General features: G+C 38.4%; 1 pseudogene; it reads left to right on the top strand.

The window, feature by feature from the left end:
- Positions 1–11,105: 11,105 nt before the first annotated feature.
- Positions 11,106–13,197, top strand: LOC101437399 (gelsolin pseudogene; annotated as a pseudogene).
- The last annotated feature ends 47,751 nt before the right edge of the window (positions 13,198–60,948 follow it).

The following is a 60,948-nucleotide window of genomic DNA, read 5'->3' as shown; positions in this document are numbered from 1 at the left end:
CAGATGGCTTCACAGGTAAATTCTACCAACCATTCAAAGATTAATACCACTTGTGCTCAAGCTCCTCTAAAAACTTGAACAGGAAGGAACACTACCAAACTCATTCTATGAAGAAATCATCACCCTAATACCAAAACCAGGTAAACATTCTAGAAAAAAAGAAAATTACAGACCAATTTCTCTAATGAACATAGATGGAAAAATCCTCAACAAAATCTTGCAAACCAAATCCAAAAGCGCATTAAAAGAATTAAGTATCACAATCAAATAGGTTTTATCCCAGGTATGCAAAGATGATTTGGCACAAGAAAATCAATTAGTATAATAATCCACATTGATAAATTGAAAAAGAAAAATGAGGTGATCCTCTTGATTGATGCAGAATTGGCTTTTGAAATTATATCATCCTTTCTTGATGAAAACAATCTAAGAGATAGGAAAAGAAGGTAGCTTTCTCAACAAGATAAAATGCATATATGAAAAACCCACAGCTCACATTGTACTCAATGATGAAAGACTGAAAGCTTTCCTTCTGAGATCAGGAACAAGACAAGGATGCCCACTGTCACCACTATTATTCAATATTATGCTAGAAGTTCTAGCTAGAGCAATTAGGCAAGGTAAAGAAATAAAAGGCACCCAAATGAGAAAGGAGAAAGTAAAACTTTTGCTGTTCATTAATGATCTGATCCTATACCTAGAAAATCCTGAAAATTTCATAGCAAATTTACTAGAACTAATAGATTGAATCAGTAAAGTGGCAGAATACAAGATTAATATGCAGATTGAGGAGGAAGTCAGAAATAAAATTCCATTTATAATAACAACTGAAAGAATAAGATATTTTGGAATAAACTTAACCAAGGACATAAAGGACCTATATTCAGAAAATTATAAAACACTGCTAAAAGAAGATCTAAATAAATAGGACATTCTGTGTTCATGGATTGCAAGACAACTATCATTTAGACATCATTTCTACCAAAACTGACTTACAAGTTCAATTCAATCCCAATAAAATTCCCAAAAGCCTCTTTTGCAGAAATGGAAAAGCAAATTATCAAATTTATGTGGAAGGGTAAGGGACCGTGAATAGCCAAAAGTGTCTTATAAAAAAAGAATGAAGTTGGAGGCATAAAGATAGACATACTGCCTAATGGAATCCAACTGAGAACTCAGAAATAGATCCTTATATCTACAATCTAGTGATTTTTGACAAGGCGCTCAAGCCCAGATAGTTGGGCCAGAACAATCTATTCAACAAATGGTGCTGGGAGAATGGGATATCCATATCCAAAAGAAAGAAAGAGGATCCCTATTTTACCTTGTACAAAAATTAATTTGAAATGGATCAAGGACCTAAATATAAAAGCTACAACCACAAAACTCTTAGAAGAAAATGTAGGGAAATATCTTAAAGATATTGTGATAGGTAGTAGTTCTTTAACCTTACATCCAAAGCACAAAGAAAGAAAAAACAAATAAATGGGACCTCCTTAAAATTAAACACTTTCATTCTTCAAAAGGCTTTGTTAAGAAAGTAAAAAGCCAGCCTACTCAAGGGGAGAAAATATTTGGAAACCACACGTCCGACAAGGGTTTGATATCCTTGTTATATAAAGAGATCATGCAACTCGATGATAAAATATAAGCAACCCAATTTAAAAAATGGGTAAAAGACTTGAATAGATATTTCTCCAAAGAGGAAATACAAATAGCCACAAAGCATGTGAAAACATGCTCAACATCACTAGCTATTAGTGAAATGCAGGTCAAAATTATGAGATATCATTTCACACTTTATAGAATGGCTGTCATTATAAAAACAGCTACAATTGCTGGAGAGGATGTGGAGAAATAGGAACACTCCTTCACTGTAGTTGGGAATGTAGAGTGGTGCAGCCTCTGTGGAAAACAGTTTGGCAGTACCTCAAGAAACTAAATATAGAACTCTTGCATAATCTAGCAGTCCCATTACTAGAAATATATTCAGAAGAACTGAAAGCAAGGACACAAACTGACATTTGCACACAGATGTTCACAGCAGCATTATTCACAATTGGCAAAATATGGAACCAGCCCAACTGTCCATCAACTGACAAACAAAATGTTGTATATACATACCATGAAATACTATTCTGCTGTAAAAAGAAATGCAATTGATTTATTCATACGACAACATGAATAAACTTTGAAGATATTATGTTGAGTGAAATAAGTAAGACACAAAAGGACAAACAGTGTATAGTCTCACTAATGCAAACTAAATAAAAAGAGTAAGCTCATGGGGGAAACACTAGACTATAGGGTACTAAGAACAAGAATGGAGGTTGAGAATGGGAACTGATGCTCAGTGTATGCAGCTTCCACATTAAAAGTGTGGAAATGAATAGAGTTGATGGTTACATAGTATAGTGAGTTTTTACTAACACTGCTGATTTATAAATGTAATTGTGGTTGAAAGGGATAGTCTGTGGATATAAATGTCAATTGAAAGGAAACTAGAGAATAATCTAGGCCTCTAGGATATGTCTAGCGTAGTAATTTTGGTGGTGGATGAAGCTTGTGGTCAATAGTCTAAATGTAAGAGTGTTCTTTTATAAAATGTAAAGAATATGGTGATACATGGAGAAATTATAGCTAATGTAACTTATGGCTAATAGTTAACAGTAATATTGTAATATTTTTGCAACAATGGCAAAGAAGATATATATTCTAAGAGACAACTAACTATAGGGAGGTATTAAGGGTATGGGATTTTTCCTTTTGGAGTAATGAAAACATTCGAAAATTGTCTGAGGGATGACAGCACAACACTGTGATGAAAATAAAAGCCATCGAGTGCTCTTTGATTGGACTGTACAAAACATGCAGCTTTATAACACAGGGAATCCAGTGGTGGAAAATGGACTGTGGTTAATGGACAAATACAAGAACATTGTCTTATGAACTATACCAAATGTATAATACTAAAACAGGGTGTTAATAATTGGGTGAATTAGAGAAAACAAAAAAACCAAAAGTAAGATGTGGGCTATAGTTAGCAGTAATATTATGACAAAGCTCTTTCAAAGTTTGTAGCAAATGTTTCACAACCATGAAATGTGTTGGTAGTGGGGTGATGTATGGGAGCCCTGTGTGATGATCTGCGTGTTTGTTTTGTAAGTTTACAACTTTTACTATACGCTTACTGTTTTTTATGTATTATAAATAAAAAGTCATCCAATACTTCCTCAGTATTTTACCTTATGTTCGCTGGGAGTGAAAGGCTCTCCTAAATCTAAGGACTTTTTAAATACTTTATTAAATTATTTATTAACTTATTGTTTAATTTTTTGATACTATGGATATGTAGAAGGTCAGATAGAATAAGGACTTTGATCCAAAGGAACTGATAGTCTGTTTGGGGAAGCAGGAAATAAAGACATAACAGGGTGAACATTCATAGCAAGGGCAGCATAATTTGTATAATAATAACAAGTAAAACATGTAGTATATAAGATTAGTTTCTGAATGGGCTCTCAGACAATAATTGTGACAGAGCTAAGAGGAGGTTCTGCACCATTAAGTAAGACTTATTTAAGGAATGTCCTGTAAACATAAATTTTTACCTGAAGCAGCTAGGTTTCTATCAGAAAGTAATTTACATAGTGAAGATAATGGAAGTCATTCTTCTGAATGCATATTATACTCTGTCTCTATTTAAGTTGCTTTTTACTAAGGAGCATGCATTATTTCGGTCATTCACTCATTCATGGCCAATGAAATATACATGCATAACACATTTCAGTAGTAGCACATTTTATGCCATTTTTTTTCACCAGTTTGTGAGCACAGAAAAAGATTTACTGTTAATCTTCACAGATTTTCTTGTACTCCATCCAAACGAGTACATCTGGTTTTCATGATATCAGGCTTTACTTTCCACTGCTAACTCCTCCCTACCCACGCCACTACTACACAAACATGTCTTCTTTTCTGGTGTACAAGATGCTTAGACTCCAAACTTGCTAAAAAGAAAATCAGTTATGGCTACTAGCAAATGGAAAACAAAATAACCAGTAATGCACAGCACAATTAAACATTATGTTTATCCAAAATATCTGAGTTCTTCATGTGTTCAGTCAACAAATACTCATGATAGTAATATGATAACTCAGAAGTTCTGAAAATAAATTAAGTTGATATATATATATATTTAGGAGGTACCTGGGATTGAACCCGGGGCCTTGTATGTGAGAAGCAGACACTCAACCACTTGAGCTACATTGGCTCCCCTGAGCAATATATTTTTATTGTTTTTCTACTACTCCTTCCTGTTCCTGTTCCTCTTACCCTGTCACCCCATGTTTTATCTTCCTTTCCTGCTCCTTTTCCTTCTCCCTCCTCTCCTTTCATTTTTCTAATTCAATATTGTTGTATTCTGCAAGGTTCTCATTGATACCAAAAAAGCAATCTTGACATGTGTGTTGGTTTCATGCCATTTCCTTAATCCTGGCAGATGTATTTGTTTGTTTGCCTGTTTATTTATAATTTAGAAGATGGAAGCACGGACGAATATTACTTTTTTACAAGTGTGACTTAAATGCATAAGGTTTTTCTCAAGACTTTTGTGGCCAGGTGGTGTAGACACCTCTGAGTCTTAGTGTGTACACATGAAACCCATTGGGTTAAATGACTCTGTGACATTGAAAAAGTCTCCAGGGCATTTCACCCAGCCTGTAAGACTAATCTTATTGAAATGACCTAATAGACTTAAATGTCATGCTTTGTTCATTATAGCCTTAGCTGGATAAAAAACAACAACAACAAGCTCTGTGTATTTTGTCCTATGAAATTACAATCATTTTAGTTACCTTGTGCTCACTTTCCAGGACATTACTTCATTTTTTAAAAACTTTGTTGAGGTCATATTCCACACTAGTAGCAATTAAATGTGGGCCAACAAAAGCTTAACATATAATGAGGGTGAATAGTGTCAACAGAGCCAAAATGAAATGGAGAAATGACAATGATCTAGAATCAACAGTGATAAATCATTTAAGCCAAACCATCTATTCCTTGGACTGGATGCTCTTTCATGAATATTTATTTGGAGTGGATGGACTAGAGGAATGTTTCCATAGCAGCTTTCATAGACCTAACCCAAGAAAAAAGTTTTCAGTGTTAAAGAGATGGAAAATATGGAATTCTTTATCTCCTTCTTAAAGATTAAGAATGCATCTTAGCCAAAGAACCCCTTAGAGAGGTCCTGCAATTTTGACATCAATTTTAACACACCTTGGAAAATGCCAAACTAGGCTACTGTCAGGCCTTCTTCTTCCTTGGATGGTTTAGATAACAGCCCTAGCAGAGGAAACCAAGCCATAGAGATACAAGATAGTACAGAAATATTCCTATTTCAATAGGTTTTAAAGAGCCCAACAGTTATGGTGATATGTGTGTATGATGTCAGCTCATACTAGGAAACAATTCTAGACTACCTTAAAAATTTTTCATTAGTCTCTGGCAATGAGATGATGTAAACTGGGCAAAGTGGATTGCTCTAGTCTCTTTGGTTCCTCCATTAGTGACCATCACAAGCTGAAGGACAGCCAGAGGCCCTGTGGACTTGGAACCATATCTGTGACTCCAAACTTCAGCCAGGCGCACAGAAGCCAGAATTGTTCACAGAAAGACTGGGCACAGGGGTGGGCAAAGGAAGGGATGATTACAGCTGACTCAGCAGATTGAGTGGTCAGATGTTTTAAGGGTGTTTACTCTGTCTCTGAAACTGCACCTTATCTTTATTAAAGGGGCCTGGCCTTATCATTGTGTTCCTACCAAATGGAGACTGCCATTTCTCCGGCTTGGCCAGGGTATGTTCACTTGGGAAAGGGGTTTAAAGTGGTACAGAACTAGGGCTACAGTCAGGAGCTAGTAGAACATGTGTCCAAGCGTCCTTATTGCCAGGGATCTCCTGAGGGAAACCCTCTGAATTTGAGACTGAGTTACTTGAAGCAGACACAGCTGGTGCTCTTCCCACTGTGCCTGGGGTGCTGCTACTGCTCTGCTGCCAACCTTTCTCTCACAGCAGCAGACCAGAGGCCGTGCTTCAGACCAGTGAGATAGATCACCAGGTAGTCAGGGTCTCCACTCAGCACTGGGATAATAAGCAGTGATTTTCAAATTTAGCTGCTCACTGGAATCACCTGGGGAGCTTAAAAAGGCCTATGCCTACTCCCCCCTCACATGGTCTAATCCAAATGGCCTAGGCCTGGAATGGGGTCTGGGGAGTGGGGACTTTAAAAGCCCCCAAGTTACTCTAATGTGCAACCAGGGTAAGAACCACTGACTGGAGGATTGCTTATAAACCGCTCAGGCCCAAATGGGCATTTTTTTTAACTGCATCTACTAAAGAGCCAATTTTATATATCATATAGGATTGTAATGAAAATCAAATGGGATGGTGTCTGTAAAGTGCTTAGCACAGTTCCTGATACAACCATGACATCAACAAATACTACCCATCATTTTCCCATTTGTGCGTGCATGCATACATACACACACAAAAACTTACATCCAAACCGACCGTTAAAGAAATGACAGATATTTCTAGACACATGAGCACTAATTCAAAATCCACTTTTGTTTTAACCCTAATTGTAGCAAATTAATTTAATTATAATAGCCCACTTCTCGGCTTAAGGATGACAAGTCTGACAAAAACATTCCTTCCTTTAGCATTTAGATTTTGCTTTAGGATTATTTTGGTGAGGTATACCATCTACATTCTACAAATGCATCGTACTGAGTGTCTTAAACATGAGAATCCAGGCCCTACTCTAAAGATTAATATTTTCTTTTTATTAACTCTTGTTAGCAATTTATTTTTGGGCAGTTTGTCTCATCTCTCATAATAAAAAGCCAAAAGAAATTTGGTCAATTCAAAGGCCTGGCCAGTTAAGTTAAAATAATGTTTTGTTTGTAGTCCTGAGTATTTTCACCATGACACTGTCTATGATTTGCATATAAGTTCCTTTAGATTGTGTTCACACTTATAACTTATGTTTAAAATGGTAGAGTCATTTGCATTGATCTGTAGCTCAATATATTATAGTTCTCCTTTAAGGCCATTGAGGCACACTTTGAGAGACAAAGGCTCCCTGAGAAGAAAATGGCTATGTTAAGAGGTTCAGGAAGAGGTGAGGGTATGAGGATAGGAATTTGTGCAGGGAGAAGAAAAATCATGTGCCTTGAGGGATGTGATCAACATATCCAAGAAACTAGAGGAGGGACATGACAAAACAAAAAGTGAAGTGGAGCGTATTAGGCAAGGAGGCTGGAGCAACAGGTGATTCTATCTGCATCTTTGTGAACACTTGATTCTGTTACAGACATCATTCATCTCCCAACACTTTGACTCCAGGGTATGGGTAAACTATTTAGCTATTTCTACCACAATTATATGCAACAACCCCTGCCCCCCCCCCCCAAAAAAAAAACCTGAATGGCTTAAAACACAATTATTTCTTCTCTCACATTCATCTGCAAGTTGGCTGGAGACTGGCTGATCTAGGCTGATTCAGCTGGACTTGACTCTAAACTACAGGTTTGGTCCAGGTCTGCTCTATGAGTCTCTCCTTTTTTCCCTGGATTAGTGGGCTACCTTCAATAGTCTCTTTAATGGCTGTGGCAGAAGTTTAGGGTAAGTTGCCTAAACAAGTACATTTTAAACCTCTGCATGAATCATGTCTGCTAATGTCCCATTGGCTAACCTAAGTCATGACTGAGTTCAAAATCAGGGGTAGGGAAGTACACTCTGTGTCCAGCAGGAGTAAATGCAAGATTATATGAGTTAAATGGCTAAATGAATGGGTTCAGGGAGGGGTGAGAAATGTGGGCTAAAAATTCAATCTACCAAATCCACCAAGGTGAAGTTTTGGTGACCAGTTTGTACTGTCCTGGTCACCCCATCCTCATTTGTGCTATTCTCTTTTAAGGATTCAACTTGACCCTTGCTGACTCTGACATTTCATCTGGTCCTTGTTCTATCACGCGGCATGAGTTATTCCCCAAAAGGAAGAAAAAGAACAGTAATCCCTATTCATTTACTTAGGGAAAACATCTGGAGTATTGTTTTTGTTTTTTTTTTTCAGTTTTCATCTGGATGTTTGGCATTGTGTCAAAAGTATTACTTTGAGGAGTTTCAAAAAGTGAGACTAGTTAGTACATTACTTCCTCTCTATTTTATAATAATGCATTAGAGTCTCACTTAAATGGCACCCTTGGGATCTATGGTGGAAATCACCTTATAGCAATGCTGGGAACCACGTCAGAACAGAAAGAGCATGATAAGTTCCTGCTGATGCTCATTCACAACAGAAAATTCCCTCCTAAATCTAAACCACTTGGTCCACTTTAGAAATAATCTTCAACCTTATTTTGTCAAATTATAATGATATTCTCCCATTTAGGAGGCCCTTGGCATCTTTAGATTTAAAAACCAGTTTCTATTATTTGCTGATTTGACCACTGGGGCCATGGCTTGCAGTCTTTTGTTAAGTTTGTTGAGATACATATTTGAGTGTCATGTGTCCCCATTTTTGTGCCATAATTTTGTTCTCTACTTGTTGCATATGCTTTTCTTAGAGAAAATTAATTTAATAACAGTGCTTGCAAATTTGGAAAAATTCCAGTTATCTTGGGCTCCAACCCATATGAATGCTGGGAATCTTTTTCTGTCTTTCTCTCTGAGAAGGCAAATTGTCTGAGAACTCAAAGTACAGTACTTAAAGTAAAATAAAGCAAACATGCCTCAGGGCAACTGTAGCACATATTTAGTGAATAACATATATATTTCTCTCCTAAGCTTGCTTTTCTTTATCAGCAAAGAACATACAGAATTAGTATATAGTACTAGATATGGCCTCTGGCAAATCAAGAGTGGAAGTCTTAATTGTAGCAGAAGAAGCAATGTATGTGGAACCAAGACCTGATTTTAAAAGGGATGGGGGAAGGCATTGTGACACATGGGCAGACCAAGTTAAAAAAACAAAAACAAAAAGAGAAAATAACCCTCAAGAGGTCATGGAACTAGCCTACATATCACCACTGAGGCAAGCAACTAGCAAAACCTGCATGAGATTTGAGGATATTGCAAGGGTACTACGCCAAATACCTCTCGTTAGGTGGGTTTAAACCACAAGAACTTTTTGTCTCATGGTTTCAGTGGCAAGAAGTCCCAAATCAAAGTGTCAGCAAAACCATGATTTCCCCCCAATGTCTGGACCACTCCATGCTGGCTTGGCATAGTCCTTGGGGTTCCTTGGCTTGTACCACTGCCTCCCGTTGCATGGCCATCTCTCTCTCCCTGTGTCTGCTCTTCGGGTTTTCACTGACTTCTCCCTCCTTTGATTGTGTCCCAATTTCCTGTCTTAGCAAGGCCTCCAATCATACAGATGAAGGCCTGCCCTCATTCAGTTTGGTCACTTCTAACAAGGATCTCAGATGATCCTATTCACAGATGAGTCCACACCTTAACTGATAATACATCTGCAAATGGTCCTATTTATAAATGAGTTCACACTCAGAGGAACTTGGATCAAGATTAGGAACATGTCTTTTTTGGGATACGTGATTCAATCTACCACAGATCTTGTGGTACCCGATCTGTGGTACCACAGCACCTGAGGATCTAGATGTAATCAGTTGTGACGATTCCTGTCAGTAGATCACCTTCCCAGAGGCTGTGTGCTTTCTTTTTGCATCTCTACTGTCAAGTATACCACTTGACTCAGGGCAGGCGCTCAGAAAATATTTGATGAATGAGTGAGTAAATAAATGATCTTACAGAAGTCTGTTGAGCAATAAAAAGGCCCGACCTTGCAGGATGGTTTGAATGCAGAGGTCTCCTATCTGCTGGACAGGTTGGAGAAGGTTGTGGAGATCAAGGCAGGATGTCACTTTAATGGAGATTGATGGAAGCATGTTATCAAAAGAAGTGCTCAAGTCCAGGCAACCAGACAGTGATCTATTTGCAGATCTGAGGTACAAGGAGTGGACTTACAAGGCAAGAGATATCACATTGGAATGGGGCCACAAGGTCAGAGCAGGACAAGGAAGACATCCTAAAGGGTGCCCCAATGTTGAGTGAGAGCTCCTTAAACACCTCCAACCAAGTCCAGAAATTGTCTCTCAGGGAGGAGTGAAGACAAAGTGACATGTATGGAAGGGTCAGGAATTCCATCATATCACCTAAGTATGTCCTCTTTCTTTTTGAAATGTCATTAAACTACGGAAAACATTTAATCTTCTTAAAGTCCATTTGAATAATGCTTTAAAAATGTGGGGCCCCATGTGGCCTGATTTGTATATTGTATCACACAGAAAGGAAAGCAGTGCAGCAAATAAGAGTAGCAAAAACATTTCCAATCTCTAGCTTCTAATGCATTCTTAAAATCTTCTTTTCCCACACAAACATAAATGTTTTCTTTACACCCACACATACAAAATGAATGAAGTATTAAACTTTTAGCAATTTGGAAAAAGACAATAAAATAAATATAAAGAAAGAAGGAAGACAAATGTAAATATGAAAGTAGAAATAAATAAATATAGATCAGGAAATAAAACCTGTAATCGAGTCTAAGAGTTGGCTAATTGAGATTAAAAAAGAGAAAGAAAATGAGAGCAAGAGGTGGAGACAGAAAGAGAGAGAGAGAGAGAAAGGGAGAGAACCATCAGCTAACCTAATAAAGAATAAAGCATGTGGGGGAGGGGGGGAGCAGGCAGAAAGTACAAATGCACAGAATTTTTAGTAGAATAGAAAAAACAGGCTCAGATACAAAGAAACTGAAAAAAAAATTTAGAATACTTTGCTCAACTCTGTAGAAATAAATTTGAAGCTTGGGTTGAAAGAAATAAATTACTAAAACATATCCTGGGAGTGTCCCACTCCACCACATGGAACCAGTTGAGCACAACTGGACCCAGTAGCTGCTGTCGCCAGTGCCTCAGCAGCAGGTGGAGCTGATCACTCCCCTTTGTTCAGAGCTCTGGCTTCTGTCAAAGAGCCTCCCCGTGGAGTGGCTCTCTATCCTGCACAGCCCTGTGAGCCCAGCAGCATGGTGATGGAACACACTGAGTTCTCCAAGGTAGGCAAGAAGTCTTGCCTGCAGGTCTGGTGTGTGGAAATTCTATTTGGTGCCCATACCTAACAACCTTCTTCATAGGCAATGACTATGTCATCCTAAAGACATTGCAGCTAAGGAATGGGAATCTGCAGTACTATTTTCATATAGGTTGGGCCATGAGTGCAGTTAGAATGAGAGCAGGGTGGCTGCCACCTCCATGATGCAGCTGGATGGCTACTTGAATAGCTGGGCAGTACAGCACTGTGAGGTCCAGGGCTTCAAGTAAGTCATATTCCTTGACTATTTCAAGTTTGACCTCAAGCACAAGAAAGGAGGTATGACATTGGGATTCAAGCTTGTGGTACCCAATGAAGTGGTGGTGCAGAGATTTTTCCAGATCAAAGAGCAGCATGTGGTCCATGCCACTGAGGTACATGTGTTTGGGAGAGCTTCAACAACAGCCATCACTTCATCCTACACCTGGGCAACAACACTTACCAGCTGGGTGGCTCCAACACCAACCAATTTGAGAGACTGAGGCCATGCAGGTGTCCAAGGGCATTTGGGTCATTGAGCAGAGTGACCAGGCCCGAGGAGGGCACTGAGCCCGGGATGATGTTCCATGTGTTGGGTCCCAAGCCAGTTCTGTCCACAGGTATAGAGGGCACAGCCAAGGATGATGGGGCCAAACACAAGCCAGCTCTACAAGGTCTTCAATGGCACAGACACCATGTCAATCTCCCTCATGGCTGATGAGAACCCCTTTTCCCAGAGGACCCTGAGGTCAGAGGACTGCTTTGTCTTGGCCATGGAATCGATGGGAAAATCTTTGTCTGGAAAGGCAAGCAGGCCACCATGGAGAAGAAGGCTGCTCTCAAAAGAGCCTCTGATTTAATCTCTAAGATGGGTTACCCCAAGCAAAGCCAAGTCTCCACCATTCAAGCACTTTTACAAGAACAGGTGGGACCCAGACCAGACGATGATCCAGGCCTAGCCGGTCTTTCCAGTCACATTGTCAATCCAGGGCTATGGATGGTCCTTTCCCACTGCCACCCAGCATATCTCCACTGCCATGGCCACCCAGCACAGCATGGAAGATGATGGCACAGGCCTGAAATGAGTCTGGAGAATTGAAGGCACCAACAAATTGCCTATGAGCCCTGCCATATAGGGGTAGGTCTATGGCGGAGACAGCTATATCATTTTACACAATTATTGTCATGGTGGCTTCCAGGAACAGACTGGCAGGGAAGCCAGTCTACCCAGGATGAGTTTGCTGCACCTGCCACTCTGATTACCCAGCTGGATAAGGAGCTGGGAGATACCTCTGTCCAGAGCTGTGTGGGTCAAGGCAAGGAGCCTGCCCACCTCATGCACATACTGGGCAGGAAGACCATGACCATCTATAAGGTGGCATCTCCCCCAAGGGTGGGCAGACAGCTCCTTTGCCAGTACCCACCTGGTCCAGGTCTGACCAGTAGCTCTGGAGCCACCAGAAGCATTGAGGTGAACCCTGAGGCTGGTGCTCTGAACTCCAGTGATGCCTTTGTCCTGAAAACCTCCTCAGCTGCCTATTTGTGTGGTGTGTGCTGAGCCAGCGAGGCAAAGAAGCCAGGGCTCAGGACCTCTACAGGGTGCTATGGACCCAGCTTATGCAGGTGGCAGAAGGCAGCAAGACTGCTTCTGGAACGACCTGGTGAAAAGACCACCTATTTCCATGGCTGAAGAATGAGGAGTTGGATGCCCATCTTCCTTGCCTCTTTGCTTGCTCTAGTAAATAAGATTGGACATTTTGTGATGAAAGAGATGCCTGGCAAGCACATGTGGGGAGATCTAGCCTCTAATGGCATCATGCTCCTGGACACCTGGGCCTTAAATCTTTCTCTGGGTTGAAAAGGATTCACAAGAAGAGGAAAAGAGAGAAGCCTTGATATCTGTTAATTGGTACATTAATATGGACACAGCTAATCGGGATAGATGGATTCCCATTGCTGTCATGAAGCATCCTTCCTTTGCGGGCTGGTTCCTCACCTGGGATGATAACTACTGGTCTGTGGGTTCCATGGACAGGGTCATGAGGTAGAAACCTGAGGAAAGGCAGGCCCCACCAATGTCACTGGCCCATGCCTTTTATAAATGTCCATCCTTCAGAGACCCTACATGAGCAGGGTCTCTCTAGTTACCTATTGTTTGACTTAATACAATAGAGCCAAAATGGCCCTGCAAAAATTCAGTCTTTACAAATTGTCTCCAATATCTGTGCTTCGGAAATTCAGTTCAATAAAAGCTTTTGAAGTGGTTAAAAGCAACAACAAAAACATATCCTGGAATAGATAGAAAAAGTTGTCAAGGGGCTATCACCATTAAAAGAGCCTGATCCAGGCATTTTCACTGGCTAATCTATAAAATCTTAAGAAATAAGTAACTCTGATTCTATTTGAAAATATTTCCGATGGAGAAAAAAAGAGATTTTATGTATGTTAACATACTGTTAACCAAAGTCTGCCAAATAAGATGGCATAATAAAATGAAGTAAAACTCTCACATATGTTATTGTTGGCAAAAATAAAAAGTAAAGTATTGTTGAATAAAGCACAGCCACATACAACAGGAATAATATGGCACAACCACTGGAGGTCAAACCAGGAACGCAGGGATGATTCAACATATGTAATCTATTTACATGGTATGCATATAATATATCAAAGGTAAGAAGTCATTTGACCATCTCCACAAATGCCACATAGGCCCTTGATAAAGTTATTTTAGGACTTTTAAAATAGATATTTCCTTAATGATAATATTGAATTATCATGAACTTAAGGGTGAAATACCAGAAAAATTTCCATTAAAGTCAGATACATGCCAAAGATGCCTCCCATGAATACTATTATTTATATTGTCCTGGAGGTCCTAGCAATCCCTCATCCCAAATAGAAGAATAAAATCATAAAAGTTAAGAAGGGATGATGCTATATTATCATTATTTGCAGATAATATTATTTTAACACAAAATATGAAAAAACAAAACACTATTACAATGAGAAATGCTATAGTTTGACTGTACAAAATTAATATACAAAATTTAATTGCTTTCTTAAACATAAGTAATAAAGTTGGAAAATACAAGGAAAGAAAATGCCCAGATCTATTTGAAGAAAAATTTAAAACACTATTGGGTCTAAAAGCCTTAAATAAAAATGGAAAAACAACTGTTTCTAAGATAAGAATGATCAGGTTTATATGGATAAAACAGTGTTTCTCAATCTTTTTTCCCCTAAGAAACCTTTAGACATTTTTAGATTATTTTTACATATTGCTCCCATGTTGAGAAATTTTAATACCACATGTATACTCTATAACTGTTTCCTAAATGTATGTGTCTCTGTGCTTTATAAAGAGAAAGTGTAAGTTTTTGGCCCACCAAGAACCAATTTTTGCCCTTTTGGAAGTGATATCACCCCCATTAGAACGCATGAGATAGGTGTTCTCCTTTAATTAATTCAAAAATTTAAATCTGGTTCTCTCAAAATACTACCAATAAATTTTTGACACTAGATTCACAGATTCAAGCTTACAAGATGGTTAGAAAATTCAAAAAAAAAAAGAATAATAAGGATCTAGGACATCCTAGTGCTAAACATAGTACAGCAGCAATAATTTTTTTTTGTACTAGATAATTAGACCCAATGCATGGGGAAATTAGTGTGTAATAAAAATGGACAATAGAAACAAAAGAATTTGGAACATTTGATCAGCCATGGAGGCAAGGATAGGAACTTGAGTCTCTATTTCACTATTTATACAAAATAAATAAGATGGTTTAAAGATTTTAACACAAAATGTGATACCATACAAGTAAGAGAAGAAAATATAAGGAAAATATTCATCTTCTAGGAGGAAACATCTGTGAAACAAGACATAATACCCAGAAGCAATATATGAAATATTAATAACTTTGCATATAAATTAAAATATATGCATAGTTAAAATACCATAAATGAAGTCAAAAGACAAACAACATACCCCAATAAAATGTATTTCATTGTATATGTTAACAAAGCTAACCTCCAAGAGATATGTGAACTCTAATGAATAAATAATAAAAATACCAAAGACTTTATAGAAAGATGGGTAATACACTCAGAAAAAAAAGAAAATACAAATAGCTTCTAAATATAAGAAAATATGCTTATCCTCAAATAAAACTTCAGAGAGTGTTAACCTATCAGAGTACCTTGGTTCATTTTATATTGTAATATTCCTTTGGGAGTGTGTAGAAACAGGACCTCTTACCAATTTTCAATGGGCATGTGAATCTGTAAAAGTTTTTTTAGAATCTTTGTCAGCTGCTATGAAAAGTGAAAATTTAAGGATTGTGGGAAGATGGCATTGGACTGGGCAGACAAGACTCAGCTCTCTCACAAAAACAACAGAGAAAGAACCAAAATCTGCCTAAGAGATTGGCTTTGGGGGTCAGACAAGGACAGTGCTTCCCAACTCCCAGAAGGCTAAGGGACAGAGAGATGAAGTACCCTAAACAACAAACTGTGAGTTACTGAGCCTCCTGGTCACCAGGAAGGGCTTGCCTCCCCCATTCCCTGACATATTAAGCAGGGGTAAAACACCTGGTTCATTGCAGCTGACTTGAGAGCAGGGAAAAAAAGTCCTCCTCCCTGTCAGGTTTTAAAAGGGAAAAGGGGAAGGGAGAGTCAGGGGGCTTTTCTTCAGTGAATTCAGTTAGCAGAGTTCACTTTGAATCTCACCTTTGACCAGACCAAAACAAAGGAAAATGGAGAGATACACCTCTGTGGAAAGATGCGCCAATGGGCACCATTTGCAGGATGGCCTGAAAATTGCAGAAACTGCAATTGGATTTCTCTGTTCTCTAACTCGTGGGAGAAATTCCACACCCCACTAGTGAGTCCCTGGCATGATTTTGATAACTTAAGCTGGGCAATTTTTAAAAACTTTGGATAGGTTGAACCAAACATCAAGGAAGAGCAGTGAAAAAAATAATAACAATAGGTAAGAGAGAGAAATTGGTCTTCAGAGTAAATCCACCAACATATTCAGATGCCTAGATATCAACAAAAAATTACAAGCCATTCTAGGAAACAGGAAGAAATGACCCAGCCAAAGAAACAAACCAAATACCCTGAAGAGATACAGGATTTAAGACAATTAATCAGTGATTAATCACACAACTCTACTAAATCAAATAAAAGAATTGAAAGAAAATATGACTAAAGAAAGGATATTTAGAAGACACTGGGGTGGCAGACTTGGCCCAGTGGTTAGGGCATCTGTCTACGACTTGGGAGGTCCACGGTTCAAACCCCGGGCCTCCATGAACTGTGTGGAGCTGGCCCATGCGCAGTGCTGATGCGTGCAAGGAGTGCCCTGCTACACAGGGGTGTCCCCCACATAGGGGAGCCCCACACGCAAGGAGTGTGCCCGATAAGGAGAGCCACTCAGCACGAAAGAAAGTGCAGCCTGCCCAGGAATGGTGCCGCACACACGGAGAGCAGACACAACAAGATGATGCAACAAAGAAACACAGATTCCCATGCCGCTGACAATAGAAGTGGACAAAGAAGGAGATGCAGCAAACAGACACAGAGAACAGACAACTGGGGTGGGGAAGGGAAGAGAAATAAATCTTAAAAAAAAAAAAAGATGACACTGGGTGAGCATAAAGAACAATTTGAAAGTCTGCAAAGAAAAGTAACAAACCTTATGGCAAAGAAAGACAGTGGATAAGATTAAAAATACATTAGAGGCACATAAGAGCAGATCTGAATTGCTCAAAGAGAACTAGTGATTTTGAAGATAGATCTCAACAATACAGGAGAAAAGAAAGAGAAGAGAATGGAAAAGACGGAACAGAAGCATAACAATGCAAAACACAAAAACATACACATTATCAGAGTCTCAGAAGGAGAAGAAAATGGAAAAGGGGAAGAAAGAATATTTGAAGAAATAATGACTGAAAAGTTCCCTACCTTTATGAAAGACATAAATATCAATATCAAAGGACTACACACCCCAAACAAAATAAATCCTAATGGACCTACCCCAAGATACCTACTATTCAGAATGACAAATATCAGAGATAAAGAAAAGATACTGAAAGCAGCAAGAGAAAAGATAAGCATCACATACTAGGGAAACGTGATTAGATTAAGTGCTGACCTCTCATCAGAAACCATGGAGAAGAGGAGAAAGTGGTATGATGTGTTTAATGTACTGAAAGATAGAAACTGCCAGCCAAGAATTCTATATCCAGCAAAGCTGTCCTTCAAAAATGAAGGGGAATTTAAAATCTTCACAGACAAAACTGATAGAATCTGTTACCAAAAGACCAGAATTACAAGAGATACTAAAGGGAGTGTGGCCAGCCTGAAAGGAAAAAAAAAAAGGGCAAGAGACTTGGAGAAGAATGTAGAAATGAAGATTATTAGAAAGGGTAAAGTAAAGGGTAAAAAAGTAGACAATAGTATGATATGAAAACAGAAAGCCAAGTCAAAATGGATGAAGTACCTTATGCCTTTACAATAATAACATTGAATGTTAATGGCTTGAACTCCCTGGTCAAAAGCCATAGGCTGCTAGAATGGATGAAAAGGTAGGAGCCATTTATATGTTATCTACAAGAGACTCACTTCAATGTAAGGACACAGCCAGGTTAAAAGTGAAAGGATGGAAAAAAGATTCCACTCAAATAGTAACCAAAAATGGGCTGGAGTAGTGATACTAATATTGGACAAAATAAATTTTAAATGCAAAATTGTTATAAGGGATGAAGAAAGACATTATATATTAATACAAGGGGCAATTCAACAAGAAGAATAATTATATTGAATATTTGTGCACTTAATCTGAATGCTTCAAGATATGTGAGGCACACACTGGCAAAACTGAAGGGAGAAATAGATGTCTCTGCAATAATAGTTGGAGACTTCAATACACTACTCTCAGTATTGGATAGAATGTCTGGACAGAGGATAAAAAAAAAGAAACTAGACCTAACAGACATCTATAGAGCATTATACCCCAAAAGAGCAGGATATACATTCTTTTCAAGTGCTCACAGATCCTTCTCCAAGATAGACTATATGTTGGGTCACAAGACAAGTCTCAATAAATTTAAAAAGATTGAAATTATACAGAACAATTTCTCTGTTCATAATGGAATAATGCTAGAAATCAATAATGGATGGAAAAAGGGAAAATTCATAAATATATGGAGATAAACAACAGTCTTAAATAATCAGTGGGTCAAAAGAAATTGCAAGAGAATTCAGCAAATATCTTGAGATGACTGAAAAGGAGAGCACAATATATCAAAACCTATGGGACACCACAAAGGCAGTGCTCAAATGGAAATTTATAGTCCTCAATACTTACATTAAAACAGAAGAAAGTGATAAATTTGAAGACCTAACTGAACACCTGGAGGAACTAGAAAAAGAACAGCAAATGAATTCAAAATCAAGCTGAAGGAAAGAAATAATAAAGATCAGAGCAGAAACACATGAAATTGAGAACAAAAAAACAATAGAGAGAATCAACAAAACTGAAAGTGGGTTCTTTGAAGATATCAACTAAATTGACAAACTCTTAGCTAGACTGACAAAGAAAAAAAGAAAGAAGACACAAATAAATAAAATCAGAAATGAGAGGAAGGAGGGACATTACTACTAACCCCACAGAAATAAAAGAGGTCATAAGAGGATACTATGAACAACTGTATGCCAAAAAACTAGAAAAGGTAGACGAGATGGACAAATTCCTAGAAACACACAAACCACCTACACTGACCCTAGAAAAAATGGAAGTCCTCAACAAACCAACCCAAGTGAAGAGATTGAAACAGTCATCAAAATCCTCCAAAAGATGAAAAGCCCAAAACCAGATGGCTTCACAGGTGAATTCTACCAATCATTCATAGACAACCTAATACTAATCTTGCTCAAGCACTTTCAAAAAATTGAACAGGTAAGAACGCTACTAAACTCATTCTATGAAGCTAATATCACCCTAATATCAAAATCAGATAAAGATACTGTGAAAAATAAATCACAGACCAATATCTCTAAAGAATGTAGATGGAATAATCCTCAACAAAATACTTGCAAACAGAACTCAAAAGCACATTAAAGGAATTATACACTACAATCGAGTTTATCTCAGATATGCAAGGGTGGTTCAACACAAGAAAATCAATTATTATAAATAAACTACATTGATAAATTTAAGAAGAAAAATCACATAATCTTCATGATTGATGCAGAAAAGACATTTGAACAAAATATAGCACCCTTTCTGGATAAAAACACTCCAAAAGATAGAAATAGAAGGAAGCTTTCTCAATATGATAAAGTGCATATACAAAAAAACCTACGTCTAGAATTGTACTCAATGGTGAAAGACTGAAAGCTTTCCTGCTGAGATCAGGAATGAGATAAGGATGCCCATTGCCACCATTATTACTCAATAGTATGGTAGAAGTTCTAGCTAAAGCAATTAGGCAAATAAAAGGCATCCAAATAGGAAGAGAAGAAGTAAAACTTTTACTATGCATTGTGACATGATTCTATATCTAGAAAATTCTGAAAATCCACAACAAAGATTTATAATTAATAGACAAGTTCGGCAACTTGGGTGAATAAAAGATTAATATGCAAAAATCATTAGTGTTTCTATACACTACAAACAGAATGATGTGCATTCTGAGGAGGAAATCAGAAAAAAAATTCCATTTATAATAGAGACTAAAACAGTCAAATATTTAGGAGTAAACTTAACCAAAGACATAAAGGACCTGTATTCAGAAAACTACAAAATATTGCTAAAAGAAATTGAAGAAGACTTAAATAAATGGAAGGGCATTCTGTGTTCATGGATTGGAAGACAAAATATCATTAAGATATCAATTCTACCTGAACTAATTTAGAGATTCAATGCAATCCCAATAAAAATCCCAATGGCCTATTTTGCAGAAATCGAAAAACCAGTAATCAAATTTATTTGGAAGGGTAAGTGTCCTCCAATAGCCAAAAATGCCTTTAAAAATTAGTAAATTGGAGGTCTCTGACTTCCTGACTTTAAAGCATATTACTTAGCTATGGTGGTAAAAACAGCATGGTACTGGCATGAGGACTGACAGATTGACCAATGGAACTGAATCGAGAATTCAGAAATTGACCCTCACATCTATATTTTTGCACCTCAAAGGACTTTGTCAAAAGGGTAAAAAAGCAGTCAACTCAGTGGGAGAAAATATTTGGCAATCACATATCTGATAAGGATTTAATATCCATGATATAGAAGATGATTATACAACTCAACTATAAAAAGACAAGCTATCCAATTAAAAAATGGGCAACAGACTTGAAAAGACAATTGTCCAAAGAAGAAATGCAAATGGCAAAGAAGCACATGAAAGTATGTTCAATATCACTGGCAATTAAGGAAATGCAAATCAAAACCACAATGAGATATTTTCACACCTATTAGACTGACTGCTATTATTAAGTTGGAAAACTGTTTATGTTGGAGAGGATGTGGAGAGATGGGAATGTAGAATGGTACAACCACTGTAGAAGACTGGCAGTTCCTAAGGAAGTTGCATACAGATTTGCCATGGGACCCAGCAATACCATTGCTAGGTATATACCCAGAAGTACTGAGAACAGTGACACAAATATTCATTTGCACACCAATGCTCATAGTAGCATTATTCATGATAACCAAAAATTGGAAAAAATCCAGTTGCCCATCAACTAATGAATGAATAAACAAAATTGTGGAGTATATACATGATGAATATTATACAGCAGTAAGAAAAAGAAATGAAGTTATGAAACATATAACAACATGGATGAACCTGGAAGACATTATGTTGAGTGAAGTAAGCCAGACACAAAAGGACAAATATTGTATGATTGCCCTATTTTGAACTAAATATATTATGTGAATTGTGAAATATAAATATGGGTAAAATTGCATATATAGACTATATTCCTTTGAAGCTGAACAAATATAGGTTAATACTACACAATTTTAATATCAGACAAAAGAAAACAACATTATACTAAGTGAAAGAGACCAAACATAGAGTACTACATATTGTATGATTCCATTTATATAAAATGTAAATATAAATCAATGTATAAAGGTGAAATTAGTTTAGTGGTTATGTAGATCTGAAGAAGGAATGCTAAGGGGTGTGGGGTCTTCGGTTTTGGAGTAATGAAATTATTCCAAAGTTTTTGAGATGATAAATGTACAGCATTGAGTTTATACTTAAAACCATTATTTATATACTTTGGATAGATCATATTGTATATGAATATATCTCAGTAAACCTCCTTAATAAACAAATAAATAATTGTGCAAGAATAGCCAGAAACAGCAGCTATGTACAGCAGGGAAGACAGAGATACTGACAGACAAGGAATTTTCTTGTTTGTCTGTTTTTTGTTTATTATTATTATTGAAATAATGAACATTCTTTAATAATGATTGAAGTGATGAACACACAAATATGTGAGTTTACCAAACACCATTGATTGTACACTTTGGATAAATTGTATGCTTTATTAAAATGTATCAATAAAGTTGATTTTTTTAAAAGTAAAAATTTATATACCCTATGATAAATTGTATGCTTTATTAAAATGTATCAATAAAGTTGTTTTTTTGGATAAATTGTATGATTTATTAAAATGTATCAATAAAGTTGATCTTTTTAAAAGGAAAAATTTACATACCCTATGACCAATATTTTCTTGTTTAAATATTTACACCACAAACAAATTCACACGTTAGTCATTTTTCAAGAATGCTCATTGCAGCATTTTTGTAAAAACAGAGTTTTATGATAGCAAAGAATGATTTTGATGCATTTATGTAATAGAATACTGTTATATTGATAAAGCTATTGATAAAGAATGGTTTCCAAGACATGCTGAGAAATAAAACCAAATTTGCTGAAGATTTTTGTGGCATGCCATTATACCTATTAAACATCTTATTGGACATATTATGATTATATATGCAATGACTGTGTCTGGAAGGACAGTCAAAAAAAAATTAGGAATGGGGAGCAGAGGTGGCTCAGGCCACTGGGCGCCTCCCTCCAACGTGCGACTTCTGGTGCCTCCTAAAAAGAAAATGTGCACACAATGAACATACACGGAGGGCGGAGGATGGACACCAGCAGCGAGGGGGTGGGAGAAATTTAAAAAAATAATAAAAATTAGTAAATAGGAATGGACGTTTTATAAACTTGTCATTCACAATTTGGTTTGCTCAGCTCCCCAAGTATTACTGGGGAGCATGTTGGAAATGAATCTCAGGGCCTCACTCCAGGCCCCTAAAATTGCATTTTAACAAGATCCAGAGTTTGAAAAGCCCTGTCCAGGGGAAGGGTTCCTCTGAAGGGCAGCCGTTCAGCACCGCCTCCCGCGTTCTGCCTGAACTTTGGTTTCTTCCCATTCCTCTCCCACGCTACCTCACTCGGTTTAATGTCACACAATTTACTACTCAGCCTCTCTCCCATCTTACTCTCAAAATATATCTGACTTGCTGTCTCTTATGGCCTTTTCTTTATCAGCTTGGTTTTTTCTTACTCTTTGGGGAGTGAATCTCAGTAATCTAAATGCTTCCTCACTTTCTGGGATCCCTCTGCCCCCGGGGTCTTGATACCCCTGGCTTGACCAACACTCAGGAGCGCAAATGGGCCCCCTGCATGGAGGAGCACATGCTGCCTAGTTGGCAAGGCTGATTTCCTCCGTGACCGTGGGGAAAAGGGAGCTGGGCAGTAAAGGAGGAAGGATAGGATTTTTTTTTTCTTTTGTTCGTATTGTATTTTAGGCAGAAATTTTTTTTTTTTAATATTTGAAGATTCTTTTAACGGAGGGATTTATCCCTTGATGCTCACAGCAGAACTTGTAAAGGCTTAACTTACGGAACTTTACAAAATAGCATAATTGGCTTCAGGGGTCCTTGAAAGATGAATTGGTATTATTAGAGAACAAATTAACCAATAGGGGCTCCGCTGGTCTAGAGAAAAGCCATAACCAAACCAGGAGGCAAGAGAAGCAATATAATTATATGGCGTGGAAAAAAATCCAACTCTGATAAAACCTGAAAACTTCACTTGCTCATATGGTTGTTAAACTATGTGATGTTTCCACAGAATAAATGAGCCTGAAGACTACGTCAGCTTCACATGACCTTAGAGGGTTCTTTTAGCAACTCTAAGGTCATTCAAGCAACTCAGCATCCAAAGGGTTTCTTTAAGCTGCTTCTTGGCTTGGGGAAATGAGTTCCATTTTGTAGACAGCATTCCTTGCTACCAAGCTCTAACTTTGATGCTCACACATGCTCTGCACAGCATTGCCTCCTGTGTCCAAACAACTTACCCTCAACATCAAAGATCTGCCTGTCTCCACTTTCTGAAGAATTTTCTAAGCACTTTGGATCCACAGGCCAATCAAATCCTATCTATCTAGCATAGTTCAATGCCACAGACATTACTCTGCAAGGCACTTCCTGCTGTAGACAGAGAAGGGCAAGTGGGCCTTTTTGCTAATGCCTATTTTAAATATTATTTGTCCAAAGCTTTTCATTCCCACAACTACAAAAAGCCAAGTCAAAGCCTGGACTTCAGTGGAGAGTTGCTCCAAGGAAATGTATGTTGATATTATTAGATAAGATTATTTTAATAGTATAGCTCAGCTACCTCTGATGCTAACTCATAACAGCAGAGATCCTATTCGCCAGGTACAGGATAATTACCTATTGTTGCTCTAGAAACCTTTGATACTTCTAACAATTTTCTCAAAATACAAATTTGTGAATTATCCCCAAAGCATTAAAAAACCCCAGGATTATGATATCCCCGTGTTATATATAAAGTCTTTAATGGTGTAGATGTGTGGTTTACAATCTTCATTTTCAGTAGTAAATTCTTTTCTTCAAGTGTAATTTTTGGTAGAACCCAACATTTAGAATAGAAAAGTAGAATTTTTGTGGTTAAAACCATAAGGGGGCTCAGATTATCACCTGTTATGGCTGCCTCTCATCCCATGATAAACTTTGAGGTACAATTATGCAGTCCTGAGGCTCTAGGGAACATGATGTGAAGACCACTGGATTGGATGAAAACCAGCTTTTATCTGGCACTCTTCAATTTCCCCATGTTCTTTAGTTCTCCTATTAGATTCGACTCCTTTTGAATCCATGATTCTTATCATTTTCATAACGATTAGGAGTTTTTTTGATTTTAGGAGACCTTTGCTTTTAAGCAGCAAGTTTTTGTTCATAAACACAGGGGTTAAAATCCTCCTAAGTATATTACAAATTTCACAATTTCCTTAAATAGCATACTAAATGAACATTACTTTTTCTTGACTTAGAATCACCTTTTTGGAAACTGTAATATATGCTATAATACTGGGTAGCTAATGCAATCCAGTGGAAAGATCATGGTCTTTGGAGTCCATGGAGAATGGCCCTGTCAACAACTGTGTTATTGAGCAAATTACTGAAACTGTTGCAGTCACTTTTGTAAACAATTATATTAGTATGATACCTAATTTGCATAGATCAGTATTAAAGTTGCCTAGAATAATGCCTGCCACATAATAAGAACCAAATAATTTGTGTGTTTGTTGGGAGGGGAAGCATTGGTAAAGAATGCTACCTGTATATTCAAATCCATACACCCAATCTAGGAAGTGAATTTCCCATCGCCCCTTGCAATTGTCATGACCAAGAGACTAAGCTCTTATTGATGGAATGTGGGTAGAAGTGCTATATGGGACTTTTGCTGCATTTGCCTAGAAGCACATATCCAGCACTAGATTTCCATTTCCTCCTCCCCCATAGTGGCTGGAATGATGATGACCAGGGGTCCATATGTTGAAGATGGCAGAGCCACTCTTAGTCTTGGTTTTAGAATGGGTGTGGGCAGTCATTCCCTGACATGGAATAGTCTATCTGTAACCTGACGTGAGAGAGAAATAAACTTTTATCTTGTTTGAGCCATTCTACTTCCTACTCTTCTCTTTTTTTCCTTTTCCCTGTTTTTCTTCTTCATACGATGACTTCTTTCAAGCTTTGTAAGCTATTTTCTCAGTATAGGAACATTGAAATCGAGAGCTTGAGACAAGAGCTTGCATAGAAGTAGATTGTTTTGGAGTTAATACCAAGAAACAGATGAAGGGGCCTGAGAAGGGTAAAATAGAAGAGGAGAAAAAGTCCATCCAGGGTGGGCAACCCTGGCGAGAGGATTTCAGGTTATACATCCATATTGCCAGTCATTGCGTCCACTACTAGAGTAAAAGATGGTTGTTTATTAAAATGAGAAGCAAGGAACTATGTGATTTGTATCCACTCCCATTAGCCCATCTACATGTTTATTCTCAAGTTATCCTTGCCTCTATCTTTTAATCTTATTCTTCCCATGTCCCTGATTAATCAGCCAAACCATTTGCCACTGTTCAGGAGCTGCTTTGCTGCCTACATTGATTGGTTTTGTTTGTTTGTTTTTGTTACAGAATGTCCAGACTTGCTCCAGGGTGTAAGGAGGCTCTGCCATGACTGTTTGTTTGGGGCTTTTACCTAATCATCATGGATACCTCTAGCACCATCAAAAGTACTGAATCTTATGGGCAATGACAGGGCCACTTGCATGGAAGCAAGAGAGATCCAGTTGAATGATCCAATTCTAGAATCCCATGCTGACAGTCTGCTATGTAGGGTCATTTCTAAGTACCAACTGTCTTAGGTTAGTATAGGTTCCTGGGAAAAACGGAGCCCAAAACAAGAACTTGCAAGAAAGTCATTCATTTTGGGAGATGATCTGAAGAATAGCAGTCAGGGTCTGGGAAGAATGAAACGGGTAGGTTGGGAAAGCCGCCAATGGGTCATCTACAAGCTTCTCACCAAAGAAGGCTCGATCTAGGCTAGGAACCTTCTTAGCATGAACTTCAGAATTGTCCAGACAAGGAGGATATTTACTCAGTGACTTAAAGGTCAGGGAGGCTTTCAGGAGTGTTAAGTTAAGGCTTGCTTATGTGCAAGAGTAGCTGAATGGGTATCTTTTTAAGTCTGGTATAGAAACATCAGAGAAGTCTCCTGATAGAAAGAGAACCTTGTAGTGCAACCCAGGAGAGGGGTTTTCAGGTTATACCTCCATGCTCCTAGTCACCGCCTCTACTACTAGAGTAAAAAGGCAGGCACAAGACATACTTGATGCAGGTATGCTGTTTTTCCTAAAGAGAATGGTCCCAGGTGGCTATTCTTCTTTAGTAACAATCATAAAGTAATTGCTACTGCCTTTATAATTTTTTTAACTATTGTTTTTTTTTTCTATCTTCTATTATTTCTCACTGCTATTCATGTGCTTTTCTATGACACTATTTCAAAGTCCCATTAATATCTTTTGTTTCTTTCCCACCTTAGGTTTGAAAGCCAAGTGGATAGTTGGTTAGGATTGTATGTGAATTAAGTGTAAATAGGCCCTGACGTGATCTTTAAAAAGGACATGATCTTACAACTTTTGATATATCTATTCAAGCAATGCTCCTTTATTTTCTCTTATTTTATCATGTTCATTTACATTCTAGTTGGGTAAAATGATCAGATAGCCAAGTTATGAACTAAACCGCATTATCATTTTAATATGGACTATTGTTATAAACACATAATACACATTCTTCTTTTACATTTTCTGCACCACCTTATCATTATGATGATGATGATTTTGTAAGAGATTAAAAAAATTAAAAATATTGAAGCTAGTGACCTATTAGAGCAGATTACTAAGCACTATAGATTTTGTTATTCAAGAGTCAACATTCAGTACACATTAATGTAATTCGTACCAAGACTTTGATTTGGTTCAGGTTCATTAAATTGAAAAAATAATAAGCAATATTGTTAAGCTATGCATACAGGGACAATGTATTATTAATGGGACTGTCAATATGGGATTCCCAATATAGGTTTCCAGAAAACAAAGATATTGCTTTTGAAAAATAAAGATTTAAATCAAATATCTGCTTCCTTCAAATTAATTTACAAAAAAGTAATATGGACAAAAAATAATAAGGATAAAAAATAAATTCAGCTTCAAATGGCATTTATCTTTGTGTACAGGTTCTAATTACTCAAATTAAGCAAAGAATAAAATACAAACATTGATTTTGGTGCTAACTGGATTTCCAGGATATTTGAAATGTTTAGAAAACAGTCGGCACATTTCATTTTCTTTTTACTTGGACAGCACATTGTTCCCAACATTTCTTTGATTTGCACATCTGGAATCACTAAAATGTAAACCTGGGACGAGTTGCCTGTGATATTTTGTTTTCATGATTATGAATCAGAACCTTACCTTCACCCAGGGGTAACTATTTGGGCTATTAATGATGATGAAATTCTGAGGGGCGATGACAAGATGAAGGCTCATGGAATTGGTGGCCAGGGTATTTGGAACTGAGTTTGTCCTTGTACATCTCTGGGTTTTTTGAGATACTGTTGAATATGTCACTCTGTCTTGGTCGAGCCTCCTGGGTCTCCTGTTGGCTCACACAGGAGGTAAGTCATGGCCCTCCCCTCTGATGCTGGTCAAAGTCTCATCCACCCAGGCAGTAGGTGAGAGAGAGAAGAACATGGCCCCCTCTCCAACCAGGAATTCACCCCAAGTGCAAATACAAGACACACAAATCAACAGTGAAGTGCTATCTCCTGGGAAAAGAATGAGAAAGAAGATGGAGAGTATACAAAGCCGATGGACTAGATGTAGTCACAGAAAGTAAAGAAAAAAAAAGACAGTAATTTTGCTTTACTATTTCAAAGTCTCCCTTTTAAAAAAATAGTTCATGTAAAAAGAAAATTTAGGCATAAATACAGGAAAATGCATTGCTTAAATGGTGTTTCCTCTTATGTCATTTAAGAAAAATGGGAGTATAAATTGTTATGAACATTTTGGAAAAATAGTTGGCAATGTTTATTAAAGCTAAACATAACTATGACCGAGAAATTCTGTTCCTGGGTATATGTAGAATAGAAATGAATGCTTACATTCACCCAAAGTTATGTAAGAGAGTGCTCAGACCAGCTTTATTTCTAACAGACCTAAGCTCTAACTATCCCAAGTAGAATGGGTCCATGCTTTGTGGTATAATCATAGAATGGAGCATTTAGAGCAACAGAAAGAACAAACTACATACAATAGCATGGGTGGATTTCAGAGATATGATGCATGTTAAGTGAAAGAAGTCAGACACAAAAGCATACAACCACAGGATTCCATTTATACAAAGTTCCAAAGTAGGCAATAGTAGTGTATTTTGATTAGAGTTTCCATCATTGGTTATCGTGGAATTGGGTGCTGACTGGTAGGGAATATAGGGGAGCCTTTTGGGGTGCTGGAATTGTCTATGTATTGATCTTAGAGTTGCTTATATGGAGGCATACATATATCTGTTAAAATTCTTCATGCTGTGAACCCAAGATCTCTGGACCCTTTACTAACAAGTATACTTCAGTTAGAAAGAAAAAAAAAATTGTGATGGTGAACCGTAATGACACATAATCAAGTGGGAAATTGCTTTTTAAATTAATGACAAAGTAAGCCATTATCTTTCTTAAAGGAAGTTCCACTATAAGAATTCTTAAATTAATTATATAAACATTTCTCGACCCAAGCATCAAAAAGGAATCAACACAAACCAGTGACCTTAGAGGGTACTGCTCCAATTTGCCTACATTGCTCTCTCATTATTGGAGTTCCTTTTTAAGGACAGCCTTCCTTGACTATAAAATATTATTTTGAATATTCCTAAGGGGTTAGATATTTGTCCTTTGAAAGTATCTTAAGTTTTTTGCTTGAGAAAAATAATTTGAAACCACTCCAGGATGTACAGAGGATTTGCAATATGATTAATAATAATTTTGGATGTTGTTCAAAGATCAGGTATGGCTAAATTAAAAATAATGAGAGTTATTATCTTGTCGGGCTCAGAATTTATGCCTGAAGCTGATTCCAAAGAGAGATTCCTAAACTATGTAGGCCATTGTTAGTATCAATGGTAAAAGGCATGGTTCACTAGAGCTCGACAAGTTTGCACAGTCAGAAAGAATTTGGCTCTTGGGACCCAAAACAAGTTTAATCCAGGAAACAAAGCAGCTCCATATTTATTTAAGCAATTCTGACAGGAATTTGCCATTGTATAACCTTATTCTCAGGTAGAGTCACCACCTTGATGTGCCGTAGTATAAGGAAATAACCTGAAGTTTTTTATCACTAGTCCAAAAAAGGTCTCATCCCTCCTTTGAAGAAATAAATAATTCCTTTCTCCCTTCAGGAGCACTGGCTTTTGTGTCAGTGACTATGTCAGTCACTTTAGCTACATTTTCTAATCATCTATTTTGTTAAGTTAACTTAGTTTGCATCCTTTGCTCTCACATTTTTCTCACTCTTCCATTTGAAAACATATTATACAGAGCCAGCAGACAAGTTTTCATGTTTTACTACCTCCCTGCAGGGTGATATTGAAAGAGTTGTCTAATCTTACTAAGTCTCAATTTCCTTGTTTGCAAAATGACGGTGATATAATGCCTAGCTTGCCAGATTGTTGGGAAGTGTTTAAAGAGATTTCTTGGCCAAAGATCAGGGGAGATTTCCTTCTCCTTGCTAGGCTCTAAATTAATTAATCAGCTCATTTTATAATACTATGAGGGAAAAATTCAGAGCTTTAAGATGAGCCCAAAAGGATTTTATACAAGTCCTTTCTGTTACTGCTCAAGATAATATTAAATATTAATCATATATTTCCCACACTGGATTCTCAGTCATCTCTCTGTCAGGAGGTTTCTTTCTCTGAATTATATATATTAAAAAAAGTTAAAGCAGTGGAGGGTCAGAATGACATAGGTACTCTCTGCTATCTATTTCCCTAGGGGCTAGATGACTCACCTCCCTCTTTTATACTTCTCTATGCTTGATATAAATAATTGAGAGTGATGAGATCCAATTCCATTTCTTCATTTCTTATATGGGACCCTGAGATAAGAACTTCCTCTCTTTTCTAACGGAAGAAAAACAAAATAGCCAACATGTAAAAAAAAAAAAATGCAACATGACACAGGGAAAGATAAAAATTTTTTGAAGATGTTTCCTTTCCTGTATATAATTTACATAAAGCATTTCTATTGATTGGGAATAGATACATACAGTGATCTTTAAGGTATAATGTCTTTGCTGTTTGGTTCAGATATGTAATAGCAAAGGTTTAATTTCCTGGGTATAAACCTATTTCAGCTCAGAGACCACCATTTACAAATACTTAGTATTACTATTAGATATTGCCTTGTTGAGCACTTAATTTCTTTTTAAAGATTTATTTTTTATTTATCTCCCCCCCCCCCCATTGTCTGTTCTTTGTGTCCATTTGCTGCCTGTTCTTCTTTATCTGCTTCTGTTGTCAGCGGCACAGGAATCTGTGTTTCTTTTTGTTGTGTCATCTTGCTGTGTCAGGTCTCCGTGTGTGTGGCACCATTCCTGGGCAGGCTGAACTGTCTTTTGCGCTGGGCTGCTCTCCTTATGGGGCGCACTCCTTGAGCATGGGGCTTCCCTACGCGGGGGACACTCTTGCATGGCAGGGCACTCCTTGCACGCATCAACACTGCGCATGGGCCAGCTCCACACAGGCTAAGGAAGCCCGGGGTTTGGACCGTGGACCTCCCATGTGGTAGACAGATATCCTATCCATTGGGCCAAGTCCACTTCCCTTAATTTCTGAATGTAGGAACTATCCTTTTGTATTAGCTTCTTAATACAAAAACATTAGATGGGCCAATTCTGTTTGTTCTAAATGAAGATGATCCACACACTGAGGTATGTTTCAATTCACCTCAACTACTCAGATCCAAGGACAACCCTCCTGGACTTCATAAACATTAAACTCAAAAACTCCATTCTCCTTCTGAGGCATGCTAGCTTTTTTCCAAAGAAAGTGTGATAAATTTGGTCTTTCTAGCTTTATAGGCACTGAGAGAACATTAACTGGTTTAATTAAAATGGCACAGATGTATTTGCTAACCTGATGTTAAAATTCCAGTCTTTTATTACATTCGAGCATTGGTCAGCTGTAATAGCCAGTGGTCTGATATGACAGCAATGACTGTTTGTTTGATTTTTTGGTTTTAACAGCAAATGCAATAAGCAGAATTCTAAAACTCCCAGGTCAAATCAGTAAAATAAACTGACTGTAGCTACTGGTGTGTACAGTGATGCGCTGACCAGTTTAGGAGTTATAAACATTACAGAACTGGTAAAAAATAAAAATAAAATAAAATAAACAAGTGAATTGGAACTTCTAAGGACCACTACTGCTACTTTTCTAATGGAACTCCAACCACAGCAAAGTTGGCATATTGTATATAAGATTATCTCATAAATCTGAAAGCACAATTTTAGTCTCTCTCATTCATTCTCTAGCTCTTACTAATTCTTTTTCCTGTATGGACCTGAAAATTGAAGCCATGACTCAAGTTGAAGAAAGTTTCCACTTTCATCACTTCCACCACACCCAGTCCACATCTTCACTTCCCCGAGCCAGGGTAACTTACCGACTGGCTCAGTCACCTATAGTCGTGTACGTTAAAGAGTGAGTGCACTGTGGTATTACACCAAAGGCCCCTTAGTTGGCTGCCTCAACTCTTCACTCAGGTGGAGCTAACTCTTTCCCACCAGAGGTGAATAAGGCTACCAGAGTCTGTTCTAGTTGGATGGCCTCGGAGCGAAGAAGGCATGCTTTAATTACTGAAGAGTCACTTAGAGATGGGCCATTTAGAGGCAGTGAACTTCAAGGACAAGAGTTCTCAGGAAGGTTCTTACATTACATAGGAGAAAGACCTTCAGACACCCATGTCTCTGAATTGCCTCTGATCAATATGCATTTAATATACTGAATAATGTTAATCAAGTGTAAGCTGCTTGTTTAATATCCATGGTAGTAACACATACAAGGAGGCCTAGCACAAACAAGGAGCCAGGATGTTAGCATGGGGATGATAAGTTTTACTTTCAAAAGGAACTTATGAAAGTAAAAGCACTTCATTGACTATGAATATTATAGAACTTTAGCATAGTATTATTCTGCTGTTTTTTGTCCCATGAACTAAAAGAAGGCAAGTGGTTTGCAAATTTATTCAAGCTCTCATGTCGTGCCTAATTACTAGTCAATTTCATCAAAGCTGTTCAAACAAAAATTCTTTCAGATTATAATTCAAAATATTAATCTGAGATAGATCCAAATATTTACGTATAAGATTGTTCATAAGTCTTTGCTGTGTTTATCACTTTAAAAATTAGAAGAAGCCATATGTCAACAATAGAAGTCTAGTTAAAGAAAATTATGGTACTAGTCAAGAACTAAAATCTGTGCTGTAAAATAACATTTAATAACTTAGGAAAATAATCATGATTTAATTTTAGCTTATGAAAATAGAAACAGGTTACAAAATAGTACATAGAGAGATATGTAAAAATAATGCACACACATGCACACATACAGATAGATAACGAACGTTTTTAAAAGACTTATAACAGATACACAAAAATGATAATGTAGGAATTCTGCATTTTTTTTAAGTTTTCTGAACTATACTGTAAGGTAGGTTTTCTTCAATGAATATACCTTGTCTGATATAATCAGAAGAAACAATCTTTAAAAAGGAAAAGAGTCAACACAGTGATAACCATTAATCAAACCAGACAAAAGAGATTGGTTAGGCAAAACACCTGGGTAAATGAATTTTCTTGTTTTCTGCTGGTTATTTTGACTGTGTAGGCATAGTCTCATTTCTCAGTTTAGGAGCACCGACTTCCAGAAAGTCTAAACAAAGAAGATGTAACTAAGAATAGCAGAGATTGCTAATTTTTCCATTAGACCCACCCTCTGATTCCTTTTGGTCTCACGACTCCCGGGCCCATGATGAGTGTCATAGCTCAGTGTGTCAGGGAACTCCCAGCAGGGCTAGATGTGGGTTGTTGGTGGTGGTGAGTTGGCAGTTCTTGTGAGTCTCAGGAACTGTCCAAGGAATCCAGATGTTAGGGAAGATCCCTGACTGGATGCATACATGGGGCATTTCACATCGTTGTGGCCAGAGAGATGCAGCAAAGCAGCCCTCAAGAGGAAATGGCTCCAGTAAAATAATCATCTGAAGTGTAAATTCAAATAATTTTTACATATCAAAAAGATAAAAATTCTGAGTCAAACAATTTTACGTTATTTAAAGCAAACAAAAAATTGAAATGTTTTGAGATATTAGCCCAAATCAGGAAATAAATGTTACTTGGGCTTTTGCCACATATTAAGTTACTACCACAGTATCATGGTTAATTTAATTGTCTTAGTTGGATTGTTTGTACCACATTCCCTTTTGAGAAAGGCAGCGACTATATAGGATCCTAGTAGGTTCTGACCTCTTTTTTTTTTCATTTTCATTGTCTAATATTAACTTGCAAATTGCTTTGTAAATACACATTCTATATTCACAGTTACAACACTTTCTCCAAAAAAATATTATAAACGTTCAGAGCAAATTAGAAATCCTAAAAACCTTGTTTGAAATGCCACACCTTAATAAAACTTTGTCATATATTTGTTCATTATATTTGTTTATCATTTTGTTATCTCTTAAAAAATATACCTAAAGTACATGGCCTTAGAGACCAAGCTCATAATCTCCAGATTTCAGCATAACCCAGGATACCTGCTTCTCCATTGTTTGCCCCTTCTGCAGGCGTGGTGGTGTGGAGGCATGTAGAAAATTCATGGTAGACAGAACTAAAACCCCAGGAAATGGGCTGCACTCTAGGCCTGGCTGTAAGTGCCTGAGTTAGGACCACAGCATTCGGTATGACTGAAGAGACTTTCTGATAAAAAATGATGCTCTTCCACTATCTAAAGGGGCTGCGGGGGAGCAGATATAGCTCGGTGGTCCCATGTACAAGGTCCTGGGTTCAATCCATGGTATTTCCACACCCCACCCACATTTCTGCCCCCCCCCCCCCAAAAAAAGAAAAATGGATTTCAGGCCTATCTCTGCCAGCTGTTAGCTAATCATTTACCTTCCAAGATGTAAGGAATAGGGACCACAGTCCTCCTTGCTGTCCTCTAACATGTACAACGTGTAGCCACCTACTCCCTGCCATTATCCCCCACAACTCCCAGTACTTTCACTCCCTATATTAGGGTACTCTAGGGAAACAAAACCAAGAGCAGAGATCTATAAATATTATGGGATTTTTATAAGAATTGTCTCACAGGACTGTGGGAATGTGTAAGTCCAAATTCCAAAGGACAGGCTGCAAGTTAGGAACTCTGATAAAGGTTGTCAATGAATTCCCCAGGAAAGCTGGCTGAAGAAAAGATGGAAATTCTTTCTTCTTACTGCTGAAATCATCACTTCTCCTTTTAAGGCCTTCAACTGATTGGATGAGACATCACACATTGTTGAAGGAAATCTCCTCAGTTGATGGTAGATGTCATCAGCCAGAGATGCAATTAACTTGTTGATAATTTAAGCCCATGAAATGACCTCACAGTAATAAGCAGGCCAGTGCTTGCTTGACTAAACAACTGGACACCATCACGTGGCCAAGGTGACACATGAACTTATCCATTACACTTCTCCTGTTGAAATCTACTTTGCCTTCTATCGGTAGCCTTTGACAACTTCTAGCATGATATATAATAAACTTATTTATTATGTCTTATACAGTCTCCTCCCATTAGAATATAAGCCCCATGAACCCAGGGCTCATCTCTGTTTTATTCATTGATCTACCATCACCAACTACAACACTGCTTACCTTTTAGTAAGTACTGATTAAAAATTTGTGAATGCATCTACAGTCAAGTGATTTTTGACAAGGCTTTTAAGCCCACCTACCTGAGCCAGAACAGTCCATTCAACAAACAGTGCTGGGAGAACTGGATAGCCATATCCAAAAGAAAGAAAGAGGATCCCTATCTCACACCTTATATAAACATTAACTCAAAATGGATCAAGGACCTAAACATAAAAGCAACAACCATATACTCCTAAAAGAAAATTTAGGAAAACAACTGCAAGATTTTGTGGTAGATAGTAGTTTCTTAAAGTTTGCATGCAAGCATGAGTGACAAAAGAGAAAAATAAATAAACAGGATCTCCTCAAAATTAAACATTTTTGCACCTCAAAGGACTTTGTCAAAAGGGTGAAAAGGCAACCAACTCAGTGGAGAAAATATTTGCAATCACATATCTGATAGGCATTTAATATCCATGATCTATAAGGAGATCATACAACTCAACAATAAAAAGACAAGCTATCCAATTAAAAATGGGCAAAAGTCTTGAAAAGATAATTGTACAAAGAAGAAATACAAATGGCAAAGGAACACATGAAAAAATGTTCAACATCACTAGCGATTAAGGAAATGCAAAGCAAAGCTACAATGAAATATCATTTTTTTAAATATTTATTTTTAAAATATATTTCTCTCCCCTTCCCCACTTCCCCCAGTTGTCTGCTCTCTGTGTCCATTCGCTGTGTGTTCTTCTGTGTCTGCTTGTATTCTTGTCAGCAGCACTGGGAGTCTGTGTCTCTTTTTGTTGCATCATCTTTCTGCATCAGCTCTCCATTTGTGTGGCACCACCCCTGGGCAGGCTGCAATTTTTTCATGCTGAGCAGGTTTCCTTATGAGGCACACTCCTTGCACATGGGGCTCCCCTACGTGGGGGACACCCCTGCATGGCAGGACATGCCTTGTGCATATCAGCACTGCATGTGGGCCAGTTCATCACATGGGTCAGGAGGCCCTGGGTTTGAACCCTGGACCTCCCATGTGGTAGTTGGATGCTCTATCCATTGAGCCAAATATGTTTCCCACAATGAGATACCATTTCACACTTTTTAGACTGGCCTCTATTAAAAAGTCAAAAAACTAAATGTTGGGGAAGATGTGGAGAGATAGGAATGCTTATTCACCTTTGGTGAGAATGTAGAATGGTATAGTCACTGTGGAGGACTGTTTGGCAGTTTCTAAGGAAGTTGAATATAGACTTGCCATGTGACCTGGCAATACCACTACTAGGTATACACCCAGAGAACTGAGAGCAGTGACAACAGACATCTGCACACTGATGTTCATAGTGGCATTATTCACAATTGCCAAAATACGGGAACAACCCAGATGTCCACCAACCAATGAATGGATAAACAAATTGTGCTGTATACACATGATGGAATGTTATGCAGCTGTAAGAAGAAATGAAGTCGTGAAACACATGACAATGTGGATGAACCTGGAGGACATTATGTTGAGTGAAGCTAGCCAGGTGCAAAAGGACAAATACTGTGTGATTGCGCTATTATGAACTAAATATTATGTAAACTTATGGAATTGATAATTAGGATATAGGTAACCAGAAAACAGAAGAAGGGTAAAGAATGGAAACCTGATGGTTTATCTGTGCAGAATTGATTAAAAGTTTGTTTGTAAATCTTTGGAAATTAATGGAAATGGTGAGCGCACATGCTGTTTGTGTCTAGCAGAGCTATTATATGGGTATGACAGTGGTTGAAAGGGAAAGCCTAAGGACATTTAGATTACTAAAAGGAAAGCCAAAAAATGTAACATGGGACTGTAAAACATAGTGAAAACTCATGTAAAATATGAATATGGGTGATATTGCATATATAAAACTGTTTTTACAAAATATAAATACAAATAAACCAAAGAAAGGGAAATGGAATAGCAGCTATGTATGGAAAAGAATGGTTCATATACTGGAATATACTGGAATAATGAAATTACTCTAAAAATGATTGGAATGATGAATGCACAACTATGTGATTATATTGAATACCACTGATTGTACACTTTGGCTGGATTTATGCTTTACTAATAAGTATCAATAAAACTGATATGTTGAAAAAATTTTAATTTGTGAATGCATGATTGCTTTGTATATGCAAAATGCTTAAAGAACTTAAAAAGATAAATTATTTTTTATTAGAAAGCTAACTATTAATTAAGACTGTCATGGTATTTTCCTCATTAAGTCGCTAATATAGAGTCAAGAAATCTTTGTAGAATTCTCTTCCAAAAATTCTAGGGGCCCTAATTCTGGTCTTGTGTATCTTTGTCCACCCTGAGCTGATGCTAAATGTTGAGGAGCAAAGCAAATTTCCTTACATTATTTCCTGCTCTGAATGGTCTTAGTATACTCTACATTAGTATTTCTCTAGGAGAGTATATAAAGGATTTAGGGAAGTGCTTTCTTTTCAGCAATCAGGAGACTACATTTTGTGTGTAGTGGGATAATTTATATTTACTGAGATCTTGAGAATTAAATTGCATTTTGCTTTTATTGCTTAGAATAAGCTAGATGAATGGGATCCATTTATGCTCTCTTCTCTTACATTCCTTACTGTCCAATTTCAAGAAGCCAGGTCTTTTGCCCACCCTTTCCTTAGGTACTGTCTCAAAAAGCAAAACTGCTGCTGCTGGAAAACAGCCTTTTCCCCGCGAATGTTGTGGAAGCCTAAGCTTACTGTGGAGCTTATACAAGATGTCACACAGGGAGTGGGAGGCCAGGGCTGCCTTTGGGTTGATGAAAGAGTGGAGCCACTACACTGAAGGACTTGTGAATATTGTTTAGGGTCTTGTAGGCTACGGCAGGGACTTTGGTTCTTCCCTGCATCTGTACTGGAAGGTGTTGGAGAATTTTGAGCAGAAGATCAAGAGCAGAAGATCAACATGGTTGTACTTTCTTTTTTAAGGATTTATTTATTTCTCTCCCCCTCCCCCTCCCCCTCCCCCTCTCCCCCCCTTCTCTGTTCTCTGCATGTTCTTCTTTGTCCACTGCTTCTGTTGTTGTCAGCGGCACAGGAATCTGTGCTTCTTTTTGTTGCGTCATCTTGTTGTGTCAGCTCTCCGTGTGTGTGGCACCATTCCTGGGCAGGCTGCACTTTCTTTCATGCTGGCGGCTCTCCTTACGGGGTGCACTCCTTGCGCGTGGGGCTCCCCTACGTGGAGAACACCCCTGCATGACAGGGCACTCCTTGCATGCATGAGCACTGCGCATGGGCCAGCTCCACATCGGTCAAGGAGGCCCGGGGTTTGAACCGCGAACCTCCCACGTGGTAGGGGGACGCCCTAACCACTGGGCCAAGTCTGCTTCCCTGCTTTTACTTTCATTCTAACTGAATTGCTTGTCTCCTTTGGTGAGAATAATCTGAGAAAGAAACAGAGATATAGCAAGGAGAAGAATTGGAAGCCACTGCAGTCATCTCGGCAAGAGATAGTAGAGGCTAAAACCAAGGTGGTGGCTAAGAGGAGTCAATCTTTGGGGAGAGTAGGACGGTAGGAAGTATTTTTCAGTAACAGTTTAGGAGTGGTTATGTTTGACCCAGGTAAGCCCTGTCTTGCCTGGAGCTCTTCAGCATGTATTCCTGAGGGTGTGGGATTTCAGGGCAGGCTGTGAATTTGGAACACAGCAAAGCTAACTGGCCCACACAGGCAATGCACCCATGACCCTTGTCTCATTAACTTCTGCCCTAAGCAATTTATCTAAGTGTTGACCAAAAAGCTACCGAGCTCCCTGGTCCCCTTCCATCCATGTCCTGCGCAGCTGAGCACTATCTGCCAATCTCACATAAAATCTTTGAAGTTTTCTTGCCCTTTGTTGTTGAAACAGTATCAAATGCCTATAAGATGGATTCAGAAAATAGAGCAAAATTTGTAGCCGGCTCTGCCAATAAAACAACAAGCCCCGTCCATCCTAGATGCATGTAGCCATTTTGATAGTCTTCTCTTATTGAAAATAATTTAAGTTTTCTGAATTTGCTCACTTTTCCATAGGGATCAATTTTCCTTCTGGGCACACAATTGTGTGTTCTAAAAGGGTACACAACTCAAAGAAATGCCACATATTACAGCTCACACAGGGACAAGAGATGGAGATAACCACCTCTCGAATAATAATTTTTAAGCCCTTCTTCACCCACGGCACAGTGTTCCTTTGCAGAATAGTCATGTGGGGAACATGCCAATTATAAGGCAATTGGTTTGTTTTTCTAGCCGACTTGCTTTATTAGGAGTCTCCTAATGTGTTACACGTTCTGTTACAAAGTGTGACAATTTATAGTGCATTCTGGAGATTTCAGAAAAGAGAAAGATCTCGCAAATTATTATCTGTGACAGAATTATAATTTTACAAATGATTAATCTCAATCACCCGTCTTGTCTTCCTCCTGGGTTAAGCAGGAAAATTATATCCTGCAAAATTAGCTGTCACAATGTGAGCCTGTGGTTTTAGAGTATTCGTACATTAGGAAGACGAAAAGAAGATCTTTATTAATGAGCTGGATTAAATAAATAAAAAGGTTATTGTAGGTGACATGCTGTTCTGTTGCTACAATATGTCTCATGATTTCCCAGCAGTCAGATAATATTTACCAAATTTAATCAGGACTGTATATGCCTATTACCTGCTTCCAGGGATACACTTGCACTGAAATATGATATGTTCACCTATACCACACTTTTAGACTGAGTACAAATGATAATGCATCTTATAATACTTATGTATTCAACTTAAATGCCTGTAGTCAAATATTTTGACCACAGAAAAATTTGGAAAATATTTGAGTGTAGGGGAAATTTCATATACATCACCAGACTTGTGTTGAAGTCAGAGAGTCCCATGTGCAGGGGAAATGGGAGTATTTCAAGAGAATATTTAAAATTGAGAGCCATGTGAACTAATCAAACAATCTTGAAATCAGCCATTTCACCAGACATTGCTTCGTAACTTCAGTACAATTAACTTTAAGCAGCCATCATTCTTAGGTCAATATCATTGACTACTTTGACTTGTTATGTATGTAAATGTATCATCCACCCCAAAGATAAGCTACAAGCTTAATTCCTGGCACAGAGTAGACAATAAATGAAAAAGGAAGGAAGAAAAGAGAAGAAGATACTGAGCAAAGCTTATGATTAAAAATAAAAGGTGGGAAGTGGATGTGACTCAAATGATAGGGCTTCTGCCTACCATATGCGAGGACCCAGATTAGATCCCTGGGTCCTCCTGAAGAAAAAGAAGAAGAGAAAGCATGCCAGCATGGTGAGCCAGTGCCTGCCTGGTGAGCCAGTACCCGTGCAGCAAGCCAGTGCCTGCGTGACAAGCCAGTGCCCTCATGGCAAGTTAAGTGCCTGTGCAGCAACCGAGTGCCTGTGCAGTGAGCAAGTGCCCACACGAGTGAGTTACACAGCATGATGATGTGCAAGAAAAGAGAGATGAAGGGGACAGTCAAGGTGAAGTGCAGCAAAAACCAGGAACTGAGGTGGCACAGCTAACAGGGAAGGTCTCTCCACATCAGAGGTCCCCAGGATCAAATCCCAGGGAATCCTAGAGGAGAACAAATGAGAAGAGAAGACAAAGAGAGAAATACAGAAGATCACACAGCGAATGGATACAGACAGCAAAAAACAGCAGGGCAGGGGAAGAGCAAGGGAGGAAAATAAATAAATCTTTAAAAAAAAATAAAAATAAAAGATGGCTCATAAGTTGGGATGTCTAAATAGCTAATCATTTGAGTAACACAGAAATAATTCACTTCATGATACATCTTTTAACTTGGAAGAAAGAATTAGGGACCATAAGTTTTCCAAGCTCACAAAATAAAGCAAACCATGAATATTGGCGGAGGTTGATGAAGCTCAGGGCAGCTATTACACACAAGATGTTGACTACTGCGTGCTCCTCACCTCGGGCTGTGACTGAGAATCCGTCATGTTTGGACGCCACCTTAGAGCTCTTGGTACAGACTCATCAGAATTTCCAGACCTTGGTGCTTAGTAAAGTACATTTCAGAGCTCCATAAGTAACCCTGAGGGTCAGCCAGAGCTGGGGGCCTCTGGGCTAAGGATCCCAGAGCCTGCCTGCTGCTGTCATTTCTGAGGGGAGTCTGGGAACGGCTTGACCTTCTCCCCTTGCCTGGGCTTTCATTTTATCCCTGTTGCTTTGGTCTGGATTATCGGCTGAAAGAGCGGAAGAGCCCACACAAGTTACACTGGTAGGAAAAGGCATTTATAATAAAGATACACATGTCAGGAGGCTGACACAACTCCAGAGATTATCTACACACCCTTTATTTTCCTCAGAGAGGCCAGACTTTCTCTTTCTCTCCAAATCTCAGCATTTAATGGCATGTCTGATTTTCTCTCCTCTTCCTATTGAATGCTTCATCATCCTTTATGAGCTTTAAGGCTTGCCAATGTCAAAGCCTCTACTTTGCCTAAATTTCTGCTCTTTATGTTTTAATTTCCAACTGATTCATGACACAGCTCAAACTCTTACTGTTGTGGGCTGCCAGCCTCAGCTCCCCCTGCTAACTGCTTCACTCCTCAGAGAGAGCTCGATGGGCAAAGCTCATCTTTTCACAAAAGGCCACATCTTATTGTGCTGGCTGAACACGATGGGGCCAGGCATGTGCTCTAATTCAACCATCTTGAACTTGAAGCTGAGAGTCCTGTGGCCAAGGTATGTCCACCTCACAGCAGTTTCCTTCAGAGGATCTGTGCCTATGGCAACCACCTAGTATCCTCTAAGGCCTGTCTCACCATCTGCCATGCTTCTGAATTATTTATATATCTGTGTGTGTGTATATATATGTATTTACAAGGTGTTATGAGAAAGAATAAGTGAGTGAACTACTCAAGACTGAGAGATCAGGGAAGGCTTGATGAGAAAGTGAGGGTTGAACTGAGTCCTGAATGATGAATAAGGGATGAGTAGAGAGAGGTAAAACTAGATGACAGATCTAGAGAGAGAGACAGAAAGGTAGTGAGAAAGAACCTCCAGGTAGAGGGGCCATATGGGTAGAATCTTTTGAGGCAAGAAAGATCTTGGTGCCCTAAAACAGCATAGAAACAGTACACTCATTGTTTCATTGGGTCACTTTTTTACTGGGTATTAACATTTCAAGAACTGCTTCCCATGGCATTTAAAACACAGCCACATTAATACTTTCAAAAATAACCAGAGACATCTGAAATAGAGGGGAAGACAAGCAAGTGTTTTATGGATTAATTCTATTTTTTAATATCCAATACATATGAAACTAAATGTTCCATTATGGTTTTCATTAAAATTAGGCTGATTTTGGTAACTAACTTTCATTTCCCACTGGTAACATTTGTTAAATGTAATTTTACTGCCAATAACCGTCCTCCTCTCTATATTTCTTTTTTTTTTCCTGTCATAAAAACCAAAGCATGGATATTGTTTACAAGGCCTATTTTCCACACCTGATTAACTCCCTTTAGTTGGTGGTTCACATGTAGGTCTGGTAAGTTATAGTTTAGTGTCTTCTTTTCCTAATCAGAATTTTATTGATTCTTACTACATGACCATGAGTGATAGTAAAATCTAAATTTACATTATGTACTGTTTGCGTTAATATTTCTGATCCATTTAGACAGATGTTATCTCCAAAGCAGTAAAGTCTTAATCACAAACTTGTCGTCAGTTGACAGAAAGCTTCTTTCCAAAGTGATTAGATGCAACCAAGCAGAATCAGCATGCTCCACTGCACAAATATCATATTTTTAAAAAATTATCTTCATTAATGCTTCTAACCATCACCATGAAATGTTGCTTCACAACCAATCTATATTTTTTGTGCAACTTCCTGTCTGTATCCTGGCTGGGAGCTCCCTTTACAGAATTTTACTCAAAATTCCTTCCACTCAGTTTCAATTACTGTACTATGAAATCATGCTACAAAAAAAAAAAAAACACACTTATTATTTTTTTATCGTAGTTGTACGAGTCAACACTATTTTTCCAATGGCTTATGCTGGAAAAATTTTAGCAACAAAATAATGCAGTGTTAGATTATAACCCAAAGTATAAAATATATATGCATTTGCCCAATAAATAAATGTTTGAATAAATACTTAAATATGGGAGAAGTTAAAAAAATATTCCTTACAAGAGAATTTTTTAAAAATGTGTAGATATTCCCTCTTTAAAGAGGTAGAGCTTAATTCCCTTTTCTTTGAGTTTGGGCTGGGAATCTGGAAAGGAAAAAATAGGAACTTTATAGTGAAGAAACCCAGCATATACCAATCAAGTGATTAAAGTTACCATCACTAGCAATAAGTCATGTTGGCACCGAGTACCTCCTGATACCATGAGATGAGAGGGGTACTACATTACTATAGCATTCTTTCTCCAATCAATCACCCCAGTCTAATTTTGATTTTAAAACATCAGCTAAAAAGGAAAGGACTACCATGTGGCCTAGCAATCCCACTTCTCATTATGTAACCAAAATACTGGAACAGATATTTGCATACCGATGTTCATAGCAACATTATTCACAATTGTCAAAAGATGGAGGCCAACCAAGTGCCCATCAACTGATGAATGCATAAATAAAATGTGGTATACACATACAGTGGAATATTATTCAGTTATAGAAAGGAAGGAAGACCTGAGACATGCAACAACACAGATGAAGCATGAAGACATCATATTGAGTGAAATAAGCCAGATACACAAGGACAAATATTGTATGATCTCATGATTTGAAACAGTAAGAATAAGCAAACTCAGAGTGTCAGGATCTAGAATCTAGCTTACCAGGACAGGGCGGGGATAGGGAATGGGAATTTAAGACTTAAAATGTGCAGGATTCCTGTTTGGAATGGTTGAAGTGTTTTGGTAATGGATGGTGCTGATGGCAGCATGACATTGTTAATGCAATTAGCACTGAAGTATATATCTGAACATGGTTAAAAGGGGAAAGGTTAGACTGTGTATAAGGTAGCAGAATAAAATAAAATAAATTCTATGGAACTTTGATACATAAACCATGAACCCTAAGTCAAACCATGGACTATAGTTAAAAGTATAACTATAAAAATGTGGCATCTTCAATTGTAACAAATATTCCACACCATTGCAAGGGAATCCAGTATCTTATACATGATGGTTCTGTAAACCCACAACTTCTTTAATAGAGAAAAAAAGTCTAAAAAAAAATCAACTAAAGTTCAATTGAGGGGCAGCCTACAAAATGCATGATCCTCAAAAGAGCAATATTACCCAAACTCTCAATGTCCTAAAAACAAAGAAAGACTGAGAAACTCTTCCAGACCAGAGGAGATTGAGGAGACGTGATGATTAAATGCAATGTGGGCTCCTGGGTGGGCAGCTGGGTCAGAAAAATGGTATTAGTGGTAAAACTGGCAAAACCTAAGTAAAGTCTGGTGTTCAGCTAATAGTAATCTACCAATGTCCGTTTCTTAGTTTTAACAAATACACCATGGTTATGCGCGATGTTAATGTAAGGGGGAAATGGACAGAGTGCATACAGGAAGGAACTCTGTACTATCTTTGCAAATTTTCTATGCATTTGAAATTATTCCAAAATAAAAAATTTTCTTAAAAACAAGCAAAAAAGTGAATTTTTTTCTCCAATCTCCAGGTTCTTTATTAATAAAATATTTTACAAGATTATACAAAAAATAACTAACACACTTAATGACTGTGTATTGTGCATATTGTGCCAGGCACTGTGCTATTAATTCATTATGTTATATTCATATAAGAACCTCTAGAGAGGAAAAAAAAATAAAATCAGGAGCACAAAAGGAAGAAAGTTGGGGGAAGACAGAGATAGAAATAGAGATAATGAAAGAGAGAGAAAGAGAACAAGAAAGGAAGGAAGGTGGGAAAGAAAGAGAAAAAAGATAAAGGAAGAGGGAGAGTACGGGAGAGGAACAAAAGAATAAAATAGGTAAAACTATATTCACACCTAATATGTTCCGGCCCCAGGTTCTTTCCAGCTCACCCAGTGTGTGGCCACAGAGTGTTTTGCCATGTATGATATAAACATAAGACTCTTCAAATATAACCCTGCTGTTTGCCTCCCTGGCCTGACGTCGTGTTTGCATAGCTTGTAGATAAATAAGAGACTCATTTGCTTATTCCCAGCAACGATATTAGCAAAAAGAGAAGTTAATGAAGGACACTGCAAAGGAATATGGTGTATTTAATAAAACACTTTCCCCAGGCATTGAAAGAAGCCTCTGCATGTGGGATGCCGCAGCTTATCACTAATTCAGAACTTGCCTTCAGCCTCAGACTTTTGTCTTTCTTCTTCCTACTAGCCACACTTTCAAGCGTGATGGCATGCTTTGTAGTCTTCTGTGCTCTGGAAGGGAGCTCAGAGGAAACGGGCGAGAGAGTTCATTAGGGATATTTCACAGTCACTGGGATCCCAGGGTCCCTGTCTCATCTTCGCAGATCACACTGTTCATGGAGAGTCTTTCTTTATTTTGTTACTTATCCTGGTACTGCCAGAAGTCTACAAAGACCAGCATTCCTGCATGACCCCATTCATATCAATAGGATGTGGGCACAATTCAAAGCTTTTCCTTTACCAGTTTGCATTCACTGATTGCAAATCAGCTTATTGTATTTTAAAAATTCATCATTTTCTTGAAAATGCAGCATTTGAAGATGAAAATCTTATTCCAAAAGAAGCAGATTACAAAAAAGATGAGAGAGAAAGCAGGAAGGGGGAAAGGAACAAAGAAAACAATAATAATTGGACACAGACTGTGATAGGTGGGATTACGTTTTCAAATCCAGATACCTGACCTATGAAAATCAAGTCATGTTTAAGGTTTTAATTGATTTCTACGTAATTATTTCTTTTCATAAACTCCTTTTCAAAGCCAATCAACATCACTAATGAATTGGTCACTTCCAGCCTTGACAAGCCAACATTATTAGCTCTCAGCAAAATCCAGAGGGTCAAGACCATTCTCCACCAATAGTCCTTTTTCTCTCTCAGTTGTCTGGATGTGGACCCTTGATTACAGCACTTTCTCATAATTATAAATTTTACCTTGAACGTATTTCTTTATTTCTAGAAAGCCAAGGGACATTCATGATTATTTCAGTGAAATCCATTGTTCCAGGTGGACATTTACAGTTCTAATAAGAGCTCTATGTTCAAAGAGAACACGTTTAATATCATCTAATAGGAGTTTTACATTTGTATAGATCTGTAGAGGAATTCATGCCATTTCCCACTGATGAAACAAAACTTCTGAAGCTCCACAGAATGTCCACATGAAAAATGGGTTCAATTCTACTCGGAAACATATATGTTTCCACTTCTGCCCAGATGCCATATTTAAACCATTGAATCTAATTCTCACTAGGCTCAAGCTGATCTTTAGGGCAGGGAGGTTGACCTGGTAATGTAGAGGCAGGCTAAATACATTTTTCTTCATCAAAAAGGCAACTTTTTCTGAATTTGAGCAACCCACTTAGGCATCCATTCCTTTGTCCGAGTATGGTTGGCATCTCCACAGTCACGTCTTTTGTTAGTGTAAGGACATGCTCATGGAGTCTTGCTCGCATGCAGAAGTAGAAACATGCCTGACTTTTCTCAATCTTTTAGAATCCAAAGAGCATTTATTCAAAGGCAGCATTGCATTTAACTAAGATTTGGGAACTTCCCTTTTCCTCAGACCACTGAAGCAATACTAAAGAGCATTTACCCCGGATTTCATGAAATGCGCAAAGCCCCTGGGAGCCTACTAGGACCTACTGCACAGCTCCATGGGGCACCATCAACCCAATGTGAATAGTGCCCTTGCCATTTACAGTCCCGTGTTACTGTGTGCAAGGAATAGGGATAGGTGCTAGGGAAATAAGTATGGTCCCAGACTTGATCTCAAGTTATTTAGAATCTAAATGGAAAGAAATGGCATAATAAGTAGAGTAAAATAAGTAAAAACTAAAAAAATAATTTAAGAGCTGAGCTAGGATATATGAGACCATATAATACATATTGCAAGATACTGAGGTATTCATTGCCAAATATTTGCATAAACAATAAGTGCTATGAGCACAGATGAGGAGTATGAGCTCAAATTAAAAATTGTACATTGGAGACAGTGTGAGCAGCCCTCACTTCTGAGGAGAGAGAGGACTGTTTCCTACCTGAGCCAAGCAGGCTTGGCCTCTAGGGCCTGCTGGGGGAACACAGCGGTGTCTCACTGAAGGTTCAACGTCCTGAGCCATTTCCATTTCAGCTCTGCTACTCATACTTTAATACTTTTTCTTTGTACTCACTTATACTTCGAACGCCTGATCTTGGATGTTTTGCATTTTCAATCCTGTTAGTTTCTCTGCAGCCAAATGTGCTTACATTCTTTTTCACTCAGTATTAATAAAAGGGATGTTGGCACAGCAGGAAGGAATATTCTCATATATCTCTGTCCAGAATTGTGAAGCATGGAACGGCCCGTCGGCCATCACCTTAACCCTATGTGACTGCAAGCATTGTAAAAATCGCAGCAAGATCACTGGACCATGAAACCTACATTAGAGTTTTCCTCTTTTCAGCTCTAGGCTGCAGATTAAGTCTCCAGTAACATTTCTTACATAGGTGTGTGGGTTTTTTTTTTTTTCCAATAAATAAATAAAGGATTATGCTGTAGTCAATGAAATAGAGTCACCTAACTTAAAGACTGCAAAACTCATAAGTTCAGAGAACTTGGTAGGAATTACTTGGCAGATCATTCTCTATATTTCCCCCCACCCTCCACCACCTTAAAGAGAAACATTAAAAGTCACAAACATTAAAAGTTCTTCTGTTGTGAAGTCCTAGGCATCCTGTGGAAGAAGTCAGGGCTAGGGAAAGCACTTTCTATTATTTCAACAGTGACAGGATTTTCATATTCAACTTGCTGCAAACAAGGTTTAAACATAAATGAAAGAAAAACAATGAATGTATTAGTCTTCCCTTCAAAGAGAATATAAATGTCTAAGAATTGACTCTCTAAAGAAACTCATAGTCTTAGAAGCCATGTGACACGCACACATGGAAAATTAGTACATATTTTCTAAGGAAAATACAATCGATGGAGCATACTCACAAAGAATCTTTAAGTGGACGGTCTCTCAGATGGCTAGTTCCTCACTTATCAAATAACTTTCCAGTATTTTTAAATAGGCACACAGAATCCCAGTAAGTGGCAAGGACAGATTCTCTCCATCAGTTCCCCTAAGTGAATGGGTTGAGCACAGATTAATCTAGCAACTCAAAAGTTGTATGTATCTACAATGTATCTAACACAGAAGAAAAAGAGGTAGGGGATCCATGCTCACATGATTTCCTTGAGGGACAATTAACGATTGGTAAGAACTCTGTATTGAATACGGATGTAATAAAATGCCAAGAAAGGGAAAGGTTGAAGCAGTGTGAACTGGGAGGCTATTTGGCAATGCAGCTATTGAGTGAGAAAAAAGTTAGAAATGCAAACAATACTGGGAATGTTTTCACTGAGGAAATAATAACTGGAGTGGAGCTCTGAAGGATGGTATGGAGAGAGGTACAACTGAGGACTTGGGCTGACGGCCAGAACGGTTGTCCCCCTCAGCCAGGTCCTATCAGGAAAACTGCTGAAACCCCAAAGTCTCATCGAATTCCTCCTAGCTGTTGGAGAGCTTCCCAGCCTGAATGGCACGTATTTCAGAGAGGCTCGTCACTCTCCTCACTCAGGAGAATCTGGGCTCCTTTCTTCTTAGCCTGGTTGGTGGATGTCACTCTTCCTGGGGTAGTGCACAGTCTCCTCCCCTACAATTTAACATCTTTTTGGTGATTTCATGGCTTTCTGCTTGGAAGCAAAATCTGGAGGGCCCTCCTATAATCCAGGTATAAACCCCTGACGTACTAAACGAGGGCAAGGATGGAGTGCAAAACAATCTGAGAGCAGCAGCTCACTGAAGAAAGGAGTGAAAGAAAACAAAGTATCGATATTGAAACTTGGGACCTTGATAAATAGCTAAGGAAAGCCAGTTTGGTGTGTGGGGGGAGGACATCATTGAGAGGGTAAAATGCAAGGAGAGCGAGATGACAAATTCTGTTTTAGAATAACTAATCCAATACAAGCAGAAATACCTACAGGTATTTACTTCTGTTTTACTTCTGTTTCTAGCACCAAGAACAGTGGCTAGTACCTGGTGAGAGCTCCAAGGTGTTGGGAAATGAATTGAGACTGCCAATAGTGCTTCGGTTATCAGCGGCATTAAGGGGATGACTGAAAAACAACAATAATTCCAAATAACCACACATAATTCCAAGTGTCTTTGCTGTGTCTATATTGCGGTGTATCATTTGTGGGGGATGGGGGCGGGAGGTAGTAAATTAACTCCATGTAGACGTTTTAATTTTTCCTTTTAGTACTCAGATTTTGCCTAATCTTTCTTTTCCTTCAAATGAAACCTTGTACCTAAATTCAATATAGTCTATTCTCATTACTCATGGTAATTGTGTTTATAAAGTTGCCACGAGCACTGAATTAGTGAATGCCAAACCAATTGTCCTTTGGGAAATGCAGGGTTAGTTTACTGTGAGCTTCTGGTCAGGACATTTTCAATGGAGGAACAAGCAACTTTGTTTTATATGTGTTTCTATTTAAAGACATGTTATTTAATATATATTGTTGACTCATTAACTTTGAACTCATGGCCAACTGCACTATAACTGGTTCCTGAACAAAGCTTATCTAACATGCCTGTGCTGTGTAAGGCACAGCACAGCCTTCTGGCCCCTAGAAATACTAGGCTTGGGGGCCATTTTAAACAGCAAATGACCATCGAAAAGCACACACAAAAAAATGCAAAAAACGTGGTGCTAAATACACTGCGAAAAGGACACTTATTTACAGCTTGAGAGCTGAAACAAGAAGGCAGAGCATCGCTTCACTCAAGCTCACCTGGAAACAAGTGTGTCAAGTAATTCAAATTTCTCAGCTCTGTACATGTCCCTGAATGACCATGAAAGCCCACAAGTATTGATCTTGGTTGCAAATAAAATGCAGCAAGTAGGTTACTTTTCAAAGACAGAATCTGCAAATAATGAGTATGGACCGTAGGCATTGAAATAATGATAATAGCAGCAACGATGCAGAAGCAAAACAGAGCTGTTCTGGTTAGGGTGGGTGGGGGCTCCAGATTCTACCCCTGACCCAGTCCCCCTTGGCAGTCTCTGCCACAAATGCCCTTTGTCCATTTGGTAGTGTTTCCTCTTGTTCCTCTGAGTAGTTGAAGCTTGTTTTTTCAAAGACAGATAGTTTTTATGTCAACTGCTTAAACAGTTACAAATATGCAGGAGCCACAGGCTCCGAGAACAACCACCGCTGTTAGAGTATGAGGTGCTCAAGAGTATTTGTTGAAAGAATGAGTGAAAGATGTGAAAGGGTTGAGCTCTATACGCATATTGATTTAGGGGGGGAAATAATTTAAAATATGGGGCCTGAATAATTTAAAATAATTTAAAATATAGGGTCTGAATGTCTTTCCAGGTCTAAGACCACCATACTCCGGTAGGTCAAGGGGCATCTTTTCATACTCCTCTTTATGTACTAGGGTTTTGAATGAGCCACAGAGAAGCTGCAGCTGCAGCAGACGCTGTTCCTGTGAGATTTCTGGAATTCCCTTGGCCAGTGTTCACCTCAGCAGCCGGGCGTTTGTCTCAGAACAGCATAGCTTGGCACTGAAGTTCTGTGGTGTTAGTTTTGATGTGCACCCAGGCCTGAGGACCCCAGGTCAGCTAAGAGCTGTTTCTCACACTTCCTCGTTGTTTCTCAGTCTCCTTCTTGAAAGGGGTGGTATTTGTTAACGATAAGGGAGACGGAGGCTTTGAACTGTGCCTCCCACCAGTAGACAAGTGTGGGCTCTGGACCCTGGCATCCCCAAGTGTCCAGAGGAATATATATGAGCTTTCTCTTTTCAGCCCTCCTTTGAAAAATGTGGCAGGTCCAAAGAGGAGGCAAAGGAAATGAACAAAATTGTCCAATTTACCGCTAGGGTCTTAAATGCTACAGAAAGAACCCTGTGGCTCTCCTCCCAAAGGTGAGAAGAGAAAATGGAGGAAATTTCACCCAGACTTAAGTTCCTTGCTCTGGGATATCTGTTCACAAATTGGTTCATGTTGTTGCTTACCTAGAAGCTCTGCATAAAACATGATTGAATTGTGAAATTTCTCTGAGTATTCATCTGTTTTGTTAAAAATAATATCCTTAGTCTACTTAACCATTTAGGAAAGAGTGGAGAAAATAGACACTTAACAATTGTTCAGCTCAACAACTCAGGTCACGACAACTAGTAGGCAGTTGTCAAAATCCCCTTTACCTGTATCTTGGCTGCTCCTTGTTTTATGAGGTGGGGCAATAAAGAACCTACTTCTTTACCAATGAAACGTGTGGGTTTTAGTTGGCTGCTTACATTAATTAGCCCAGTGCCACCTTTCCCTGGCATATCGTGCAGGGCACACACAGTGTGAAAATGGAATGAGAGGACCAATGCTTGCTCACGGCCCCCAGCTCCTGCATGGGCCTCTCCAGGCTGACAGCAGAGCTCTGCCCTGCCTGGACTTCATCCTAATCTGAAAGACAAGGTAGGGCCAGTGTCTAGTGAGTTCAAAAGGAACTCTGAACTTAGGGGTCAGATGTTGTAGAAGGAATGGCCTCCTTAGGAAGGGACACCACACACAAAATTAACTGCACTCACTACCTACATCTTTTATTACCACAGCTGCTTAGGGGGCCGGTCTGAGAGGCCTTGGTGAAAATTACAGCTGCCTACATATGTGGCCACGTAAATACTGAGGTGATGACCCTGGGCAAAATGGAACTCCTCTAATGACCTCTAATTAGAGACATCAAACAAACTGAAACCAATTCCTTCTCTCTTTATTGGGATTGCCCAGCTTAAAAGGCCCATGAGCACTTCCACAAAAATATACAATTTATACTGGTAAACCATGTTTATAGTGAATACCAAGCAAATAATAAAGCAAAATTCCTACGAAGGTCTTTTAGTTGTAATTTTACCGTCAAGGCTCTAAAATACAGTCACGGCCCCCAGGCCACAGCTTGAAGCCAGAAGGTGTCGGGGTCACCTCAGAAGTTAACCCCTAGTCTGGTGTAAGCTGCTTCCCATGGGCCTGCATTTCTGATGTTGGAAGCAGCAGGCAGTTCCTCAATTATTCACACCTGGTGAGGGGAATGGTCTACTAAAGCAACCTAGGCAATCTGATATATTCAGAGACGAACCAGTGCCTTCCCCAGGCATCTCCCTTTCAAGGATTCTGAAGAGTCACCTCTCACTGTGAGAAGTCAGGTCTCTTCTAAATTGGGCTTGAAGGGGAACTCTGTATATTCTGCATGATTTTCCTGTAAACCTACAACTTCTCTAGTAAAAAAAAATTATATTAAAATTGGCTTGATCCCTCTCAGATTTCTGAATGATCCAGCTGTAGGGGCTTTTGGGAATTACTGTTCTTTTCTGACAGGAATGGGATTCCATTGAAATCATTTCACCTTCTCCTTGGACAATCTCTTGAAAGAGGATGCTGACTCTTTTCCTAAGGGTTGATTCATGTAGAAGATTGTGAAATCTTTGTTTATGCCACAATTGTGACATCATTGGTATTGTACTGTATGGAGTCAATTGCCTGTAGAGTTGTTTGGTCTGTGCTGTCTACACAGTGTTTAAAATCTGAATTCATTGTCAGTGTTAAATATCAGAGGATGTCACATAAAAATGAATGTATGGTCTTTTTGGAAAATGATATATATTTGGCAATGCTGGGCCTGCATTCCTGCATAGTGACAATTAGTTGGAATTGCTTTGATTGTTCTAGGCATGTGTTCACCCTGCTCTCTTCTGCCAATAAATTTGATGCAGAGCTGCCTGCTGCTATTTAGCACCTTAAACGGAGGCTCCTTCATTCATTGACATAATCTGCCTGGATTCTATGTAAGTTTGAACTTACGGTCCTTGCTCTAAGCCATGCAGGCCTCATTTGCATGTCACTTCCCATGCTGTCCATGACAGCTGGCATGGAATTTTTAGTAGAGTCTCAGTAGCACCAGATCCAAAGAATTCCTCCCAATTTGGCCGCCAGAAAGGACAATATCTAAGGATGGCTTTGGGAGTCTTATATCTCTCATTTCCTTAAAACGTCCATGAGAAGTTTCTAGGAAGGAATGACTTAAGGACCATCAATTCTTCATAAAGAATCTAGATTTGGGTATGTAATAGTGACAATAGCTTCCCAAAAGATAGCAATCAGATGTGTGCAAATTCAGACTCTCAAACACAAATAGGGGCTCTGTAATTTCTCTAGATAAAAATGTTGCCCTAAGTTTCATAACTAACCTAAAGGATATGTGATGGAATTACTCTGACAAGAGCAGTTTCTGAAATACAGTAGGGGAGGTCAGACACAGAAATTAACAGTCAGCAGTAAGCACATAAGAGCTCAGAGAATGGAGGGGTCAGGTAGCATTGGGATCAATGGGACAGTGAGGTTCAAGAGTCAAGTAGGTGGCACTTAAGTTGGGCCCTGAATCAGTCAGGGCTCTCGAGAGAAACTAAATCCACAAGCTAGAGATTAAAGCTAGAGCTAGAGCTTTCTAGAGCTAGAGCAAGCACTAGAACTAGAGCTAGAGCTACAGCAAGGTATGTATGAAGAAATTTATTTTAAGGAATTTAAGGAAACTGTTCAAGTGATTGTGCTGGCAAATCCAAAATCTGAAGGCAGGCCAGCAGGCTGGAAATTCACCACCACAGGTGGGCATGCGATAAGAGAAAGGGGGACATCTTAGAGATGACACTGAAGTTTGAATCCTAAGAGACACCATTAACAGAAGTAGGGAACATGAGAGAGAGAGTAAGATGGTGAAAAGTCATCAGTTCAGATTTTTAAAAATATTGACAGGACATTGATGTAGAGATACAAGGCATGCATTTGGAAATAAGCTTCTGAAGCATAGGAAGGTGTTCTTAAATTGAAATAATTGGGCCAGGGTCCAGATGAGTGGAGAGGATGGTGAGCTTTCCAGTTCAGTTATCATCTGCTTCCCTTCGATTACATCTAACACCCTGAGCCAAGGAGAAGTTCTAACCGCTGGGCACTGCTCTGGTTCCCTGTGACCTTGGGCTGGGCACACAAACTTTCTAGTAGTTCCTCATCTGTGAAATGGAAATGACAATAACATCTTTCCTGATCAGTTGAGTGTCTCGAGTTAGATAAAATATCTGAAAGGTCTTTAAAGAGAAATGCATATTTCAGAAATTATTTTTCCAGGGAGAAAAGATTCTGAAGTCCCTAGTATGGCTAATTGAATGATTGCACAAATATGCCACATTTTGCATATGTTTGAAGGATTTCTAATGGGAAGGAGTATTAAAAAACACTTGAGGAGAAAAATGAGCAGCATACAACATTGTGTATCTAGAATGATTACACTTTTTAAATTACTGTATAATATATGGTTAAATGAACACTATTTCAAAAACAGTTTTCACTAGTCATGAAATTATGCATGATATTCACTTTTTCTTGATTTTAAAAATTTTCTATTTGCAACATATTATTTTTATAATCAGAAACAAAAACTATTTTTTTTTTTTTAGTCCCAGAGTCCTGAAACCATTCTTCAATCTGTGAAGAGTTTGCAGTATGCTCTTTCAGCTTTCTTCAAGGACTTCATTCAACTCTGGTACTGGGGACTGAACCCAGGACCTCGTGCATGGGAAACAGGGGCTCAACCACTTGAGCTATATCTGCTCCCCGTCATTCAACCTTTATTTGGACATATCCTACTTGGACATAGATCTGTTTTTTTTTACTAAGTATGTGCATGCAATTTATTTGGGAAAATAAAAATGCTGAGATGAGTTCTTTAAGGTCAATAACGACCAAGCCGATATATCTCAATTACAACCAGGAAATGCTTCCAACAAATACACTGGATTTACTTCTAAATGTTTGGCTTTCTAATGGGTTGTAAATAAATTGCGAGGGGCACAGCACTGGAGCATAATAAATACAGAGGATACTAATGTCTGGAGAAAGGAATTTGTAGGAGCAAGCCAACTTTGGTACAAAAAAATGGATTAAATTGTGTTTTGTATTTCTCTGCTACCACCCCCCACCCCCACCCCCCACCTTCCTGGGAAGGGGGAAAAGTAGGAGTGGAGAAGCATAGACATACAACAAGAGAACTACATGACTTGTGTTATACCCTAGATGCCAGGGAGACAATACTGGGTGCCTCTAGGATGTTTAACATGCTACTCACAGTTTGAAGCTAGAGCAAGATCAAAGTGCATGCAAAGCTAGGACTTGTTACTGTCAGTATGACAGGCTTCTAAGGCCTGGAAATTAATAAGATGAGGAGAAGCCTGTCTTCATGATGTGAGTTAGAGGAAACATTCAAAGGAAGGACTGAAAAATTGGAGCAAAGAGTATAGGTAGTAGGTATTTCAGATGTCTATGAGGTTGAGGTGGGAACCACAACCATTCAAACTAGATTTCCAATTTATTAATGATTTGTTAAAAAAATTCATTCAGGCCAATGTCATAAAAGACAAAATAATCATTTCTCCTTTTGTTTAGTCTTGCCTTTTTTGTTGTTTAGAAGATGTGAGTTAGGGAAGCCAGGGTTAGGAAGAGAAGAGAAATGTAGCACTACAGGAAAAGATAACAGCCCCTATCTTGTCAATAGATATACAATTTAAATAGCAGAAATAAATTTTCAAACAATTACCAAAAGAAAAAAAGCGTATAGACTCATATCAAGACTGAAGCATGGTGCTCTCGCAGGTCTGCATGCCAACCCTGTCCCCGTTCACGTGAACTTATTGCAGGAAAGCAAATGAAAACATGCAGGACTGTCATCTAGAAGCCACATGAACTAATTTTTTATTGGTGGTATTCAGCCACTAACTGCCTTTCTAATCCCTCCATGAATGGATTTAACAAGTATTGAAGCATTTGCTTTTATTCAAATCCCATTAATTTTCCTATTAAAGCAAAGACAAGAACTCAGTCTTCTAAAATGGCTGTCAGCTGGAATGTTTGATGATCCAGGAATAAAAGTTGATGTATTTTTGTTTGTGTGTTTAATTTTGCTTTAGGTTTTGTTTTTGGAGGGTGGATGATAGAGTGTTTGAATCAAGTCAATAATTATTTAAGTTTTCCACTTCACCATGCTGATATTGGACTAAAATATCTCCCTAGTAGTTTTTTAAACTATTACTATCCCTATCTATCAGAAGAACAAACATACAAAACAAATAAAGCTGCAGTTTTAAATCTTTGCTATTTGGGCAATCTTTTGGTTTTCAATATTAATATTACCATATTTTTAAAATTCTGCTTCCTCTTATTACATTTCAGTACCTTTTTTTATTTATCAAAACACTGCATTTTTCTCCTTAGGCCTAGCATAACCTCAGAATTCCATCGCCAAACTCTGGTCCCTAGGTATAATGAACAAAACAAAATAAAGAGGTAGTGTAATACTTTGGTTTTCTTTCTCTAAGACTCATGCTGAATGTTTTTGGGTTTTATAAATATATATTCATGGTTGGCTTAACAGATAAATAACATAGAGATATATGCCGCTATCAATATCATGCCAATCTTAAATCCTTTGAAATGGTCATTGCTTCTTTCAGAATTTATTAAGTATTCCACTCTTAGAAGAACTCAGTTCATATTGAATGTTTCTAATTTCATCCAGCAAACAAAGCCAATTAGTGACAATGATAGGGAAACATTACTTCCTCATGAAATACTAATCCTTGCAACCAGTACAAAGAGATCAGGAAGCCTAAAATGCAAAGCTATTTTTCTCTTTTCTTTTCCTTAGGTCAGATAGGTTAAAAATGTGTGTGTGTGTTGGGGGGGGGAGGGGTGAAAGGGAATCATCTTTCAAAGGAAAACAAAAATTCAGCATGAATCCTAAATTAGAGATATATCTTTAGAATATTAATGAAACAGACTTCATAAGGACACACTTATTTGGAAATCAGCCATTTCCTTTCATTCTCTCTCTTTATATATATATATATATGTGCGTGTGTGTATATATACATATATATTAGCTTGTCTCTCTATAGGAAATCACCAAGAGATACTAAAAACTGAAGCAATTACCACAAACCACCCACCTAGTAAATAATCAGAATAGCCCAGAAGGTTTTTCTCCTCCTGTGTCAAGTTTCATGCCTTTCCCATCACTTGTGTGTTATTTTTAGTGAAGGGAAGTGAGAGAAGTGGAAAATTAAGCAGATCTCAATCAGAAGGGACTTCAAAGACCTAGAAGGACCCAGACTGGATGACCTTTAGCCTCTCAGAGCGCCCCCTCCTCCCGCAGTAACCCTGCCCACCTTGCCACACCCCTTCCCCAATATCTGCCCCACCCCACCCACCTCAGGGATTTTGTTTCTCCTGTCTTTCCTGGAGAGGGCAGAGTCAAATATGCTCTTAAAAAAAATGCTTGAGACATCACCAAATGGAAGAACTATTATTATTCTCAAAGTTGTACTTTAAATGTCTAGCTGCATTTCTGCAAACACAGTGATGTGTTTTTTAGCAAAATTAAATAAATACTCTAAGTTTGAAAATGAAAGGTGAGCTACAAATCATTGTTGTTAGTGATTACTATATTGATAAAACATGTAGAACCTTTCTTACCAGAAGATATGATATACTGTCAGCTGTTTTGCAGTGACATTAAAATGTGCCTTTGAGTATGACACCAAAATAGTTTTCTCACCAAAATGATGTGTGGAAATATAATGAAGTAACCTTGATTTCAGCTTTTAAAAGGAAGTAAATGAGACTCCCACCTTCTCCTTTCTTTCGGGAGTACTGTTAAGGGGAGGAAGGAAAGTCAATGTTTATTTTCACCTGCTCTTTTGCAGCATCCTGCTGATTACATCACTGTCCTGTCTAAGGTATTAAGGGCGATGGAGGTTATGATAATAGAAATGAACCAAGTCTGAGAACAGAACCCACACAGTCCTTCCATATGCCTTGTCCTTGCAAAGATATAAAAATATGAGTCAGTATGACTCATTTGGCTTCCTGACCTTACCAATTGTCTGGCTCTTTATATTTTGCACAGGATTCCTGATCTAGCTTCTCTGTTGCATTTGAATGGCCTCATGGATTGCACCTTTCTTTTGCCAAACACCAACCTGAAATTTTCACTGAGTCTTTAAGATGCCTTCAAAACCTAGATAGTTAGGACCATATTGACAAAATACCTTTTTTGATGCTCTCATGTTATAGCTGAATTTTTTATGTTCATAGCAAAATATTAAACTTTGGAAACCAGAAAGTATTTACCATACTTCGGATGAATTATTTCACCACTGCCAAGGCAAGAGGCCAGAGAAGGGGAAGCTTGAGATGAAACCATAACTGAAACCCTAGTTTGTATTTTCTTAATTTGCCCTCTTCCCACCTCTCAGACCCTCCCTTGCTTTGGATCAGCAAATGGTAGACTAGAGAGACCTCACAGATAATATCGTCCAACACATTTTCTGGAGGAGGTAGCTGCATCCCAGAAAGGTGGAAGTAACTTGTTTCGTATTGAATGCTAATGTGAAACCCTGTCTAGCTTAATCACAGAATTCAGAACAGAGTTCAGTGAGCTCAATGTAGCATTAGCCTTTGGGGGTGGGGTGGGAAGTTGCACCATTAGTAAATGGGAAAAAGCTTTCTGAAGCAGAGAAAAAGCATTTCTACAGCCAATTAGACAAATCACCCTTAAGGGGAAACATATTTCTCGATTAAAGCCTGCCAGCATACAATATTTCCCAATTAGTTCAAAGAACACAGTCACAGATGTGAGCCAAAGTATGTTACATCCTTTAGAAGTCCTCATATCGCTTGTTAGGATCTCTTTGATTTTATGAATGAGTTTCATGTTTTTATTTTCCTTATAAAAAGAGAAACTATAACCCCAGAGATTAAAATGCAAATAAACCCACTGAAAATACACCGATAGCATGGCAGATGTTTAACACTGTAGAGTACCGAACTGGGCAAAGTATTAATAATAACCATATGTCCAAATATCAGTGTTCTAGTTTTAACCCTTTTTACCTAAATCCCACCCTAAAGTGAAATAAAATATTCTTCCTTCTATAAGTAGGGCTGCCATCTTTAACAAAGAAAAATTCAGGGCATCTGGTTAAATTTGAACTTTAGATCAACAAGGAATAATTTTTCTGTATATGTCCTCTGTAGTATTTGGGAGTATTCTTATACCAAAAAATGCTCCTCATGGATCTGAAATTCAAATTTAACTTGGCATCCTATATTTTATCAGACAACCAATTTTGCTAGAATCAGGCCTCATGGAATTTATCAAAAGTAAATGAACTTCTTGTTCACACTTCTTGGCAAACTTTCCTGTCGGTGGGAATTGCAAACCCCCAGCAGATCAGGTCACTAAGGAGAACTGTGAGCGGCTAGGATCCATGTTCCGGCTAGAAATCCTGGAGGCTTACTCCTTAGGACAATCTTTGAGAGAAAAGACTTTGGAGAAAAATGTGCTGGTGCATTGGTACAAAAAAAATCATTTTCCTTCCTGTTTAGCAAGTTCTGCTCTGTTGCCAAGTGGCCAGCTGGTGAATTTTTCTTTTCCTTTGGCCTAAATCCATTTACAAGCCCCACACTGATGAGGCTACATCAGACATTGCCACAGAACATGTTGCAAATTAATTCCATGTCCTACAGAGAGGGGAAAAGGTTTGTATTCTCATAGGATTCTTCGACACTTGGAATGTTAGAGCTCAGAAGCTCTTTATTTTTTAAAATCATCTAACCCCTTCATATTACAGGTGAGGAAGAATCATATCTACAGGGAGCCTAAGTGACTTGTCCAAGCATTCGCAGGAGAGCCAGAGCCGGTAGCAGGTGAGCTGGCTCTGGGCTTATGTCACTACGCCATGCCTCTGTTACCATCAGGTACAGAAATTGGTTTGACCATGTGTGACTGTGAATGAGCTATAATCCACTTAGTTAATGTATTTGACACTACAGGCCCTCTTGTATGGGCCTTTTTACTTTGTACCCTTGGTAAATAAAGGTAGTGCTGGTGACTGCTACTGATTTATACAGTGGTTAGATCATGAAGTGTGGGCTCAAACTGACCGGCTCAATTTCTGGTCCAGTTCCTCATGAATCCTGAGGACATAGGTAGGTTAGGAAACCTCTCTGAGCTTCGCTTTCTGCATCTGTGGAATAGGAATAGTCATAGCACCTACCTCAAAAGGTCGTTGTGAGAACAGCAGGTAATAGGAAAGGAGAGTTCTTAGCACAGGTTCTGTCACTGATGAATGTTGACCAATGTTCTAAATTTAGGCTTAGGTACCGATTTTGCTGAGCTCATATTCAAACCAAGAACAACATATGTAGACATCTCTACTTGGAGAGACATTTTAAGCATTTCTTCTTAGTTGAAGGCATGATCCTCCACGAAACAAACGGATGATTTGGGCTAATTACTCAACCGAGCCAACAAAACGACTCCATCTTTATTATTCAGAACTTAAGTCAAACTTGTGAAGCAGGCTCAATGGTGGTGTGGGCAGTGAGGCAACATTTTATGGATTTTTCTCTCTTTCCCTCCCAGGAATGATTTAAGCTATTTTAACAACTGCATCCAATTACATCACAGCTCATTTCAAGATGGTTGAATATAGCAGAAGCAAAATTACAAAGTCAGCAGAATTTCTCTTTGGCAGTATCCCACCTCTTGTTTCCCAATTGCTTTCACTATTCCACACCCTCAACATTCCATTCCTTTGTATAACCCTCAGATTCCTGCCACCCCATAGT

The sequence above is a fragment of the Dasypus novemcinctus genome, chromosome 7, assembly GCF_030445035.2.
Source record: "Dasypus novemcinctus isolate mDasNov1 chromosome 7, mDasNov1.1.hap2, whole genome shotgun sequence".
Lineage (NCBI taxonomy): Eukaryota > Metazoa > Chordata > Mammalia > Cingulata > Dasypodidae > Dasypus > Dasypus novemcinctus.
The sequence above is the reverse complement of the archived record's forward strand: the minus strand, read 5'-3'. Positions and strand labels throughout refer to the sequence as shown.